The sequence below is a fragment of the Manis pentadactyla genome, chromosome 12, assembly GCF_030020395.1.
Source record: "Manis pentadactyla isolate mManPen7 chromosome 12, mManPen7.hap1, whole genome shotgun sequence".
Taxonomy (NCBI): domain Eukaryota; kingdom Metazoa; phylum Chordata; class Mammalia; order Pholidota; family Manidae; genus Manis; species Manis pentadactyla.
In genome coordinates this window covers 63027489-63099577 of record NC_080030.1, presented here as the reverse complement: position 1 = coordinate 63099577, position 72089 = coordinate 63027489, and positions in this window count along the sequence as shown.

The window sequence follows — 72089 nt, the reverse complement described above, 5'->3', positions numbered from 1 at the left end:
ATCCTTATAAGCACTAAATAACCTTCTACCAAAGAACAAACATATACACATATTTCTTATTGCTGAAAGTTTCACTTGTAGTTTGTTGAATTTTACTTTGTAGATAAAAATGGACTAAATATTTTGTTTTTTTAAATCTCATTGCAAGCAGTAGGAGAATTTCCACTTCATTGCTACAATTTAGAGGCCACTTAGAAGAGTATTTTCATATTATGCCCAAGGAAAGCTGAAGAACTGCTATTTCTAATAAGAAAAAAATTTATTTAAAACTTTCCCCCACATTAAAAAGTCACAATCTATCTGAGACTGGAAAATGACCTTAACTCAATTGTATTCTATTTATATTTTAATTTCTTGCGGAGCTTTGAATAGTATCATGGATCCTCGCCCAATTAATTATGTCAATATTTGCAAGAGCAGTTAGTAAACACATATTGATGCAATATGATGTTGGGGCAGAAGGACATTGTACTCCAGGGAGAAAAGAATTGTATACTTCATTTTAATTCAATCTTGATCAATGAGATTATCATCGTAATATCTCATAGAATTCTACTTCATAATTGGTATCTATGGTAAATGGTGTTGGTTGATCTAGTCAAACCATTCTAATGTCTCCAACACGTACATGCATACCTTGCTAATAGAACTCTCTTAGTCCAGGATGTTCTGACATGGTAAGCCCTTCTGAAAGGAAAGGAGTGACACACAGCAGCAATTCACCGGAGAATTCTGCTTTATTAGGGAAAGGTGCTGGGTTATATAGGAAGGGGCATGAGCTGATTGAGGTGTCACTTCTATGGGGCTGGTGGCTATTGGCTAGGTGCTGGGATTGGGAGGGGGGCGAGGGGTGATTGGGCTTCAGGTGGCGCTGGCGGGAACCGAGGACACAGAAGAGAAGCAGAAAGTTCGCCATTTTATGGGTGGGGGCCCTTCATTCCCCCCTTTCTTCTCTATGGGGTTGTGGACGTTGCTTTCTCTCTGACTGCTTCCTGCTGAACGGGGGCGGAGAAGGGAGTGAGGGCTTGAGGACTGGGAGGAAAGGGTTGATAGGACTCCCCACAGTAAGGACCAGTAGATGTGGACTTCTTCAGGTTGGAAATCAATGAAGGTTCCCTGTAACCATAGGTTGAGGACTTGTTGATTCTAATGGTGCCAAGAGGATACGGGTGCCAGAAGCCAGGCGTCTGCGGCCATTGTTTCCAGGAACAGTTTCCAGCGGAGAGAGGGGTCCATCTCAGCGTGTGGTGAGGAGGTTACATGAGGGTGAGGGATCTTCTGTGGCTAAAAGCTGGTAGTTCCTGAGTAAAAGCTGTTTGAAAGTTTGATTAGAGATTTTACCGACTTGGGATTTGATAAACTTTACTATACAAGGTAAGAAGAGACAGGCGAGAAGAATGATTATTATAGGGCCTGCAATTGGCCACAGCCAGGTAAGGAAGGGGTTTGTTAGTATTGAAGAGAATGGGTTGGAGGAGTAATACTGTGGGTACCGGGAGTTATTCATGTCAATGAGGGCAGTAATTTTTGTTTGATGCTGTGTGTAAGTCTGTCTGACTTTGAATCGCCATACAAAGGAGGCTGGGGTGGCGGGGAAGACAATAGGAATGAGGAAAAAAAGCGAGAGAGAGCGAGGGAGCAGTAAAGGAGGAAAAAGTCATGATTCGGGTATGGATGGCAAAGGGGGTGAATGGGATTTTGGAGGAAAGAGGACAGTAAGGTCAGGAGTCTGGAGGGAGGGAGAGTCTGTAAACTTTTGTAGGTTAAGAGATCCTTTAGGTGATGTGGGGACAGAATGGTAAGGGGCGCCCCGAATGTCAGTTTATGAGCTTCCTTCTGCAAGAGCTGTCCAGCTGCTAATGCCCGTAGGCAGGGGGCCCATCCCCAAACTGTGGGGTCTAATTGCTTGCAAAGATAAGCTACTGGGGCAAAGGATGGGCCATAATATTGGCCTAGGACTCCTAGAGCTTGACTTGACCTCTCATGAATGTATAATGAGAAGGGCTTCGACAAATCAGGAAGATGGAGAGCTGGGGCTTCCACAAGGGCTCCACAGAGCTTAATGAAGGAGTGTCGGGGTGAGGAGGATAATGGTTCTTCAGGGGGGCCCTTGCTGAGGTCGTATAGGGGTCTTGCCAACAGGGAGAATTTAGGGATCCAAGCTCTAAAATACCCAGCCAGGCTTAGAAAGGAAAGGATTTCTGTCTTGGTTTTGGGAACGGGCAGGTCAGAGAGGAGCCGTTTTCTGTCTAAGGTAATGGACTTTCTTTGTTGAGATAAAAGAAATCAGAGGTAATTATAGAAGGGGAAGAGATTTGAGCTCTGACAGGGGATACCCGGTAACCTCTGGAAGCTAGAAGGTTAAGTAGGGAGGCAGTGTCAACTTGAGACTGTTCCCACGAGGGACTGCAGAGTAGAAGATCGTCCACGTATTGTAATAAGGTGGACTCAGAGTGATCATGATGAAACTGTTTGAGGTCCTGAGCTAGGACCTGTCTAAAAATATGGGGACTATCTCGGAAGCCTTGAGGCAAAACTGTCCAAGTGAGTTGTTCAGAACGTCTTGTGTATGGGTCCGTCCAGGTGAAGGTGAAAAAATCTTGGGAGGAGGGGTCCAGAGGGATAGAAAAAAACACGTCCTTGAGATCTAGGACTGAGAAGTGGGAGGCTGAGGCAGAGATCTGCGATAAAAGGGTGTATGGATTTGGGACTAAGGGATGGATAGGGATGATGGCCATGTTAATGAGGCGAAGGTCTTGGACAAGGCGGAAAGATCCATTGGTTTTTTTAACAGCTAATATGGGGGTATTAAACGGGGAGTGAGTGGGTCTGAGGTAATTTTTGTTTAAAAGATTTTGAATGATGGGTTGGAGGCCTATGAGGGCTGAAGTGGTTGGGGGGTACTGGGCCTGACAGATATACTGAGAGGGGTTATGTAATTTGATAGAGGCAGGAGGACATAGAGCCATGGAGGAGCTTGTAGTGTCCCAAACTTTGGGATTTACAGGGTGTATTAGGGCGGAACTGGAACTTTCACTGGGTAGAGGGGGGTCGTCAGCTATGAGGGCCATCAGAAAGGGAGTACTGGGGGCTGTGGGAGTGGATATAGTTATGGAAACATGGAGGAGAGAAAGGATGTCCTGTCCTAGTAAGGGGATGGAACACTGGGGCATAACCTGGAAGGAGTGGGAGAAAGGTATGGGATTGTCTTGGATTGTGCATAAAAGGGGGGGGTTTAATGGGAAAATCTGTTTACCTCCTACCCCGACTATAGAAGTAATGGCAGGCATGGTAGGGCCCCAGTATTACCGCAAGACTGAGAAGGTGGCTCCTGTGTCTAGGAGGAAGGAGATGGGGCGACCGTCTACTATTAAAGTAACCCTGGGCTCCTGTTTGGTGATGGAAATGGTCGGGCGAGAAGCCCCCGGGCCCCGTCAATCTTCTTCTGCCAGCCCCACTACGGAGAGCTTAGGATGGGGGTTGTTCGTCCAGCCTCCCCTTTGGGTGGTTGGGCAATCAGACTCCCAGTGGCCCTTTTTGTGGCATCTGGGGCATGGGGTGGTAGGAGATCTGGGAGAGGGGCATGCCCTTGACCAATGTCCTTCTTGTCCGCACTTGAAACAAGCTCCTGGGGAGGGCTTGTTTGTAGAGGGGCGCCTATGTTGTGGTTTTATCAGCTGGGCCAACATTTGGAAATTGGCCTTATCAGCCTTTTGTTTATGGCGTTCTTTCTCCTCCTCCTGGTTATGGAAGACTTTAAAGGCCACTGTTAGGATCTCAGTCTGTGGGGTAGCAGGGCCCTGTTCTAACTTTTTGAGTTTAGCTTTAATGTCGGGGTAGCTTTGAGCCAGGAAGTATGTCATAAGGACATGTCTCCCGTCAGGCGTTTCTGGGTCCAGGCTGGTAACTGTAATAGGGCTTGGGTGAGTCTGTCTAAGAACTCAGAGGGTGTCTCCTCCCTCCTTTGAATTATGTCTTGGAGCTTTTGAAAATTGACTACTTTACGAGCTGCCTTTTTCAGACCTGTTATTAAGCAGGAGGCAAAAATATCTTGAGAGCGGAGACCCACAGCGATGTTATAATCCCAGTGTGGGTCTTGTTCAGGGACAGCGGTGGGGCCAGGGGGATAGGTGGGGTCAGTCCTTTGGGTTTCGGTGGTGTGCGTTTGGGCGAAGTCCCAAACTCGTCTGCGCTCTTCAGGAAGGAGGGTATTGGCCAGCAGCATGAAAATGTCATGATGTGTGAGGCTGTATGACTGGAGGGTCCATTGAAACTCCTTGATATATGTCGTGGGATCAGTGGAAAAGGAGCCTAGGCGTTTCTCCAGTTGGGCTAAATCTCCTAAGGAGAAAGGGACGTGAACGCGCACGATGCCTTTAGATCCTGCTACTTCTCAAAGGGGGGCAATAATTTTGGGAGGCCCTCAAGACCGAGTCTGAGGAGGACTGAAGGGTTCTGGCTCAGTCTGTGGGGGAGAAACAGGTGATGGGGGCAAAGACGCGATAATTTTGGGAGGCTTTTGGGACCGAATCTGAGGGGGGCTGAAGGGTTCAGGCTCAGTCTGTGGGGGAGAAACAGGTGCTGGGGGCAAAGACAGAGGAGGCTCCTGGAAATTAGTTGGAGGGGGGCTGAAAGGCTCAGGCTTGAACTGTAAGGGGGGTGAGGTGGGGGAGGAGATGGTGGTGGAGGAAGGGGGAGGGGCTGTTGTGGGAGAGGAGGGGGAGGCGGCCGCAGCGGAAGAGGGTGGAGGGGTTGTAGGAGGGGGAAGAAAGTGAAAGGGAGGCTTCTGCGGGGGAGACGGCTTGCAGGCTAGGAGAACATGGGGGGAGGCGGGGGGAGGAGGCGGAAAGCTTCTATATAGGGAATCTCCTTCCAGTTTTTCAGGCGCTGGCAGTAGTTAAAGAGATCGCGAGTGATGTCAGGATCAAGAGTTCCCCCTGCGGGCCATTGGTTGTTGTCTAGGGGGTATGTCGGCCAATCTTGGGAGCAGTATTTGCGGAGAAGTTTTGGTTTTATATCAGGCGTCAGGGAGAGGGTGGCTAGATGCTTGAGCAGGCATTCAAGAGGTGAACTTCCAGGGAGGGATGAGGAGGCTCCCATGGCTAAAGGACAGAGAAGGAGAAAAACAGGGGAAGACGAATGGAGACCCTCGGACTGGGAGCAGACGGCAAGGAGACAAAGGGCGTCCCCGGTGATCCTTGGTGGTCTGCGGAAACTCGTATACGAGTCGGTTTCTTAGGAAGTGTGGGTCGTCACCCAGGCTTCTCTAGGAAGGCAGAGTGCCAGAGTCCGAGGAACCTAGTACTGGGAGTTTTCAGCGGAAGGAATTTTCGGCGGAAGGAACGGAAGGAGGAGGGGGGAGGAAAAAGGGAGCGTTCTCATCCGCAAAGGAGTCACCTCGCTTATGGCTGTTGGGGGAGGGGCCTGAGGGTCCGCCGCAGCCGTGAAGGCCTAAGGTGGGGAGAGTTCCCTCCTCGTCCCCGAGCGTCAGGGCCTTGCCGGACGATCACGGTCAATGGCGCTGCGATAGCTCGGGGAAGAGTGGCCCACCCCAGGGGAAAACTTACCCAAAGGCCAGAGAGGAGTGGTGAGTGTGAGGAGCCAGCGGTGGAAAAAGAGGACGAGGGCAAGCTGCTGCTGGTGTCGGGGGGAAGATGGGGCCCAGTTGGGGTTTCCCGTCTCCCAGGTTTCGGCACCAATGAAAGGAAAGGAGTGACACACAGCAGCAATTCACCAGAGAATTCCTCTTTATTAGGGAAAGGTGCTGGGTTATATGGGAAGGGGCATGGGGTGATTATGGTGTTACTTCTACGGGGCTGGTGGCTATTGGCTAGGTGCTGGGATTAGGGGGGCGAGGGGTGATTGGTCTTCAGATGGCGCCGGCAGGAACCGAGGACCCAGAAGAGAAGCAGGAAGTTCGCCATCTTATGGGTGGGGGCCCTTCACCTTCCCCTATTTTCAAGAGGTAAATCATATTTGGTCTCAATCAGTCAAGAAAAACATATGCACTACCATGAATGATCTTATGGGGGTCATACTATTCATTCCCGGAAATGAGACATAAAATAGGCAAAGAGCTCTGGGAGTAAAAGGGGGAAGATTATTTCCTGGTAAGTTAGATCATAGTAGAAATTGCCTTTTTTCTACCAATTGTATTTCTTCCTGATTGTGTGATACCATAATCCTTGAAATCACTACAGCAATCTTGTGTCCATGAGTTGAAAATTTACAGGAAGGATAAAAAACCAAAATGCTGAGATAAGTAAAATGAAAGAATAGAAAAAGCCTAAGTCATTGTACTGCCTCCAGGACTACCAGAATCCTTTTTTTTTCCCCAAAAATACTCTATTACTTGCATCTAAACACACACTAATACAAAATTCATATTAAGTGTTAGAAAATTAAAAGCTGAAACAATAGGAAAATATATCCAATCTTGTTATTATGGTTGAAAATGGGGACTAATTTCCCTTTGATGTCATCATGCACAAATTTAATTATTGCTTCAGTTGATGACAAGAGCCATCAAGTCACTCCAATTATCAGTTGCCCTCAAACACAAGCAATACTGAAGTTGACATGCAACATCAGGGGATGTCATAGTAAAAAACCATGTGCCTGCTCTGTGACCTTGTTGTCCTTTGTCATTTCACCAGGTGAACAGACCCTAAGAATTGGACTCTCCCCTACCACTGATATGAACACTATAGAATGAATAAGTCAGCGAGAAACTTTGGTGAATTTACTGAAGCATCCCTTTATTGATATCAAGTAATTCAAGAAACAACTCCAGAAATTTAGCTACAAAATTAATGATGATTTAAGTTATCAAAGTAAAATACCTAGGAGAAGGGGTAGCGTTTTCAGTTCTTGTCTTTCTTCTCTAGAGTTCATAGATTTTTTTGAGTTGATAGTGGAAGATATCCCAGTATCACACAGTTTTCGTCATGGTAAAATGTAAGGTCCAATAAGTACTGATATAAGAATAATTATGATGGGACAAAAGAACAGAATTTTTTTTCTTTTAAATAATTATTTTTTATTGAAGGGTAGTTGACACACAGTATTACATTACATGAGTTTCAAGTGTACAACACAGTGGTAGAACATTTATATACATAATTCTAGGTTCCAGCTATCACCCTACCAGGCTGTTACAATATCTTGACTATATTCCTTATGCTATACATTACATCCCGGTTACTAATTTATTTTACCATTGGAAGTCTGTCCTTTTTTTTTTTTTGTGAGGGCATCTCTCATATTTATTGATCAAATGGTTGTTAACGACAATAAAATTCTGTATAGGGGAGTCAATGCTCAATGCACAATCATTAATCCACCCCAAGCCTAATTTTTGTCAGTCTCCAATCTTCTGAGGCATAACAAACAAGTTTTTACATGTAGAACAAATTCTTACATAATGAATAAGTTACATAGTGAACAGTACAAGGGCAGTCATCACAGAAACTTTCGGTTTTGCTCATGCATTATGAACTCTAAACAGTCAGTTCAAATATGAATACTCATTTGGTTTTTATACTTGATTTATATGTGGATACCACATTTCTCTCTTTATTATTATTATTTTTAATAAAATGCTGAAGTGGTAGGTAGATACAAGATAAAGGTAGAAAACATAGTTTAGTGTTGTAAGAGAGCACATGTAGATGATCAGGTGTGTGCCTGTAGACTATGTGTTAATCCAAGCTAGATTAGGGCAATAAAACATCCACGTATGCAGAACATTTCTCTCAGAACGGGGGGGTGAGGTTCTAAGCCTCACCTCTGTTGATCCCCAATTTCTCACCTGATGGCCCCCCTGCGACTGTGCCTGTCTTAGGTTGTTCCTCCCTTGAGGAATCTTACCCGTCTCTGGCTAACCAGTCATCTTCCGGGGCCATACAGGGAAATGTGAAGTTGGTAAGTGAGAGAGAAGCCTTATTGTTTGAAAAAGTTAGCTTTTTACTTCTTTGCATATTTATGCCCTGTGGCTTCTATGCCCAGCATTTGTCTTGAGGTATCTTTACCACTTGGAAGAATTATGATACTCGGTAAATTTGATATGAGGCACGAATTCTATTTAAGGGTTGTAATTAGGAAGGAAGAAGAAAAGCTATAGAAGTAGCAGGCGGAAGAAAACATGGGAAGATTGATTATTTCTTTGATATATCTTCTTGTAGAGTAACTTCAGCATGTACAGGTTTTAAGCTACTACTTAAATTGCGCACACACATTAACATAATAGGAGTATAGTTACATAACCAAAGCATATCTGTAATTACCAGCCATCTGCAGTGAAACCAAGAAAACCAGTTAGGCACCTTAGGCATTTGTGAAAACTTATCTATGATATGGTGGATATTGTCCAACTGAACTTGAACAGTCTGAGAGAAATCAGACAAATTAAAACAACCCATTCCTGGGGACAGTTCACATGCCATATGTTCTTTTAACAGTAAATAGTTTGTAGTTGTAAGACTTTGGAGCGCTACAATTTGCACTTCTCCAAATTCTTGGTTGAGTTCCAACAGTATAGATCCAGTCCAATTTTGTTGTTTTACTGTATGCACAGGCCAGCTTAGATATCTCCTTCCTCATTCCCATGGCAAGTCCAGGAACTGGTGGGATGAGTGCATCTACAGCTGTAGCAGTGCGTGGATCTTTGTTGGGGTTTTTTGATGATCATCTTCTGGCATGAGTCTTCCAGAGAGTGCAGATGTTGGAAGTTCTTTTTCATATCGTATCTTAGTTCATTTTGGGGGTAGCCCAATTAGGCTTTGATCCTCTGTATAAACACAAACAGACCCTTTGCCTACACTTTTATATGCCCTTTATACCCTTGTGTAGAACTCGTTGGAGGTTACCACACAGGAACTGCCCTTTTTTTTTTTTTTTTCTATCACTAATCTACACTTACATGACGAATATTATGTTTACTAGGCTCTCCCCTATAAACCCCTTTACAGTCACTGTCCATCAGCATAGCAAAATGTTGTAGAATCACTACTTGCCTTCTCTGTGTTGTACAGCCCTCCCTTTTCTCCTACCCCCCCATACATGTTAATCTTAATACCCCCCTACTTCTCCCCCCCTTATCCCTCCCTACCCACCCATCCTCCCCAGTCCCTTTCCCTTTGGTACCTGTTAGTCCATTCTTGAGTTCTGTGATTCTGCTGCTGTTTTGTTCCTTCAGTTTTTCCTTTGTTCTTATATTCCACAGATAAGTGAAATCATTTGGTATTTCTCTTTCTCCGCTTGGCTTGTTTCACTGAGCATAATACCCTCCAGCTCCATCCATGTTGCTGCAAATGATTGGATTTGCCCTTTTCTTATGGCTGAGTAGTATTCCATTGTGTATATGTACCACATCTTCTTTATCCATTCATCTATTGATGGACATTTAGGTTGCTTCCAATTCTTGGCTATTGTAAATAGTGCTGCAATAAACATAGGGGTGCATCTGTCTTTCTCAAACTTGATTGCTGCGTTCTTAGGGTAAATTCCTAGGAGTGGAATTCCTGGGTCACATGGTAAGTCTGTTTTGAGCATTTTGATGTACCTCCATACTGCTTTCCACAATGGTTGAACTAACTTACATTCCCACCAGCAGTGTAGGAGGGTTCCCCTTTCTCCACAGCCTCGCCAACATTTGTTGTTGTTTGTCTTTTGGATGGCAGCCATCCTTACTGGTGTGAGGTGATACCTCATTGTAGTTTTAATTTGCATTTCTCTGATAATTAGCGATGTGGAGCATCTTTTCATGTGTCTGTTGGCCATCTGTAATTCTTTTTTGGAGAACTGTCTCTTCAGTTCCTCTGCCCATTTTTTAATTGGGTTATTTGTTTTTTGATTGTTGAGGCGTGAGAGCTCCTTATATATTCTGGACGTCAAGCCTTTATCGGATGTGTCATTTTCAAATATATTCTCCCATACTGTAGGGATCCTTCTTGTTCTATTGATGGTGTCTTTTGCTGTACAGAAGCTTTTCAGCTTAATATAGTCCCACTTACTCATTTTTGCTGTTGTTTTCCTTGCCCGGGGAGATATGTTCAAGAACAGGTCACTCATGTTTATGTCTAAGAGGTTTGTGCCTATGTTTTCTTCCAAGAGTTTAATGGTTTCATGGTTTACATTCAGGTCTTTGATCCATTTTGAGTTTACTTTTGTATATGGGGTTAGACAATGGTCCAGTTTCATTCTCCTACATGTAGCTGTCCAGTTTTGCCAGCACCACCTGTTGAAGAGACTGTCATTTTGCCATTGTATGTCCATGGCTCCTTTATCAAATATTAATTGACCATATATGTCTGGGTTAATGTCTGCATTCTCTAGTCTGTTCCATTGGTCTGTGGCTCTGCTCTTGTGCCAGTACCAAATTGTCTTGATTACTATGGCTTTATAGTACAGCTTGAAGTTGGGGAGTGAGATCCCCCCTACTTTATTCTTCTTTCTCAGGATTGCTTTGGCTATTCGGGGTCTTTGGTGGTTCCATATGAATTTTTGAATTATTTGTTCCAGTTCCTTGAAGAATGTTGCTGGTAGTTTCATAGGGATTGCATCAAATCTGTATATTGCTTTGGGCAGGATGGCCATTTTAACGATATTAATTCTTCCTAGCCACAAGCATGGGATGAGTTTCCATCTGTTAGTGTCCCCTTTAATTTCTCTTAAGAGTGACTTGTAGTTTTCAGAGTATAAGTCTTTCACTTCTTTGGTTAGGTTTATTCCTAGGTATTTTATTTTTTTTGATGCAATTGTGAATGGAGTTGTTTTCCTGATTTCTCTTTCTGTTGGTTCATTGTTAGTATATCGGGAAGCCACAGATTTCTGTGTGTTGATTTTGTATCCTGCAACTTTGCTGTATTCCGATATCAGTTCTAGTAGTTTTGGGGTGGATTCTTTAGGGTTTTTTATGTACAGTATCATGTCATCTGCAAATAGTGACAGTTTAACTTCATCTTTACCAATCTGGATTCCTTGTATTTCTTTATTTTGTCTGATTGCCGTAGCTAGGACCTCCAGTACTATGTTAAATAACAGTGGAGAGTGTGGGCATCCCTGTCTAGTTCCCGATCTCAGCGGAAATGCTTTCAGCTTCTCGCTGTTCAATATAATGTTGGCTGTGGGTTTATCATAGATGGCCTTTATTATGTTGAGGTACTTGCCCTCTATTCCCATTTTGCTGAGAATTTTTAACATGAATGGATGTTGAACTTTGTCAAATGCTTTTTCAGCATCTATGGAGATGATCATGTGGTTTTTGTCTTTCTTTTTGTTGATGTGGTGGATGATGTTGATGGACTTTCGAATGTTGTACCATCCTTGCATCCCTGGGATGAATCCCACTTGGTCATGGTGTATGATCCTTTTGATGTATTTTTGAATTCGGTTTGCTAATATTTTGTTGAGTATTTTTGAATCTACGTTCATCAGGGATATTGGTCTGTAGTTTTCTTTTTTGGTGGGGTCTTTGCCTGGTTTTGGTATTAGGGTGATGTTGGCTTCATAGAATGAGTTTGGGAGTATCCCCTCCTCCTCTATTTTTTGGAAAACTTTAAGGAGAATGGGTATTATGTCTTCCCTGTATGTCTGATAAAATTCCGAGGTAAATCCATCTGGCCCGGGGGTTTTGTTCTTTGGTAGTTTTTTGATTACCTCTTCAATTTCGTTGCTGGTAATTGGTCTGTTTAGATTTTCTGTTTCTTCCTGGGTCAATCTTGGAAGGTTATATTTTTCTAGGAAGTTGTCCATTTCTCCTAGGTTTCCCAGCTTGTTAGCATATAGGTTTTCATAGTATTCTCCAATAATTCTTTGCATTTCCGTGGGGTCCGTCGTGATTTTTCCTTTCTCGTTTCTGATACTGTTGATTTGTGTTGATTCTCTTTTCTTCTTAATAAGTCTGGCTAGAGGCTTATCTATTTTGTTTATTTTCTCGAAGAACCAGCTCTTGGTTTCATTGATTTTTGCTATTGTTTTATTCTTCTCAATTTTATTTATTTCTTCTCTGATCTTTATTATGTCCCTCCTTCTGCTGACCTTAGGCCTCATCTGTTCTTCTTTTTCCAATTTCGATAATTGTGACATTAGACCATTCATTTGGGATTGCTCTTCCTTTTTTAAATATGCTTGGATTGCTATATACTTTCCTCTTAAGACTGCTTTTGCTGTGTCCCACAGAAGTTGGGGCTTAGTGTTGTTGTTGTCATTTGTTTCCATATATTGCTGGATCTCCATTTTGATTTGGTCATTGATCCATTGATTATTTAGGAGCGTGTTGTTAAGCCTCCATGTGTTTGTGAGCCTCTTTGCTTTCTTTGTACAGTTTATTTCTAGTTTTATGCCTTTGTGGTCTGAGTCATTGATCCATTGATTATTTAGGAGCGTGTTGTTAAGCCTCCATGTGTTTGTGAGCCTCTTTGCTTTCTTTGTACAGTTTATTTCTAGTTTTATGCCTTTGTGGTCTGAAAAGTTGGTTGGTAGGATTTCAATCTTTTGGAATTTTCTGAGGCTCTTTTTGTGGCCTAGTATGTGGTCTATTCTGGAGAATGTTCCATGTGCACTTGAGAAGAAGGTATATCCCGCTGCTTTTGGATGTAGAGTTCTATAGATGTCTATTAGGTCCATCTGCTCTACTGTGTTGTTCAGTGCTTCCGTGTCCTTACTTATTTTCTGCCCAGTGGATCTATCCTTTGGGGTGAGTGGTGTGTTGAAGTCTCCTAGAATGAATGCATTGCAGTCTATATCCCCCTTTAGTTCTGTTAGTATTTGTTTCACATATGCTGGTGCTCCTGTGTTGGGTGCATATATATTTAGAATGGTTATATCCTCTTGTTTGACTGAGCCCTTTATCATTATGTAGTGTCCTTCTTTATCTCTTGTTACTTTCTTTGTTTTGAAGTCTATTTTGTCTGATATTAGTACTGCAACCCCTGCTTTCTTCTCACTGTTGTTTGCTTGAAATATGTTTTTCCATCCCTTGACTTTTAGTCTGTACATGTCTTTGGGTTTGAGGTGAGTTTCTTGTAAGCAGCATATAGATGGGTCTTGCTTTTTTATCCATTCTGTTACTCTGTGTCTTTTGATTGGTGCATTCAACCCATTAACATTTAGGGTGACTATTGAAAGATATGTACTTATTGCCATTGCAGGCTTTAAATTCGTGGTTACCAAAGGTTCAAGGTTAGCCTCTTTAGTATCTTACTGCCTAACTTAGCTCGCTTATTGAGCTGTTATATACACTGTCTGGGGATTCTTTTCTTCTCTCCCTTCTTATTCCTCCTCCTCCATTCTTCATATGTTGGGTGTTTTGTGCTGTGCTCTTTCTAGGAGTGCTCCCATCTAGAGCAGTCCCTGTAAGATGTTCTGTAGAGGTGGTTTGTGGAAAGCAAATTCCCTCAGCTTTTGTTTGTCTGGGAATTGTTTAATCCCACCGTCATATTTGAATGATAGTCGTGCTGGATACAGTATCCTTGGTTCAAGGCCCTTCTGTTTCATTGTATTAAATATATCATGCCATTCTCTTCTGGCCTGTAGGGTTTCTGTTGAGAAATCTGACGTTAGCCTGATGGGTTTCCCTTTATAGGTGACCTTTTTCTCTCTAGCTGCCTTTAACACTCTTTCCTTGTCCTTGATCTTTGCCATTTTAATTATTATGTGTCTTGGTGTTGCCCTTCTTGGATCCTTTCTGTTGGGGGTTCTGTGTATTTCCGTGGTCTGTTCGATTACTTCCTCCCCCAGTGTGGGGAAGTTTTCAGCAATTATTTCTTCTAAGATACTTTCCATCTCTTTTCCTCTCTCTTCTTCTTCTGGGACCCCTATAATACGGATATTGTTCCTTTTGGATTTGTCACACAGTTCTCTTAATATTGTTTCATTCCTGGAGATCCTTTTGTCTCTCTCTATGTCAGCTTCTATGCGTTCCTGTTCTCTGGTTTCAATTCCATCAATGGCCTCTTGCATTCTATCCATTCTGCTTATAAACCCTTCCAGAGTTTGTTTCATTTCTGCGATCTCCTTTCTGGCATCTGTGATCTCCCTCCGGACTTCATCCCATTTCTCTTGCGTATTTCTCTGCATCTCTGTCAGCATGTTTATGATTCTTATTTTGAATTCTTTTTCAGGGAGACTGGTTAGGTCTGTCTCCTTCTCTGGTGTTGTCTCTGTGATCTTTGTCTGCCTGTAGCTTTGCCTTTTCATGGTGATAGGAATAGTCTGCAGAACTGGGACGAGTGACGGCTGGAAGGACTTCCTTTCTTGTTGGTTTGTGGCCCTCCTCTCCTGGGAGAACAGCGGCCTCTAGTGGCTTGTGCTGCGCAGCTGCGCGCAGACAGGGTTTCTGCTTCCTGCCCGGCTGCTATGGAGTTAATCTCCGCTGTTGCTGTGGGCGTGGCCTGGCTCGGGCAGCTACTCCAAAATGGTGGAGTCGCGTTGGAGCAGGAGCTGCTGGGAGGCTATTTATCTCCGTAAGGGGCCTCCCTGCTCCCTGCAGCCCAGGGGTTAGGGTGCCCAGAGGTCCCGGATTCCCTACCTCTGGATTAAGTGACCCGCCCTGCCCCTTTAAGACTTCCAAAAAGCACCCGCCAAAACAAAACAACGACCACAAAAAAAAAACAAGAAAAAAAATTTTTTAAATTAAAAATTTAAAAAATTTTTAATTAAAAAAAAAAAGGTGGTCGTTCGTTTTTCTTTATTCTCCGGTGCCAGCCTCAGGCCTCTGCTCACCGGTCTTTCTGCCCTGTTTCCCTAGTATTGGGGTCCCTGTCCCTTTAAGACTTCCAAAAAGCGCTCGCCAAAACAAAGCAGCAAAAAAGCAAAAAAAAAAAAATGGTCGCGCGCTTTTCTTATGTCCTCTGTCGCCCAGCCTCCAGTGCCTGCTCACTGTTCTTGCTGCCCTGTTTTCCCAGTATCGAGGGCCCTGCACTCTGGCCCGGATGGCTGGGGCTGGGTGTTCGGCAGTCCTGTGCTCCGTCTCCCTCCAGCTCTGCCTGCTCTTCTCCCGCCGGGAGTTGGGGGGAGGGGCGCTCGGCTCCCGCGGGGCCGGGGCTTGTATCTTACCCCCTTAGCGAGGCGCTGGGTTCTCTCAGATGTGGATGTGGTCTGGATATTGTCCTGTGTCCTCTGATCTTTATTCTAGGAAGGGTTGTCTTTGTTATATTTTCATAGATATATGTTGTTTTGGGAGGAGATTTCCGCTGCTCTACTCACGCCGCCATCTTCCGCCCCTCTCTCAGAATTTTTTTTTTAAAGTTCCAACATGAGTTTATTTTTCCCAGTATTGTCAAAACTATTTATAAATGGTGGCAGTTTATTGGGTATAAAATATTTAAGCTCTAGCCTTCTTAAATTCAAAGTTAATTTGTAGATTTTCTCAAAAATAAATGTATTGCATTAGTTATTCAGAAGTACAGAATACCAGCATATGTCAGAGATACTGTGGTTTGGTTCCAGACCATCACAATAAAGCAAATATCCCAATAAAGCAAGTCAAATGAATTTTTTGGTTTCCCAGTGCATTTAATAGTTATATTTACACTATATTGAAGTCTGGTAAGTAGGCAATAGCATTACGTCTAAAAAAAAGTACATATCTTAATTTCAATATACCTATTGCTAAAAAATGCTCACCATCACCTGAGCTTTGAGAAAGCTGTTATCATTCTGCTGGTGGAGGGTCTCACCTCAAGTGTCGGTGGCTGCTGTCTGATCAGGTGGTGGTTGCTAAAGGCTGGGATGGCTGTGGCAAAATCTTAAAGTAAGACAACAGTGAAGTTTGCTGCATCAATTGACTCCTCCTTTCACGAACAAATTCCTCTGTAGATATGATGATGTTTAAAAGCATTTTACCCACAGTAGAACTACTTTTTCAAAATTGGATTCAATCTTCTCAAACCCTGCCACTGCTTTATCAAAAAATTTTATGCAATATTCTAAGTCTCTCCTGTTATTCCAACAATCTTCTCAGTATCTTCACCAGGGGTAGATTCTATCTCAAGTTTGAAATATTGTGAAAATTACCAAAATGTGACACAGAGGCACAAAGTGAGCAAATGCTCTTGGAAAATGGTGCTAATAGATTTGCTCAACATTAGAGTTGCCACAAATCTTCAGTTTGTACTAAAACTTCAATATCTGTAAAGTGCAAATACAGCAAAGTGTTGTGTAATAAGGTACTCCTATATTACAATTGTTATTAAATGTTTTATTTTTGTATATAGATACAGTTGTTATATCCAAGCCAAATATATAGATATTCTAGATATATTTATGTGTGTTTTTTTGTTATTGCTTTTAATTTTGTTTTAGAGAAGAGTGCTAGAAAGAGGAAGATTGTAGTTGGAATGTTAAATCTCCTATAAAACAAAAGTGCTAAATATCATTCCTCTGTAAAAATGAGATTATATTCATGTAATTAAGTTGTGTCTTTGGTTGAACTGATATGTGTGTTTAATACTATATTCTATGAGTAGTAAGTTCTTACCAGAACAGTTAATATTAAAACAAAAATGTAAATGCAAAACTGAACATAAAGTTGTGATAATTACACCTTCCTGCCAGAGGCTTATATTCTGTGGAGCACTTCTTAGAGTGATTTCTGCATGATTATTCAGTATGCTGTTGTGTCATTCTTCAGAACTCACATTGCGGATGAGTTCTACCTTGATGGCATGCTGACCCTCTCCTAAGGGTAGCATTCAAAACTTTAAAACACATAAAAATAGGCTTCAAGTAATTGTCATGTACATGAATGACAAGGCTAAATAGTGATAAATACCAAACAAGGGAAAAAAGCATTAAGAGCAGAGAGATACATTTACCTCTGACTTTTAAGTCAGTAAATAATTTTCCTATTGTTCAGGTAAATCAATCCTCAATTCGAACTTAGCCCAGGGTTTCTTAGTAGAAACAGGAATGTGTCAATCAGATGCTTGGTAATGGTATATATTTGATGTGTGTTTTGTCCAGTTGTTATAATTGTTTTTGAGGAGAAATGAGATGTAAAACTGCCTATTGTTTAGAATCTTAAAATATATTAAAATATATATGTAATTGGAATCCATGGTCATGCTCCCATTGCTGACTATTTACCCTTTTGTTACCGTACTCATCTCAAGGTCCTCTGTGAACATTATTTATGTATATATTTTCTCCCCCATGGTCATTTATTGTTATTTCTGATTTAGTCTTATGGAAGACAGCAGTCCCATTTTTCCCTCAAATCTTACTTCCTCTGAAAACCTAAACCAGTTCTTGTGTACCATACATACCAATATATTTTTTCCTGTGCCAAGTAAGTACATATAAGTATTTTGTATATCCAGTTATTATTTCTTCAATTATTTGATCTAATACTATAATGACTACAGCTTGTTTTGCCACAAGGAAAACATCCTTAATTCCAAGGTTTCTGTATTTTGGTCCTGGAGATTATTTTGGGACCATTAAGGTATGGATTTTCCTTCTCCATAATGAGTCGAGGGTTTCCCATTCTTTGAGAAATCCTCAAGCTTGCAAAATTCAGCTAAAAAGGTCACAGACCTGGCTTTTCATATTATCTAATCATAAAATACTTGGGCTTTGGTACAGAAAAATTTTCACAAATCAGAAATTTTCTGACAACATCTGGTATCTGAAAATTTATTATGGATTATTTCTTCCTTGCTCTGGGTATTAAAACGGTCTTTTTCTCTTTCTCTTTTTAAATTTTATTATTTTTTCTGCCATCGACATCTCTCTCTCTTTTTTAAAGCAAACCATACATAGTGCACCAGTTCTACATTAAAGCCACATCTTTGTAGGAAAAAGACAGAGTATTTAACCAATGATATACCTGACTTCGTTCCAAGCCAAACAACACAGCCTTTTTATTTTTACCCATGCTGCAGGCTATCTGAGAGTATTACAGTTAATGTGCAATCAGGTAAGTAAACCCATATTACATATCTGTAATTTTCATCCAGTAGAAAGAAAATATTACATTACAAACCTCCATAATTGCATTCAAATGTAATCAAATACAAAAGTTTAAGATCCCAAATCCTTTGAGTTATAAGATCTCTTTTTCTATACATTTAACCAGTCTTATAGCTGCAAAAAGAAGTCGAAATAATTCTCAAGGCACTAAAAAAAATAACAAGATTGCTTTCTACTGTAATTGCCAGCCCCTGGCTCTTAATTCTTTTATAGCACTGTCTGCAACAGTCATTTATGTGCTCAGGCAACAAAGACCTAGACAGGGATGCATTTTCAAAACATGTATTTGTAGCTAGGAAAATAGCCCTTTGGAACTAAATAGAGTCTCTTTGGTTGGGATGTTGGGTGAAAACTAATACTGTAATAAACAGAAGTTATACATTTTTTTTGTGATCTATGGATCAAGAACATAAGACTAGAGGGCTTTTGTTTAGCATCCAAATTGAGGGAATCTGAATTAGCAGAAAAGCCTTAGAAAGGGGACTCATCAAAACTATGAATATGATCCAAGCTTTGAAAATGTAAAGTGCATTATCTTAACAACTCTATTTACCCTGGCCTGCTTCCTTTGTTCTTTTTTAAAAATTGTTTTATCATAAGGAAAATACAGAACCATTTGAAAAATAAGAATCTATGGCATTACAAAAAGACCATTTAAAGATGGGATCATAATTTGATAGTAGATGATAAATGTTTGATTGAAACTTGATCTTTAAACTTGGTAACATTGAGTCCGTCTGTTTCCCTCTATTCCAGACTACCTACAGGAAACAATTCTGAGTGTGTAAGGAGGTTGGAGACATAGAGTACACTAAAATGTTAGAAAACTACTTGGCCAAGAAAGAAAATCTGTATTTCTCCAAATCCATGAAATAGAGATTCACTTGAGTTAAACATTTCCATCTTTAAAATGAGTTATATTCATATTATGATTTCTTAATATGAAAAATTATTTGGTGGTCCTTCCTCCTCAAAAACAATTATAACAACTGGACAAAACACACACCAAATGCTGTGTCTCTGTCTTCCAGCTGTTTGAAGGCTTTTGAGAAAATCTACAGCAGTTCTGGGGCAATATCCTACAGAGAATGGAAGTGCATTGAGATGAATCCTACAAGAAAGCCACTGATTTTCCTATTGAGCACTTGCTGACTCAAATTATAGGGCATAGAACTTCATGCGGCTGCTAGGAGCTTAAAATGGTCTCTATTTGCCAGGAGAACAGAAATTGGATTTCAGAGTTCCCAGGTCAGTCAGGAAATGAGGGGCCAATATCTCAAAGAAAGGGAGCCAGAACAATTGTATCTGAGGCAAAATGCAGTAACTGACATAAATAATTTAATAATGTGTTTAATAGCAAATTAGACACAGCAAAGAAGATGAATGAGCTATAATATAACTGAATAGAAAATTGCCAAATTAAAACAAAGAAAAAAGGAGTTGGGAAATGTAACAGAGTGTAAGAGACACATGAGACATTGTAAAATGGTCAAGTGTATCACAGGAGAGTAGAAAGGGAATGAAGAAAATTAACTGAACAAATCATTGGCTGAAAATTTGCAAAACTGATGACTCTAATGAAGCATAGATACAGAAATTTGAAACAAGGTAACTACAATAACCACATTTAAGCATCTCATAGTAATATACTGAAAACCAAAGATCAGAGAATATCTTAAAAGTAGGCAAAACCAGGAGTAACAAACAGACCAACAGCTGGCTTCATACCAGAAAACATAGAAACTAGACACTAACACAATTACATCTTAAAATATTGAGAGAAAATAACTTCAAGTCTAGAATTGTATACCCAGCTAAAATATTCTTTAAAAAATGAAGGTGAAATAAAGATAGATCAGACAAAAACTGAGAGAATTAGTCACCAGCTGACAACACACACTAAGAAATATTAAAGGTAGTCAAAATAAGATTACAGATGAAAGCATCATAAACAGGAAAATAATTAAAAGTAAAAGAAAGAGTAAATATGGGGAATAAATAAAAATGAATCTTGACTTTAAATAATAACCATGTATTACAATAATAACCATGTAAATAGTTATAATAATACTACCATGAGATGGCAAATATATATAAAACTGAAATACATGACAATAGCACAAAATATGAGAGATGAGTAGAGGAAAAGTCTCAATTGCCTAGAAAATGACAAAAGTACTAATTATAGTTAGATTCTTACATTTCCTAATTCCAAGTTTAACTATGAAAAGAATCATAAAATCAAATGTAATTAACAAGGAGACACTATAATACTAAAAGACACTTCATTAATTCAAAAGTAAGGAAAGAAATAAAAAGGGAGAAAATAAGGGGAAAATAGAAAATAAATAGGATGATTGGGTAGATTTTAAACTCAAATATGTAAGTAATTATATTAACTGTAAACAGAGAAAATACTCTGGAAGATAATTGTTAGATTGAATAATAATAATAGTAAATAATGCTTACAAAAAATACTTCAAATATAAGAGGTTGGAAGTAAAAGGATAAAAAAGCACATATATAAACACTAACCAAAAAAAACTTTAGGAGCTGTACTAACATAAGAGAAAGTACAGTATAAGGCAAGAGGAATTACTAGCGATGCAGAAGAGGTTACATGTTAAGAAAAACTTCAATTCACTGAAAAATATAATTTAAACATTATATGTATATCTAATAACATAACTTCAAAACTTATAAAGCAAAAATTAACAATCCTAAAAGGAGAAATACAGCCTCTCCTGTAATGTTATATTTGTAAGACACTTTAAGTAGACAAATATATCTAGATCTATACCTAATACCATTTCTTATTATCTACCCTTCCATCTGTCTTAGGTAGATGGAAGATTTAAGCAATGTGGTTAACAAACTGACCTAGTTGACTTATTCAGAAAGCTTACTTAACTGCAGAATACATAGACTTTAAAAATTGGTATGAAACGTTTGTTAGAACAGATAATATGATAGCCTAAATAAAAGTATATACCATATATTCTCTAACCAAAGTGCAACTAATTAGAAATCAATAATAAAAAGAGAAATAAAAATCTTCAAAAGTTTAAGAATTAAACTGTGTGCTTAGAAGCCATGGGTCTAAGAATAAATCACAATGAGAATTAGAAATATGTTTAGTTGAATCATAATGAAAATGTGACAGCCTACCTCTTCGTACCTTTCTTCTTGTGTGATACTTCCAAAATGTTCCTTGAATAAGGCTCTTGGTTCGTAGGACATCCTCTTTCTCTATGACCCCAGAAAGCAAAGTGATCACCATGGCTGCTCCTCTAAAATACCGTATGTTTATACTAATGTTCTGACTTTTTTACCGGCTTTTCTTCTTATTCCCTTCTACCCAACACAAAAGTTATAAAAATGCTGGAGAACCTGGATATTTCTCACATTTTTAAAACTTTCCCAAGTACTTATGCTTTTTAATGCTTTTCAGAGGGAAAAAAATAATGTCAGGCAGATACAAATAGTACATGGTTCTTACCCCACGCAATTCAATCCACAAGAATGCCATCAATGCCACGTTAATATACCAATGACAAGCAGAGCTTCAATTCTAAGTTTCTGTGACAATAAGTGGAAAAAGTTTACTGCTATATGTTACAGATTATTTTACTATTACAGCTCATAGATTAAAGCAATAATTCATATATACCTTATAATTACATATCTCCCATTTTTTAGACTTTATAAAGGGAGAATTTATTTCACTATCTGCTTCCAGGCAGTATTGTCATCCTTATTTTACATGTGAGAATCAGAAAAGTTATGTGATTTGTTCATGATACAGACTTTAAATATAGAGGAAGACTGAACAATCAATCTACTGATTCAGTTCAATGTTTGTATCAATTGTACTTTAAAGGCTTCCCATCTATTTTCTGACAATTACCAACAAAGACAGTAGATTATATTGATGTGAAAGTGACACAAGACATATTCCTTTTAACACTATTACAAAAATTCTATGTCAAATAGCCTTCATCTGTGGTTATTTTATTTTGTAGAATGTGTGATGATCCTTATTGCTGCTATCATGAATATACGCTATTATTTTTTTCCAAATAGAATGTTTATTGATTCTGGAATATAAAATGCATGTTAAAAGTAATAGTAATAACTTTATTAGATACATGGAGTAGACATCCCAATATTAGAGCTGGCAGATTCATTCTATATCAAGTCTAACTTGCTTTTATTTTTAAAGCTGTCAAGGAAACCACAGAGATTCAGAAAGAATAAGTAACTTGTTAAAGGTTAAATAGTTATTTAAGAAGAAATCTAAGGACAAGAGTGTGAGTATATTATTTCACACTGAATGAATGTGGTTTCTGTCCTTTGGGCAATGTTGACTAACTCTATGTATTTGGAGTCCATGTGGCTAATGGGAATACTATCAATTTTTGGAAGGTTTTGGATGAAAGAAGAAACAATTTGGCAAAATAAACACTTACATGAATGATGCTTTAAATTAATTCCTTATATAATCATTTATCCAGTTCTTGCAGAAAAAAAATCAATGACATTTTTCCTAGGATACATCTACTGCAATGTGTCTCTGCCTAAGCAACTTGTATCATGCTTACATACACCACACAAATAAAACAGTAGTGTTAACTTTTGTAGATGTAATAATAGTGGTGTGGTTATGTAGAAAAACATCCTTATTCTTAGGAAGTGATGCTAAGGTATTTAGGTGTGACATATTTCAATATGTCTACATCTTACTTTCAAATGGTTCATCTGAGAATTAATGGAAAAGAAGAAATAAAGGAAGGAAGGAAGGAGAGAGAGGGAGGGAGGGAGGGAGGGAAGGGTGAGAGAGCAGGGAAATACAGAATAACGAATAAGATGGAAGATAAAAGAGAAGAGTATAAGGTATATTCTTTCCTATTTTTTGAATGTTTGAAATTTTTCACAATGAAAAAATGTTTGTAATTCTGGACCAGGAGAGCAATTGCTACTTTCAGGAAGATGTTGCCCTTGTCTACAAGAGAAGTTATATATTAAAGAAATAAGCCCAAGTCAAGATAAAGTCAATTGTTCACAGTATTCTTTTCAGAATGTCCCTAAATAAATAAACAATACAGACAATTATGTGCTCTATGGAGACAGAGCTCCAGCTTTCCCCCAGGTGATATTAATGCAGGAGAATGAGAAGGGAGGCTAGCTTATCTTTTACTCATTCCTGAATCAACTCTATAAAGTTGACTCCAATATAATTATTCCTCTTTCAGCCATAAACTTTTAGAAGCCAAATAAATAGCTATTTTTACATATAAAGATGATCCCTAGAGGAGTTAGAAAAAGTAGCATTTCCTCTTACAACAGTTAACGTACTTTTTATGAAATCACCTGAAAATAAGTGCCCCCTTATTTTCTGGTTTCAATTACTGTATGAACGAAGGATTGTAAAACAAATAAATCACAATCTGTGACTAGAATGCTTTAATAGATATATACGTAAGATTTCAATTGGTTGATAAAAGTATTCACTTCCTGGAATTATGTTTTATTACAAATCTTAGCCTTTGTTATTTTTTTCCAAGGAAAATGCTCAAATGATTTTCAATTCCTAAGGGCCAAATTCTGCCGTCAGTTATCCATGCATGGCTCCCATTGACTTCAATGACTTTCATTGACTACCATGGAAGAAAGCCAAATTCCACTGGAGGATGTGTGCATGCAACTCTATTTGAAGTTAGTGGGGGTCACATACATATCCTAAGGCAGAAGTTGGCCCAAGGATTCTATACTAATCAATTGCTGTCTTAGCATGCAAAACAATGGAAAAAATATTGCCACTACAAAAGTAAACCAAATGTTAAAGACAGCTCTCCAAGAGAAATCTAGAAAAGACTTCTTAAAGAAATACAAAAACATTGTCATGCCATTGCTGCTCTGCTGGAGACTGAAAACAATTAGGATTCTAATAAGATATATGTTGCAATAAAAAGTTTTCCTAGATGATGTAGCAGTCTCATACAGATCTGTCACAATGAAGGATCTGGACCATTGCAAGCTTTGGCTTTTCCTTCTATGAGTATGTTAGTCTTCTGAACTTTCTTCATTCTTAGCTCCCACAATTATTTCAAATGATACTCATGTCTTATGTAAATATAATACTAAAAGTGGATAGTCTGTTTGGTGCCTTGTGCTGTTTTTTCCCAGTTAGTTCCCATCATTGGACACTCTCAGTTGAATGCATCAAATAAGTACAGTACAATTACTAGAGTAGGGAGAAATATAACAATAATCACTTTTATCTGTAATTTTCATCATTTTTCAAACTCCTTTCTCTGGATACAAATCAAATCAAATATGCTTTCTTTATCTGTATAAACAAATAATGTGAAATGTCCATCACCATGATCACAATAATGACAATTTCCATCACCTCCAAAAGTTTCCTTGTGCCCCTCTGTAATCCACACCTGCCTCTACTTCTATCTTCAGGCATCAACTTAGTTGATTTCTGTTACTATTGATTATTTGCATTTTCTAGAGGAATGGAATCACTTAGCGTAAGTATTTTGAGATTTATCCATATTGTTGCCTATGTAAATAGCTCATTCCTGTTTATTGCTGAGTAGTATTCTGCTATATGGATGTGTTACAATTTGCTTATCCATTCACCAGTCAGTGGTCACTCGGGCTGTTTCTGGTTTGCGACTGTTATAGATAAAGTTGCTGTGAATCTTTGTGTACAAGTCTCTGTTTGAATATATGCATATATTAGTAAAAAAAGTGGAATGACTGGAACCTGCAGGAGGTTTATATACAGCTCCTTAAGAAACTGCAAAATGGTTTCCAAAATGAAAGTGCCATTTTATGTTCCTACTAACAGTGTATGAATGTTCCAGTTGCTCCACAACTCATTAACAATTGGTTATTTTAATTTTAGTCACTCCAACGTGTGTGGACTTTCTAGGTAGTTAGAGCAAGCATTCCTCTCCACTCTTCTAGAGACTTGCTGATAAAGAGCTTGTCTCTGAGATTATACCCATTTGATTTCAACATAGTCCTCTCTATGTAATTTGGAGGAATTTTTTAAAACATTTTATAGACTCAGTTTATACATATATAAAGGAAGGCATTTATAATAACTAATTCTAGAGATGTTATAAGCTCAATAAGAAAGAGTATTTTGTTATCATTTCTTCATCATTTTCTCCTCTCTTTCTTCCATTCATGTATATATATATATAACTCCAAAAATCACAACACAATTATAAAAAATATCACTTTCACTCCCTATTAAATAAGAACTAGTCAACTACACTGTTCATATTAGCTTTAACTGCAGTTGACCTAAAACACTTTCTAAAAAATATAGTCTGGGTAATATAACATTAAATAAATCCTTATTTTTTATTTCTTTCTTATCTGTTTCTCTTTTTACTTCTCTCAAAACTGAGTGATTTGTTTTTTCAGAGGTCTGGTCATGCACTGATTTAAAGTTGAGTTCTTATTTATCAAAATATTTTGGCATGTCGTGCTTTTTTCTCCCTGAATAATGCTTTCCTGGAAATATCTCTAACAATAGTAATTTATTTAAGATTAAAAAGAAAATTCTGATAACTGTATATTTTAAGAGTACTAAAACTATATAAAGCATTAAAATTGAAAAAATACAAATAAAGCAATATTTATAAAACTGAGAAAGTGTTTTATTAATTAGCATTTCTTCTTTACTAGGCTGAAGTTAACTAAATTTTATTTGGGCAATGTTCAGAATTTAACAAATTATTATAAACAACATGAGATGGAAGTTCATAGCAAAGAGAAGGTACAGACCTTACGCTACAAATGTGAACAGTTCTAAAAGAACAGCCAGTTCTTGGCAACTGCAGTTAAGCTCAATGCTTTAAGATCAGCACAAATTCTGAAAATTTGCAAATTAATTTTATTTTGAGAACTAATAGGTCAGAATGAAACAGAGATGCTTGATTACCATTGATGGTTGACTTTCACTAATTGTCATCTCTTTTCAAATAATGTCAAAAATTCAAAATAAGAGCGTACTCTTTCAATACCTTTCTTGTTCTTCTGTTATGTGCATATAACATATTTTTAAATTCTTCATTTACCTTTAACATGAATAGTTCTATATAATAATTTGTTTCTAATATAGAATTTCCAATGAATATCTATGGAAAGGTTTTACTACTTGACTCTGTCTTTCCTGCTATCTTCTTTCCACTTTCCAAAATAAAAACATGGGTTGGAAATGTAAGGTCAGCAAACAAAGAAAGAATTTCTAAATCATAAACTGATACTATACTATCTTCTGTTCCTAACCATCCTTCACTTGACCCTCTTTGTTTAAGATTAATTCACACTCACTGTCTTTTAAGATGTTAATTAAATTCTGGACTACAAACATTTGCATGTGAATAGAACTTGAGCTGTGGAAGGATGCAAATGATATACCATATTTCCTCAAATCTAAAATATCATATATCATAAAATGCACTGCATTGATATATGTACCACTAAAGAAGAAATAATTTTAGCAATTAAATAGTGGCACAATTAAAAAGTGTTATTTGATTATAACAGGCATCCCATCTCAGAGATGAAATACCATACTCATAATATGGCTTCTGTACAAAATTAATATGTTGCTGTGTGAAGCTGACTGAGTTATTTAACTCCCTTGTGCTGCCTCACCTTTAAGGTGAAGATAATATTTTGTTCTCAGTTGAAGGGATGAAAGGAAATATGTGCATGGAAAACTTTTAGTGTTATGTCTGGTATATAAGAAGTTGAAAGTAAGTGATGATTACTGTTTTATTTTCTTAAAAATTAAGCTCACATAGCCAAAAAATTGAAACTAATTTATGATAGAATAAATACAATTAAAAAAATAAGCAATAGATAGATTAAGAAGTTGGGCAAGGCAGACACAAAGGGTAAACTAGAAGGTTTGGCAAAAGAGTCTAATGTTACGCAGGCAAAATAGAAAAAGAATGAGAAATCCTGGTGGTAAGAACAGAGTGAGCAAAGGCACGGATGTGGGAGTAAGTGAGATGCCCAGATTGAGTTCAGTGAAAAAAATTCTAGGTGTGATCATTGAAAGCTCAGTTTTACCAAGCCTGTCATCAGGAGACCTGAGGCTTCAGCTAAGTAATTTATTCTCTCTTGGTCTCATTTTTCTCCTCTTCACAATGCTAAGTTTAGACTAAATCATTTTTATGATTTCTTCTACCTCCAGCAGCTTGGCAGCTTGAAAAAATACAAATAAAGCAGTATTTATAAAACTGAGAAAGTGTTTTATTAATTAGCACTTCTTCTTTACTAGGCTGAAGTTAACCAAATTTTATTTGGGCAATGTTCAGAATTTAACAAATTATTATAAACAACCTTGGCCACACCACAGGAAGCTGGTTTGAACTCCTTGCTGGTTCATCCCTAGGTTACACTAGGTGCTGTAATTGCTGGACCACTGGACCACAGAAGTGAGGTTTCCCAATGTTTTTCCATCTTGGCATACCAGATTCAAAATCCTGAGCAGGTGCATCTGAATCTTCATGCTGCTTTGCAGAGAAGGAATACCAAGTCCCTTTGGCAGCCTTGTTTTCATCTGGACTCACACAATGGAAATTCCTCAGAGAAAATAAACACACTTGGTTAACCATCACCTAGAACAAAAAATAAGTAAATAAAATATAGCATCTCAGAGCCCTTCTCATATCTTCCTTGCCACTAAACTACCTATACCCTCCATAACCAGTGTCCTATTTATTTCCCACTATATAAGCTAGTTCTGTTACATTTTGAACTATATATAAATGAAAAGTTAAATGTTTGTGACAATTTTTAATAGTATATGTGTTTATAGATAATTCTCATTGGTATATAAAATTCAATTGTATGGGTATATCAAAATTTGTTTTACTTTATCCATGGACATTTGGGTAGTTTTCAGTATTTGATTACTATGATTAGTGTCTGTGAATGTTCTTGTACAAATCTTGAGTTAAATATTGTGCATATATCTGCTAGGAATTGAACTTTTTAATACTTTTTTTGCTAAACTTTTTAATTCACATTAAGAACTATACCTTAGAAATACATATTACATAGGTTCCAGTACAACACAAAAATATAACTGAAAGAAAAGTTTAAAAAATACTTAATAACTGTGATGCATTTTGGTATTTCCCACTCAATTTTTCATGCATTTTAAAACCCTGGGCTCTAGGATAAAGGCCAGAGGTCTGAGAGGAGTACCAGTGCTGCTTCTATCCTCCTTGCAGCCTCATGTCTTGCCTCTCCTTACCTCTGGCGCACTGTTTCGCCAGTATCAACTGCTTGTAATTTCCTGTTTCTCCCTTCCAGATCCTAACTCCAAATAATATCTATTTGTCCTTCAGAGCTTGTCTGACTCCTCTCACCCTTCAGCCTTCCTGTAGGCACCACCTCCTTGAAGACACTCTCCCTGACCAGGCCTCTCCACCCCAAGACAACCTTAGCTGCCCTCATGCGTACTCTTTCATGCACTCTAAATACCTGTATTAGTTTACCAACATTATTATTATTATTATTATTTGTGCATCTGTGAGTTCCTTAAGGGCAGCAACTGTTTTTTTCATTACTGTAGCCTCAGAGTGTAGCAGAAAGCCTGCATAAAATATGTACCCCATAAGTATTAATTATATAAATGAATTAACTCAAATTTAAAAGCCTGGATTTCAGTTCCAATTCACTTATCACTTACCTGAATTTGGGCAGATTGTTTATTTTAAGTAAGCCTCAGTTTTCTTACCTGCTAAACAGAGATCATTATCCAACCAACTGTTGTTGTTAAGATCAAATGCGGCAGTGAGATCACACAACTCCTTATAAATGACATATATGAAACTATATGTATATTCACACTCACATATATAATACTATGCTATATTATATGCTATTATATTTTAAATGTAATCATACTCTATTATACACTAAATTACATATAATACATTATATATATACACATACACACACACATAAAACTATGCTAACAGATTAGAACTTTGGGTTTGTATCTTTTTTTTTTTACCTTATTTGATTTAAAGTTTTCTTTGATGTTTCAGTTATGTTGAGTCTGCTTTATAAATTTAAAAATTCCCACACTAGACTCACAAACTCCAAGAAGGGACTAGCAGTTACCAAAGGGGAGGGGTCGGAGGGTGGGTGGGGAGGGAGGAAGAAGGGGATTCAGGGGTATTTTGATTAGTACATATGGTGTGTGGGGATCATGGAGAAGACAGTGTAGCCCAGAGAAGGCAAGTAGTGACTCTGTGGCATCTTACTACACTGATAGACAGAGACTACAATGAGGTATGGGGAGGGACTTGATAATATGGGTGAATGTAGTAACCACATTGTTTTTCATGTGAAACCTTCATAAGAGTGTATATTACTAACACCTTAATTTAAAAATTATAAAATAAAAAAAGAAGAGACAACAGCAGTGAAGCAGAAAAAGTACCAATAAAACCTTCTGATGTTTAAAAGAAAAAAAAATTCCCATGCTATTAAATACCAGAAATGGTATGTAAATATACAGTTAGGAGAGTCATGTAGTCAAGTATTCCATCAACTAGTTGAATGTAAGACCATTTCTAATTTAAAATAGGTAGATATTTTTGAGTTGATATTGTTTATCCAAACCAAACCCTTGGCTTTCATTGTGTGTGGCAAGCAGTAATATATCTTGGGGAAAATTAGGATTCATATAACATGATACTTCTGAAAAGGTTTACATTGTGTAAAAAATCCATTTGTGAGCACACACTACTTGATATGTAATCCCTGCCCCATTTTGCATTGCTAATACAGGCAAAATACTTATTAAAACAAGTACATTTAAAACATAAAAATTATTTTTATTGACCCTATTGGTTGAATTAATCTTTCAAAATTAAAAACAAACATAACTTCATTTTACTGGAAAAAGCCTGACAGAAATAGATAAAGTCATCAGAGTTAAATGGAAGGTAATAAATTGAAGAATGAAGCAGGATAAAAAAATCCAGATTAACCTAGAAAAATTTAGACCCAAGTTATAAAAGAAAATGCTTCATGCAGCTAGGCCAATATTTTTGCAAATGAGCAAAGCCTGCAGGGTATAAGGTCCAGGGTTGGTAGCCCCTGAATGCTCACTGTGGCAAACTAGGTCATGGCCAGTCTGAAGAGGTCAGACTTTGCTAGTGCCTGCCAGTCTGGCCGTGCAAGAATGTGGACCCAGCATTGCCAGAAATTTTGACTTTTCACTAGAAATTATAAATTCATATTTTACATGAGTTTTCTAGAATTGAAATGTTGTTTTTATTTATTTAAGTTGTGCAGGCCATAAAACACAGCTTTGAATCAAATCAGACTTCTTCCCTGCCAGTTTGAAAAATGTAGGCACAGACAACAGAACAAATGAAGATACAGTTGAATATAAGTTGAGTATCTGCCAACAATACAGTGTTTTTTAAATAAGAGAATTCTCATAGTGGCTAATAAGCATGGTATTGCAATTACTATTGGTCATCTTGTTAGCTTACTGCACATACTTCCTATTTTCTCATTTTTAGAGGAATGTATAGCAATTAGGATATGTCCAGGAAAAATCATTTGAAAAGAATGTTTGCAAAGATTTGAAAAATGTAACTCCAAGAACTGTCAAGAGAGTTACAGTTGATTAACCAACTTCACATGAAATTGAGCATAGTGTCTCATTGCCCTCCTCCCCACTCTTTGGGTTTTTGCATATTCTGCATGAAATTTCCTTTTCTCTAGTCTTTACATAGTTAATTCTGCCTTGATAACATCTCCAGAATGCCTTCCCTGCACAACTAAACTCAGTCACCCCTTTGATGTTTTTTCATGATGTTAAGTGCATTTTCCTATGATTGTACATCTCCCTGTATGGCTTCTTTATTTTTCTTCTTACTCTCAACCATGCGCTCCTTGAAGACTATGTCTCATTCGTTTTTAAATTCTAGGACCAAGCAAATCTTAACATATAATGATAATTAATAACTATTAATGAGTACATAAATGAATTCATGAATAAATCAGTTGATGGACAGGTGACTCCTTCATCAGTTATTGAATGTTGACAAACTTTACTTGCAGGTATGATAGGAATATTAAGGATACTAACATTTATTGATTACCTACTATGTGCCATATTTCATTGTGTAATCCTCACAATAATTCTAAAAGTTAGGCATTATTATCCTCACTTCACAAATAAAGGAAAAGGTTTTAGAGATTGAGAAATTTGCCTAAGCTTACACATCAAATAAGTGAAAGAGCCACATTTTGAAATGAAATTCTTTTTGGCTCCAGAGTTCATGGGCTCCCCTGATGGCACCGTTGCTTTTCTGTGGGCTCTGATCATTAAAGGGGCACTGGTATTCCCAAGAGCGAGTCATTCCCAAAGAGCCATAACTGGATGCATGGTACATTGGAAGTACATGTTCTCTGTTAAAAAAAAGAAGCTGTCATTTAAAATCTAATTTAAAATATACCAGAATATCTATTTCTGGAAATTAATTTGTCCTGTATGATCTCTGTTATTGTATAGATAGAGTTTTCTGTTATCTTAGGAAACATGTGCAACAGGGCAACTTTTCTGGTTCTATAGATGTTTCCACATCTTATCTGTTGGTAACTTGAACACAGGTGAGAAAAAGTGGACAAATTTTCACAGGAATTCCAAGAATTTTTTTAGAGGAAAGGGGTAAGTCTGAAAAACTCCTTCCCTTTGAAGACAAACACAGTTAGAATGTCTTAAATTATTTGAGATCACTCTAATGAAATTAACTGACAAGAAAATATACCAATTAGTTCCTTCTTTGCCCTTCCTACATCCACAGAAATGTACAATTAGGATAGAGTGAATTTAGTTTAATCTCAAATTTTAAAAAATGCCTTTGCACAGGGAATTTAAAAATAGGGTTCCACTGTTTATTTTTTTTAACAAAACTTGCCTTTAGAATAGACTACTTGGGCTCTCTACAGAGTAGAATTTGGGAAAAACAATGAGGCCACTATGACATACTGAACATTATCTGTTTCAAGAAGCTAAGTTGACATGCTCCAATTTAGATGCTTGTCATTAAGTTTAAACTAATGCTCTGATTCCCTTATTTGCTCAGATAATGCCTACTATCCTCAAGAATCTCCGTTCAGAATTCACCTGCTTTAGGGAGCCTTCTATATCAGTTAAGATCCAAAGAGAAAAACAGATAGAAACCAGTCTGAGTATTTAAAACACAGGAAATTAGCACGGGAAATGGACTTTGCATATGATGGAAGAGTTTAAGAATCTAACCAGGGCAGAGTGGGTCATACTCAGAGGAGGGAAAACAGGAAATCATCCCTAAGCTTGAGAGACAGAGAAGATGGCACTCCTGGAAGCTGAAACCTCGGCAGAGCTTGCCTGGTAGGAACTGCAGTCACGCACACATACACAAACCCTGCCTCCTTGCGTCACTCCCTTCGGGCCAACTACTGTTTGTAGGCTCTAGGACACCAGCTGACTGAGGAGGCTGGAGAAAAGCCTGGTGAAGTGAGCCCTCCTGGCATAGGGCCTAGAGCAGGGTAAGGATCAGGCACTGAACGGGAACAAAAAAGCTCTGGTTGGCATTTCTCTCACCTTAAACACTACTCTCAACTTTTCCACTCCCATCCATGTTAGATGCTCTTCTGTTCCTGTGAAATATGACTACAGCACTTTGCACTGTGGTTATCTACATACTTGTGTGGGAGATGGTGAGATGTAAGAGATAAGGGGTTGTGAATATTGGATGACTGAGTGAATAAGTGAATCCATTCCCCACAATGCTCCCCTCACCTGCTAACATGTACTGCCACTTTATTTTCAGTCTCAGAGTACTTATTATTTTTCAAAAATTCAAGGCTACAGCCCTTGAACGCTAAAGCTTGCACACTGTAATCGAGCCTGGATGGATAATCAGTTGGCTCTAACCCCTGGACATTATAGCCAAATGTAATATGAGATTTTAGCCGTTCCTTTTCATCCTGTCATTCTATAAATACACTGCCATGCCTCAAGGTATTTCCAAATAGGCAGTACAAATTTTATGTGTGGGAAAGAATAAAATACTTCTTTCATATTAGGGAAGTGATACATAAGTTTTCATGTTAATATTTCATACTATCTTGTTGTAAAATCATGGGTTCCTATTATAAAATATTTTCCTTCTTTTGGATAAAAAGAAAATAGGAACTCAGATGAGAAGAAATGAATTCTATTAATTGTAGCAGACACTACTTTTGTATAGTGAAGAAATATCTTACAAAGTCTTTCAGTGCCAAACATTCCTGTAGCTCAGATGTGTCTGAATTGAAGCATGACTTTTTTTTACAGAAAGATTTATGAATAGAGCAGTGTTTCCCAAACTAAGTCCTGCTGTACACAAGCAATACAAGGGTTTAACAAGCTGTTAAATGAATAGATAATTCTGTGGTCAAATAATTTAGGAAATAATGGATTAAAAACAAGAATCAACAAGTTGTTTTTTCTTACTGGAGAAATTCTTAGTCTTCAATATGTTAATGTACTTCGAATCTCCAGGAAAGGAACAGAGTCACTTTTGGCAGAACTCTTGTACAATGTGATAATTTTTACAAAAGAAGAGAATACAATTCATTATAAGGTTGAGGAAAAAGCCACTCAAGCACTAATTTTTTTATTGAGTACATAAATCAGTAGACAATAATAATTACTAGAAATCACACATTGATTAGAAGTATCATATATTTTTAGTTCTTTAGTGCTAGCTTTAAAATGAGGTTTTTCAAATATATGACTAATATTTGTGCTTGATTGATTTAATAAAATCTTTTTAATAAGAAAAAGCTCCATTGAATGGAAAGATGTTAATTGGATAACGGATAAACTCTCTTATCCACATAGACAGCCTCTGACTATGAGATCATATGGAAAGTGTCATCCTTCATCTGGCAAGAGTATAGCATAATATCAGAGTATCAGGAAGAAATAAGAAGTTTCTGAAGTATTAGATTTGTGACCTCACAGTTACAAAATAATAATAGCTATTGCATTTAACATAGTGAAAAAAAGATTTTAAGAAATTTTACTCATTCATTCATTAACAAATACTTTATTTACAATTTTATACCATACATAAGTGTTTAATAAATACTTACTTCTCTAAAATAATTATTACCTTAATATATGGATAAATTTTATGGTTTCTATAGATAAGTTATGTAGTTACTAGAGATTTTCAGGCCCTCAAATTGTGACTGCTAACTTGTATTTGTCCATAGAATATTAATCACATAGAAAATATGTGATTAATTATGAAACTAGGTTTTATAGCTAAATAATAGAATTAGATTTGATTTTAGCAACATTTTTTTCTATATATGTATTTTCTAAAATCATGAGCTGCTTATTATATTAGGCTCTTTTGCTATATGCAATAATGTATAATATAATCACTGACTATTTTTTAAAATTTTGCTTTTCAAAAAGACAAAACTTTGAAAAGTTTGCTTTTTAAAAGTTTGGTTTAAGTAAGATAGTGTCTAGTCAGGAGTATGGTGGTAATTGGTTATAAATGTCCCCAAGCCCCTTTAAAAACTTAAAGAGGACTCATCCCACCAGCTCCTGGACTTGCCATGGGAATGAAGGAGATATCTAAGCTGGCCTGTGCATACAGTAAAACAACAAATTTGACTGCATCTATACTGTTGGAACTCAACCAAGAATTAGGAGAAGTGCAAATTGTAGCGCTCCAAAATCTTACAACTACAGACTATTTACTGTTAAAAGAACATAAGGGATGTGAACATTCCCCAGGAATGGGTTGTTTTAATTTGTCTGATTTCACTCAGACTGTTCAAGTTCAGTTGGACAATATCCACCATATCATAGATAAGTTTTCACAAATGCCTAAGGTGCCTAACTGGTTTTCTTGGTTTCACTGGAGATGGCTGGTAATTACAGGTATGCTTTGGTTATGTAACTATACTCATATTATGTTAATGTGTGTGCGCAATTTAAGTAGTAGCTTAAAACCTATACATGCTGAAGTACTCTACAAGAAGATATGTCAAAGAAATAATCAAACTTCCCATGTTTTCTTCCACCTGCTACTTCTATAGCTTTTCTTCTTCCTTCCTAATTACAACCCTTAAATAGAATTCGTGCCTCATATCAAATTTACCGAGTATCATAATTCTTCCAAGTGGTAAAGATACCTCAAAACAAATGCTGGGCATAGAAGTTACAGGGCATAAATATGCAAAGAAATAAAAAGCTAACCATTTCAAACAATAAGGCTTCTCTCTCACTTACCAACTTTACATTTTCCTGTATGGCCCCGGAAGATGACTGGTTAGCCAGAGACGGGTGAGATTCCTCAAGGGAGGAACAACCTAAGACAGGCACAGTCGCAGGGGGGGTCATCAGGTGAGAAATTGTGGATCAACAGAGGTGAGGCTTAGAACCTCACCCCCCCTGTTCTGAGAGAAATCTTCTGCATACGTGGATGTTTTATTGCCCTTGTCTAGCTTGGATTAACACATAGTCTACAGGCACACACCTGATCATCTACATTTGCTCTCTTACAACACTAAACTATGTTTTCTACCTTTATCTTGTATCTACCTACCACTTCAGCATTTTATTAAAAATAATAATAATAAAGAGAGAAATGTGGTATCCACATATAAATCAAGTATAAAAACCAAATGAGTATTCATATTTGAACTGACTGTTTATAGTTCATAATGCATGAGCAAAACCGAAAGTTTCTGTGATGACTGCCCTTGTACTGTTCACCATGTAACTTATTCACTATGTAAGAATTTGTTCTCCATGTAAGAACTTGTTTGTTATGCCTCAGAAGATTGGAGACTGACGAAAATTAGGCTTGGGGTGGATTAATGATTGTGCATTGAGCATTGACTCCCCTATACAGAATTTTATTGTCGTTAACAACCATTTGATCAATAAATATGAGAGATGCCCTCACAAAAAAGAAAAAAAAAAAAAAAGGACAGACTTCCAATGGTAAAATAAATAAGTAACCGGGATGTAATGTATAGCATAAGGAATATAGTCAAGATATTGTAACAGCTTGGTAGGGTGATAGCTGGAACCTAGAATTATGTATATAAATGTTTTATCACTGTGTTGTACACTTGAAACTAATGTAATGTAATACTGTGCATCAACTACCCTTCAATAAAAAATAATTATCTAAAAAAAAAAAAAACTTAAAGAGGAAAAAGAAGAGAAAAACAAAAAATCCACAGCCAACATCTTGAATAAAATGTGGTGGTAACATATCCATAAGAAATCCAGAACATGGGCAAATAAGACTAAATCAGAAATAACAATAAATGTAAACATTATAGATATTTTGGAAAGCAATTTGACAAATTCTCATAAAATATATATAACATAATTTTATTACATATGTATGCACACACACGCACACATATCTCCACAGACCCAGCAAGCCTATTCCTAGGTATATATTTAAAAACCTAAAAAGATACTCATGTGCATTCACAGAAACATTGTTTGTAATGACAATAAATAGCAACAGCTCAAATGTCTCTCAATAAGAGATGAGTTGCTACATATTCATACAATGAAACACAGTAGATAAAAATAATGAATTAAAGGAACACGGATAAATGTGTAGGAGTCTCACAAACAATATGGAACAAAAAGTTTTTTAAAAGCATGTTGCAGAAGGATACCAAGGAATAATCATTTTGTGTATAGTTCAAACATTTGCAGTGGGGAGAAGGCTGTTGGGTAGGCTTACACATCAGGTTTAACTGAATTAGTAATATCTCATTTCTGCAGCAGATGGTGGCTAATGAGGGATCCTTGTAGTATTTTTTACATCTTTTAGTGCCTTAAATACTTTATAATAAATTCAAAAAGTCAAGCTAACCTATTTTTTACCCTGACTATATGAGATAGAATTTTCTGGTTATAACTGTGACCTCCAGCAAATCTCTGCGTAGTCTCTTTTTGTACAAATCTCCAATGTGTTTACTCTCCCATCCTACACATATATAGATGTCTCTCCTTTCCTCTTTCTTGTCGGAGGAAGTTCATCATTATTATTTAGTAACACTTGCCAACTAGGTATAAATAGCATGCTGCTCAGAGCTGTCATAGGACATGGTCCTTTTCAAGAAGCCTTATTTTGCCCTGAATAAGTAGCCTGGCATCTAGCCAATTACAGCAAATAAAGCTTTCTCTGCTCAGGACTGCAGAAAAATAGTGAGTGACCAGACCCCAGGTCTCTGGCCCAACAAGACATTTTACTTTCCAGTGCCTGTTGCATCCACTAATGTTCCCCAAAATGTCAGCACTTTAAAAATTTGCACTTGCCCTTCATTTCAATTTAAAAAGCAGAAAGGCCAAAATACACAAACTTGCCAAATGTGGTTGTTCCATACTTTTCTTACACTTTAAATGCCTATCATCATCTTCCCCAAAACACTGTCTCTGATTTCATATATAAACCTTACTATTTTTCTTTAGTGGAATAAAAACCTGTTTCATATAGCATGACCCTGACCTATCTCTGTATTTCCAGTTTGCCCAGATATTTTCATTCTGATGTGTTTGCAATTCTGGGAGACAGTGTATACTGACATGGAGATTTATCACCAGAAGCCTCCCAGTGGAGTCAGTGGCAGGAGATAAAATTTGGTCACAATTCACATGTGTTTGAAATGAGCATTCCAAGAGGCAAAGATAAATTTCTCTTTAAAACCCACAGGATAAAATACCATACCTCCAAGCATTACTACCTCTGCATTTGCTCAGTCTCTCCTTTATTCTCTTTACTTTTTCTTACTTTTGTTACTTTTTTCCAGGCAATGAACTATGAAGTTACTGTTATTATGAGGAAAAAAATCTTATAAGTAAGTAAAAAATAATTTTATTTTGCCATCAGTGCTTTCAAAAAGAAGAAAAGGTAAAACTGAAGTAGAATAAAATGCTACCACTAAAAAGTACATTAACAACCACCCAGTTCAATAACCTCATTTTGCAATGTAGAAACTGAAGCCTAGGAAGGTTAAGTGTCTACTTCAAAGTCATTCCTTCTGTGCAAGGGGTTGAGGAGGTATGGGAACTCAGATCTTCCAGTTCTGAGCATCAGGAATCTATGCACTTGCAGGATGAAGTGAAAAATTTTATCGCCAGGGCTTCATGCTTTTAGCTTAAAACTTTGATCAATATTAGAAGGTTTACCCCTTCCCTCCTTCCCTCCAAAAAGTGTACCTGGAATAATTAACATTTTAAGTCTCTATCCACTAAACCATGCCACAAAGCTGCTACAGATAAGGAAAGAAGGAGAACATTTCATATAATAGATTATTTAACCATTATGATATCAGGAAGTGACTTATAAATGTCAGATTGCCTAAATATTTGAGCTACATTTAAAAAATAGGTATGTATTTATTCTTGCCCCATATATACAAAGTAATGTACAAGGATCAGTTAACAGTATTTGTGGCAAGATTTTTATTTATGTATTAACTGTTAGGTAATATTTGCCCTTTTTTTAGTATTTATGTCTCATTTACTATTAAAAATTATTTTCTAAGCCTAATAACATGGGACATCACGAAAGAGTAAACTAGCAAAAGCATTAACCTAAGGATTTAAGAGAAACAAATTTTAGAGCTAAGACACTTCCATTGAATTTTGCAACTCTAAGCTCCAAGCATGGTCCTCGTTGCTGAGGATGAAAAGGTGAATGAGATCTGGCTCCTCTGATGGAGCACCTCATATCCTAACAGGCTATTATTTTAATGGAGGTAAACTCTACCTCTAGAAAAAATGGATAACACATTCATCAAAAGGTCTGCAAAAGAAGCAAGAGGAGCTTTTCTCTAAAATTCTTTTTCTCTGAAAGTCCAAGAATTTCAGAGTTGGGATCTTAGGGGGACATTTATTGCTACACTTTAATCCCCTATCTAATACATATCCACTGAGTGACTTTTCAGGCTGTGCTTGACCAACCCCAGTTACACATTCCATTTTGAATCCTCTTTAATCATTAAATGCTCCTTTAATATAAACTGAATCATACCAGACCCTATGAATCTGTCTGTGGATTCAAATAGGGCCCCAATATCCATGTTCCCCAAAGGTGATGCCCTACACTGGCTCACATAGGAACTCAGCTGACTTCTTTGGAAAATACTTCCCCCTAACACTTGGATTTCTGACTGTCCCAGAAAATGTCTCTCACGTACTGATCAATAGGTCAGATCAAATGTCCAGTAAATTGTCATGTAGAACCTGCTACTTCTGCTCAGTGACGTTGTCTCACATTGGTGGCTTGCCACCAGTTGCCCTGTTCCCTGGGGTTGGCAGTAGCTAGGGCAGCCCTGAGCCATGCTGTAGTCTGTAGAGCAATAGGGGAGATTTTGGTTCTCCCATTTTTGTGGTGTACTCTGTTGCTGGTTATATGGCCCATACCATCCTTCCCCAACTCAGTGCCTTCCAGAGCTTTTAATTTACTGCCCAGCCTCATCTCCATCCACTGGACAGACTTGACTCCAATGGTAGCTGAGTGCTAATATTAATGCAAGTGACAGATACACTGCACTCAGCCTCTTCCCCCAAAATTTCTAAGGTTTTGATACTGGAAACTCCTGAGTTATTCCTGCAAATGGACTTCTGGGATGCCTCACCAATTGATCAGTCAGGTCTAAATCCCACTGATAGGCACAGCGTAGACTCAATCTTGAATCTGTGTGAGACTTGAATTGATAAGGCTCTGCATCTTAGTCATTTTGATATCCCCTACAGTTAGTAACAGCACCATACATGTAGAAAAATAATAGTAATAGTAATAATAATAACATATACTGAATTTTGCAGCCTTACAGGTAATAATTTATTTAATTCACACAGTCATTTTATGAAGCAGGTACTGTTATTTTTCCTACTTCACAGAAGAGTAAACTGAGTCATAAAATGACTAATGAATGTGTTCATGAGCACGAGGATAATAAGTGGTAGGGATGGGATTTGAACCCAGGCATTCTAATTGCACAGCCTGTAGGCTTCACCACCATATGTGCTACCTTCCTACCCTCCACACAGAGGCTCCAAAAGCACTTTGAGGAAAAGACTGTATGTAATAACTGCTTCTTGTAGTTTGAACAGATTGATTTTTGACTTTCCTCTGGGAACACAGATTAAACATAGTGGGCAAACATAAAGGAGACAGTCACATTTTCAAGATAGTTCTAAAGAGAGCTGTAGATAATTGGGTACCCAGATACTTCCTGGGGTGACTTGAAGCTCAGAATGCTGTAACACTCCAAGAATCTGAAAATCTCTCCATTGCCTTTGAGAGACTGGTTTTTTTGAGCATTTATTCAAAAATATAATAAATTTTTACTCAATATATTAATAAATGAATATTCGATATATTAATGTAAAATTATTCATTACTCATTGTTCTTTAGTGGAAAACTGCAACACTTTGCTTCTTCTGTCCTTGCCATCATCCTTATTTCCCACCAGGGCCTTTAAACCTCCAGTGGCAAATACCCAGAGATGCCCTTCTGCACAACAATCCCTGCTCTTCAACTTTCCTGCCCTTTTCCCCACACCATCTCTCCTGTGTCCTGACACCGGCTCCAGAGTGCAGGCTCGCCTGGCTCTTCTCATCTTGGAAATATTTAAAGCAGATACATTTACACAAAGGTTGTGATTTATTAGGACTTGAGTACTGAGTCATCAGGTTTTGGTTTATTCTGAAGCATCTTACTATGCTGATGGACAGTGACTGTAATGGGGTATGTGGTGGGGACTTGATAATAGGGGGTCTAGTAATCATAATGTTGTTCATGTAATAGTACATTAATGATAGCAAAATAAAGAATATAGAACTATATTCTATATATAATTTCTATCAATAATAAAAAACAATAAAATAGTAAAAAAAAAACTTCATTGCTGGAGAAGACAATACTTGATACAAAAGAATTAATTCCTAACAATGGAGTTCAAGGAGTTTTGAGGCTTAGGTAGGGCTATAATAGTTTTGGGATAAGACATCTTCTTAAATCCCAAAAGAGTAATTATAATGAATTATCATGTGCCTGGAAGTTCCTTCGTTTTCTTTAGTATTTATAACCCTTGAGATGCAAATATTTTTGACCCCGTTTGGAGACAATAGGGACATTTCACAACTTTCACAGCTAGTAAGAAGCATAATTGAGACTTGAACTCTCTCTTGTTTGCCCCTTTGCCATTGCTTTATCACCTAGTTGGCCTCATAAATTCAGCACTTTGGTGAATTCCTAGGGTAATGTTCAGTTAACCTGGACAACTATTTTGAATTACAATGAAAACAATTTAAGGATACCCAACCTCTCTTTACTTTAGCATTAGTCTTTGAGGCATTAACTCCAAGGAAGTGAATTGGTGGCTAAAGGAAGGCTTATCATGGGAATGTTTGGGGGTAAGTGGAAATCCCTCTCAAAATCACTGTGTGGGCAAAGAGCTCCTTGAACATGAGTGCACTGAGCTCTGCTTTGGGACTCTGTCAGAGAAGCTAATTTCTACCTGAATGTGCAAGTGGACATTAGAAACTTGGTCGCATCAAGACCTCCCTCTGTCGCTAACAGGCAGTTAGATATTACTTAGCTTATCTGTCCTTGTATTTCCTCAGCTCTAAAGTGAAGATGTCCAACTGAATCAGAGTGCTTCAAACCTGTGGGTTCATCAGAACCAACTGAGGAGTCATCTTTCAAAATAACCATACCTTGATCCTTTACTCTCTTCCAGAAATCACACTCAAAGACTCCGGGCATCCATACTAATAGGTCTGACATAATTTCTGATTTCACTATGTTATGCTTATACTTTTGGGATGTATCATTATCCTGGGCATTATTTTCAACCAAAGCATATCAAAGTAAGTTTGTAATATCATGACTCTTCTGAACTTACAATTATTTTGACTAGACACCGGAGCAACTAGATAAGTTAACAAAAATGTATGTAATGTCAGAAGTTAGATTTGCTTCATTTACTTATTAAACTTTTTTACCTATTAAACAATAGATATGAGTTGATACACCATATGGCTTAAATAACTTCAAATTAATCTTATCCTCTCTTCTTTTCTTATAAAAGGGTATGATCATAAAACTGAGGACTTCTTCAAAGTTGAATTCAAAAGAAATATTTTAAAATTCAGATAGTTTCTATATTGTGCTTATGAGGTCAAACAGCGTTTGATTAAATTTTTCATTTTTTAACTAGTTGCTTCAGCAGTATTCTTTTACCATCTTTATTCTATTCTGTCAGTATTTTAAATCCCTAGTTACTGGTATCATAAGTTTCACTGGGCATCCAAAACATTTGCCTCATGAGGAAAATTCCCAAGTGTCCTGACCTCTCACTAGTTTTATGCATCTGAAGAAAATCTTTCAAAGAGATCAAGATGAGCGACAACAGGACAAACTTTCAAATAGTACTGTTGATTGAGAGTGCAATGGACAGTACCAAACTATTTACAGATGTTGCGCTTGGCCTCTTTCCCAGCACCAAATATTTGCATGAGAGATAAAGAGCATAATCTGTTCACATATAATGACGCTCCTCTCCAAAATCTTTTGAGCTTGGTTACAACTTAATAATCATTTGCTCTTGAAAATTGATTTCGTCCTTGAAGACCATCTGCATCTATGTATCTAGGCACCCCATTCTTTCCTTGTCTTAAATACTGAATGTTGGCCTCTTTTCATGAAGTGCACTCTCCCCGCACTGCCAGGGGTCCAGTAGATTGCGTACCTGCTACAGCGAGAGAAAAGGAAAAACCCTTAGTGAAGTATTGTGGTGTTTTATTCTTTCTTCAGGGTATCATATAACTATGTGGTAAAGTGGATAAGAGGACAACTTATAAAGCTGTGATTTTTCTTCATATTCTGGCTTCACAAGTAGTTATGTGATCCTGAATATATTACTCACCCTCTCTGGGCCCCTTTTAACTCATCTTCAAAATAAGGATAATGCTGTATACCTCCTTAGAGTTGTTAGGATGTCCAAATAAGAGAATGAATCTAAAGATTAAATGCTCAGTAAAAGGTGGTGGTTGTATTCTTGAAGTGTTTCAGTAGCAGAAGGGGTGCTAATATGGAAGGAAAAGTGGCTGTCAAATCTAGTGGGAAGTGGCAGCTAATTTGTTTCTGGGAATGAAAGAACCTATGTCATAAGTTTCAAAGGGAGTGATGACTGGGCTGAAGTACTGCCTTAAAATGTGAGGTACATGAAAGCTTCTTTGAAAAGGTAAAACAGGATAGAGATGGGAGGATATAGTTTCCAAGCACATGTCCTCTGTAAGGAGATTAATATTCTTCAGTCCAGTGGTTCTCAAACTAAACTCATTGTAAATATCATCTGTGGATCTGTAAAAACAAACAAGAACAAAAGACTGAAAAACAAAAATCTACTACTGTCCTACTCTAATAAGAGGTTAACAGTTAGGGGCATTGATGCTAATTAATTTTTTGAGCTCTCCATTTAATCTATGCACAGTCAAAAATCACTTGGACTTCTGAATTCTTCCTGTAGTCACAGAGACAGATGCTAATTATTACCCTGAGGACTCAGAGAAGTTATATTCTTAAAGTAATTTAGTTACACAAATGGAAAAAAGATAAATTATCTGCTTTGGATTTTTAACAGCATAGTGTTTCTATGAAGAAAGAAGATACTATGTTAGTAATTAATTAATTTTAGCTAGGTTATGTGCAGTTTGAACTGAAATAAGAAAAATATTTAAAGTATAGAAGAATATAATACAAATATAATAAAAGTAACATGTTAACAGAAATAAAAGCTAATTGGTGGCGGTAAACAACAGAATTATGGAAGCAGAAAATTTAATCAATAACATAGAAGCAAATCTGAGAAAATTTTCCAAAATATAAGGCTTACATAAACAAGTAAAAGATACAAAATGATGTAGAGTATATAGCACTTAGGATCACTATATTCAATTTAAGAAAGAACACAAGCAAATAAAACAAAAAATGGAAATCAGACATATGATTAAAGAAATGTTCTGAATTGAAAGGAGAACAGGTTTTTACCCCAGGCAAAGAAAGAGTAACAGGATACCCATATCTTTGATATGCAGTGGCAAATTTTACACACTGTAAAATTTTAACAGTAAATAAATTTTAAAAATCTAACCAGGTAAAAGAATGGGTTATCTATGATTTACAGAAATTGAACTGATCTCAAAATTCCCCATAACACTATTAGAATTACATGAAATGATTTTTTGAAGTTTGTGTTTGAATAATTTAATACACATTCAATATGCGGAAGCCATAGAAAAATATCCTCAAATGTATTAAGAACAAAGAAAATAAACCAACCATAAAAGTTCCTGGAAAAACTTTAAGAATATACTCCTATTTACACTAAAGAGCAAAACACTCACAGCACAGGAAAATAAATTGCAGTAAACATTGCAATCATTTAACTAAAGGAATACAATAAATACTTTAATTAAAAACTCTTCTGCAAGTGCCATAAATAGTTTTAAAACATTAACATTTCACAATATATATGGAAATCTGTAATTCTGGATTATATTTATAAAAATTTATGTAAGGGGGAAAGTGTAAAAAACTCCCAAATTCTGAATCTTATAAAATCAAAAGTCATATATCTATTGTCTTTCCTGCTCTGATTTTTTGAAGAAATATTTGATGGAGTTGATTTGAAAAAGTTAAACACTCAGTAAACTTCCAGAATTTTACTGGAAGATAAAAACAAAGGAAATCAGTCATGTCATAAAAAAGACCATAAGGAAAATTGAAAACAATGTTTAAAACAAAATGAATGTACTCGGAAAAACAAACCTTACCAGTAGCAATAAATATGTTATTATAATAATAATTATAACAATCAAGGGCAAAGCAATTTGTTTAATAAACAAATTCAACAGTATACTGCTTCTAAGAGATATGTGGAAACCAAAATGGTATGAAAAGTTGAGTGAATATTTGACAATAATGGCTTCCTAGGTAAATATAAGTAGGTATCAGACATGGCTATATTAAAATGCAACAAAGTAAAATGAATGACAAACCAACTAAAGTAGTAAGAAGGATCATACTCCTTTGATAAAACAAGTCGTAATTATTTTATCAAAGACAGTGATACATAAAGAATAAATTAACCAAAAAAAATCTATAGTGCTATAAATTAGTATTGCTATCTCTGAGTTTGCATCAAATGTGATTAAAAAAAATTAATGGTAAAAGATTTGATCAAAATATTGCTAATAGATTAGGAAATATGAAACATTCTACAAACAAATATACCATATTTTCATATGGTCATGAAACAAACTGAAGTTCTCAAAAAATTCTAAATAATAGAAGTTTTTAGGTAGCATTTGACCATTATACAGACATATCAAAATTTATTTAAAAGTGAAGTCATAAACATAAACATCCTATTATCTTGATATATACTTAAATATCTTTCATACAACTGGGATAATATAAGAAAAAATATAGAGGCAGTCTAATTTCAATAAAAATAAGAATATTAATGTTGAGATATATAGGATGCAACCAAAGTTACATTCAGAAATGATTGCATAAGCTTATGGGATTGTATTGATTAAAGAGAAGGCAATTAGCCATTCAGCCAAAAAGTTGGAAATTTTTAAAAATCTTCTGTTTTAGGAGAAAAATAAATAAAAACCTCAGTCAATTACTTAGTAGACAAAAGTAAATAAAAAACAGAATTAATGAATGATTCCTAGAACTGATTCTTGGGGAAAAATAAAATAAAGGAAGTTACATAGACAAAATTTCATTTAAATTGCAGTTGAGAAATTAAATAACACAAAGAATGTTAGAAATCAAAAAGGGGACATTTAAATTAAATTCATAGTAAGCTTCTTAATTCTCAGGGCTTTGTTATTAATCTATAACCTATCATATACATAACCAACACTACATAGGTGTAGCTGGTTCTCATAAATATTTATAGAACAAATGAATATGGAAGATATTAAAAAATTGTAAGAGTACACTTCGCACAGCTGCGTACTCATTAACTCCAAAAAATAGTTTCAGGTTCAAGGAGTTTTACACTTAGTTTTTTCAATCTTTTCAAGTTTTATGGAAAACTTCCTATTTTATGAAATTAGTGAAACACTAATAAAATCTAATAAAAATAGAAAGTAAAAAAGAAAGAAAACAAATTACCAAGTACATGCACAAACACAAAAATACCATAAAAAATGAGAACAGTATCACTTACAATGGGATAACATTAATAAAGTGCTAACAAACCTAATTAAAATATTTAAAAATATTTTCACTATACTGAAGTAGGGTTTCTTTCAGGGACGTAAATTTGATGTAATACAAAACTATGTAGCCTGTGGCTATAAGCATGATTTTGGTATCCAAGCAGCTTGATTAAATTCTCTCTTTCACTTAACAGTTGTGTGACCTTAAACAATGACTTAACCTCTCTGTGCCTTAGTTTTTTCATCTATAGAGTGGGGGTAATAATAGTAATGATCTTAAAGAATCATTTGTAAAAAGAAAATATGCAAAATGCTGAGTATAGTGCTAGGTATAGATCACTATTACTATTATTTATCACTATCATTATTATTTTAATTAATAATCTCAGGAGCCACCATTGTCCAACTTTTACTCCAGGGCAGTAACATGTACAATCCCTGCAATGGTTGTCTTGTGTTATTTTGATTAGCAACAGGAGTAGAGAAAACCAAAAGAGAAAAGGGACCCTGTATATTATATAAGTTGAAAATATGTCTAATTTTCCAGTATTCTTCACAGGCCCAGAAAAGCTTTTCCCTGAAGTAGGTGTGTGTGACTCATTCATGGCCCATAGTTGAGTCCAGTCTGGGAAAAGCTGAAGCTCTGAGGTACATCCACATCTTTGGCCCTTTGATGCACTGCAATTAGGATGTACTTAGACCTAAGGAGGGAAGATTTTGTCAGCTAATATCTGTGACCACCCAGTGGTACACTGGAAATAAAGTGGTGGGTGAGCTACCTTTCAGAATCGAGTGGTAAATTTATTTGGAAATGGTACCTTTGTCATGATTTGTAAGGGGGTTGTGTTTACTAAGGAAACATGGCAAGTGGAAGTGGGAGATAACATAGTAAATGTCCCATTTTGTCCCACCAAGTATAGTCACTGTGAGCGGTGATGGTTTTCTCTGTACATCTTACCTGCAGATATCAAAGCCTGCACTTGCTCTTTACTGTATAGAATAAATTTGCCTCACTCCTTACTTTAAAATATGAAATGAGGATCAAATTATCCTCTCAGTTATTATAAGCATGGAAATGGAAAGCATACAATTTCCATTATATTATATCCAGTATATATATATTATATATTATAATATATAAACATATTATAAGCATACAAATGGAAAGATTGTCCTCTTCTGGGAAGCCCACAAGCCCACCAAAGACTAATTAGTTTTAAAATCCTATGAAGTGATTTTTAATCCAACAGTATAAGAAAAAAAACTCAGATTTTGATTCATCACCTCTGTGCTCATTACTTTATCACTGCCCAATAGTGTCACAAGTTCCCTGCCATTCAAAACTACACATCAGTCACTGAAGGCAACGGATGAGGTCTGGTGACCTGCCCTAAAAAAATAAAAAAATTTGAGGAGGAAGTGGAGAAATACCACCTCATAAATTTCACCCAACCACATTTAATAGCCACCAAGAGTTTATGGGACCCAACTGTTGTATTTTCTATGATGAATATGCCTCTATCCCAGCATTGAGGCCTCTGAATTTCTCATGGATGAAAATTTGGCTTAGCGTCATTACCTCTTCTCTCTGGGAGCTAAAGGAACTTTTCCATGGTCACAATATTCTTTTAGAGACTAATATAAATTAGAATACACTATGCACTAGCATCTCTTAAGAAAAAAATATTATAGGTGTTGCTCAGACTTCAGAAACTTGTCTGGAGGCCCAGAAGAAAAATGTCCATAAAATTTATGGGAGACATTTGAGAGGAAAAAAGAGCACTAAAATAACTTAATTCATATAATTTTTGTAAAGTTTATTGTTCAGAAATATTATTATTTATTTCTGGAAATTTTGTTGTCAGACATGTCCATCCATTCATGGACCTCCAAAACAATTCTACTCAAAAATTACTTTGAAAACTGAAGGTTTTTTTCTTAAATATAAACTAATATGTATTTGTATACATTAAGGAAGGTTAAATGATTATATAAACAATTAGAAAAGGAATATACTTGACACATATTCACATACTTTAATCAGTTCCTTAGCTGAAGCAGTCTCTAATACCTATGTCCAGAACCAGAGGAATGCATTTTTTAAAGAGACAGACTTATGGTATTTTTATTTTTTTCATAAAATTGTGTGTAATATTTTTGAATTAGAATTCTATGTTAAAAAAATTGAAATCTTTGACATCTTTATAACTGACATAAACATTTCTCTGTGAGAGGTAAGGGAATATTCTCTAAATGTGCTGAGGGAGCTGGTAATCTCCAAATTCTGCTAGTTGAAATATATTCTCAAGTCCAATTTATTTTATACTGAAGTAGGTAAATATTTCAGCCAAAATGTTTTCACAGGCACTGCCTTTTTGCTTCCATTTAGTTTCCTTCAAAAAATCTTTTTATAAACAAAATGTCTCAAATAAGTTGTCTCTATTTGTGATTTCCCTGAAAGTTTTACCAAATTTAAATGCTGCAAGTTGTAGGTTCTCAATTTTATTTCATCCCAAATTATTCAATTAAAAATAGGTAATCTGTCAACTAATTCTTCTCCCAAGTCAGATGTTCCAAAGACATTATGCAATTCCCAAACTAAATTTTATACCCTGCCTGTTATCTCATTCTTGAATTTGTTCAGCTCCCATGGCTTTTGTAGAATAAATGTCTTCCTGTTTGCAAGACTGGTCTTCAGTAATCTCAATTCGCTAAAAGCTTAAACCCAAAGTTGTTGTTTTTCTTGCCACACCATTTGTTGAATATTTTGCTTAAAAATTTCCAGCTGATTTTGAACAAAAGGCAATCAAAAGTTGGAGAAATCATTTATAAAAATATCAGCATCATTACAGGGCATTAAGGTTGATTCATAAAGTAGTCATTCAAAGGCTCAAACATCCTTAAAATCTTACTGATGAGATACTGAGAAGAGAGAAAGCATACTGCCATGTTGAAATGTTTTTATTCAATGTTAGTTTTATCACAAAGTTTAGTTGTTCCAATTGTGTATACATAAAATTATTTATAGATTTTGACAATTGGAGCGTCTGTCTCAATTGGCAGAGTATTAAGGCAGTTTGGATGAAATCAGGAAGGTCGTATATATCATAACAAATTTCAATTTCCTTTCTCCTCCATAAGTTTCCTCATTTGGTGATGAGACCATTGATGTTACCATGGTGATGTGCTCCACAAAATTTTCCATTCATATTATCACCACCAAAACAAATACTATAATTCACGGTTGCACTTTTAACATCCATAATGATAGCAGACATTTTTATCTGTGAGAGTATGAACTCCAAAAGCTTTACTTTGACTCCAGCAATCATATGGAAAAAAAAAAAGAACCATTATTGAAATGAACTGATTTTCAATTTGAAGCCACCGCTAATATAAAACTAACATTCTTTAAACTAGAGAAGTTCTGCTGTTAATGGAGCCACTGCATTTTCTGCTAGCACTTCCTGCTTCATGAATGCGCAAACTTGGAACTGAAAAGGAGCAACATTAACTTAAGCCAACAGTCAATTGATCTAAATGAAAACTAATGTATCAAAGACTGATATGTAGATACACCTTCTATGGTTGCATATTGAAATTGTCATTTTGGGTACAGTCTCCCTAAAATAACAACTTTTGGTTGATGCTGCTAACTTACCAGGTTTTGCCTCTAGTTTCCATTTGGTCAGATACCGCAATGGCCTTTGTGATAAATGGAAACAGTGTATATTTTTTTATTTAAAAAATTTTGTTTTTAGACAGCAGCAGACTCACAGACTCCAAGGACTAGTGGTTACCAAAGGGGTGGGGTGTGAGAGGGCGGGTGGGGAGGGAGGGAGAAGGGGATTGAGGAGTATTAAGTTTAGTACGCATGGTTTTGGGGGGATCATGGGGAAGACAGTGTAGCACAGAGAAGACAAGTAGTAACTCTGTGGCATATTACAACACTGATGGGTAGTGACTACAGTGGGGTATGGGGGGGACTTGATAATATGGGTGAATGTAGTAACCGCATTGTTTTTTATGTGAAACTTTCATAAGAGTGTATATCAATGAAACCTTAATAAAAAGAAAGAAAATCCCTAAAAAAGTTTTTTGTTGTTTTTTTAGGTCATTAATGGCAGAAAGATTTATTACAAAATTCATTATTAAACAACATGATGAAATTGTAAATAGCTATGATGTAGATCTATAAATGACATCACTAGCAAGAGCATTCAAACTACTTGCTATACATTTTAAGACTGGACTACTCAAACTCTATTTCCTTCACATATATGAAAAATATATTACTATGTTATTGGGATATATGTCAATATGTGATATATGTAAATATATATATCAATGACCCATCCTTCTAGGATCCTTGTGGCTTCATGAATCTTGCAGGCCCTATAGGCTGCACCACAAATGTCTGGAGGGGGAGCAGCATCTAATATTTCTCCCACCACCACTAAAACAAAAGGGGTTAGCTGCTCATACCTGAATGCCCTTGAATTCTAAACACATTCTCCTTGAATCTGGAAAGAATAAAAAATATATTAAAAGGAGAGAGAGAGATGTTGCTGGGCATTTTGCAGTGCCTCATACTACAGCCAGTAAGAAAATGACAGGAGCTGAAAATAAAATAAAATATCAGATGTATTCTGACTTACACAACCTTTAATAATAATACATGAAAAAAAATTTTTTTTTACTTGGGCATATGCCAACTGAACAGGGCCTTAGGACCAAAAGATAAACTAAGACTGTCCTCTGCAAACTGGGATGGTCAACCTCCACAGAAGCAAGCTTCTAATGGCACCCATGCTTAGGTACCACTTACTAAGGGCCAGGCCTGATGTTATACTGGAAATTAAATAGTGATCAAAATATGATTCCTACTCTGGGAGTTGGCTCTGTTTGCATAGTTCACTTTTGTAAAGCCTGCAGTTTTCAAGGCCATTCTCACAATTGACTCCTTTGATTAAGACAAGCTTTGGGAAGTACACCATCCCTTCTGCCATTGTTAGCTCTGAGAACTGTCCCAACCGTCACTCCAAAGGCACCAAAATGGTGGAGCACAGCGTGTAGCATATCTGCTTGTGCTGTTGTGAGAACATTACCCCTTCTCAGCCCTGACAGGATGGACTGTTGCTATAAGAAGCTTTCTCACTCAGCGTCTTCTCTTGGTGCCACTCAGCAGCTTTGAGAACAGCCAAAGCCGCAGGAATGTCAGGGTGATTATTGGCCAATGTCAAACTTACTTTGGAGCAGAGGCCCTTTAAGTTCAGGAGACAGATTTACCTTTGTTAGGGCTTAATAGAATTAAGCAAATCAGCACTTCCTGCTGAAGGCAGACTGCACAACCACCAAGCTAGCAGTATCATTAAGAAAACACATGTGTTTAAAATAAAATTGTTTCTAACAGTAAGTCTCAAATACCTGCTATTCTGGCATACTTCTTGATTTTTAAGATTCTATCAAGCTATGATGACTTTAACCTTATTCTTTGAAACATTCTCCCCTCTCTTCCTCTATTCATCTATTAAATTTAATTTCTTCTAAGGAAAAGAGAGATAAAATATGCTCAAAATATACTGGAGGATCAAGCTGGTGTCATTTTTTCCCTTTCTCATAAAATATTTGCACCTCATTTCAAACTGTGTTCTCATTGTTATTTCTGTGTCCAAACAAGAAATGTTGGCTTCCTCACTGCTCTTGGTTCATGTAAGTTCCAGGCTTTGTCATATTTTTCCAAGAAATGACTCTTACATTTTTCTGTTTACTCTCCATTCCCATGCTTTCTCTCCCACCTGAGCACTAATAACCTTCTTTTTGTGAGGAGGAGCCTCAGTTTCTGCCTTTGCCAACCTGGTGTTGCAAATGGGTGAAGCTGGAATGGCTGGGTTGCTCTCCCAGCCCTGTTATCCACTAGGTAAACTTGGGAAGATTGTTTAATCTCCCTATGCCTCAGTTTTTCTTCTGTAGAATGGGGTTAATAATAATAGTTATTCTCAAAAGATTAGAACTTACTACATAAATATCAAAACTTTTATATTGCCAAAATATATAGATTTAGGTACTAAGTCTAATTTACAATACACTAGAGAAAATAATTGTAACACATGACAAACACCTTAAGTCGGCATTCACATTGACCCAACATTTTCAATTTTAGATGTCCATCTGACAGGAATACTTGCAGGAGTGTCCAAAGCTGGATTTGAGAATTTCTCTGTAGCACCGTTTGTAAAACTTGGAAATTGCCAAAATGTTCATCAATAGGTGAATGGTTAAATAAATTACACTGTTTGCATACCAGAAAAATAATAATAGTAGTATTTGTTCTCACAGGGGTGTTCTGAAGAGTAAATGAGTTATATGTAAAACACTTAAAGAGGTGGTTGGCTGTTGCTATTTCTCCCCCTACCCGCCCAAATGTAGGGCCTCAAATAGGGCAGGGGCATCATCCATTGATAGTCAGTGCAGAGAAGCTTTGCAAAGTGCTTAAGACAACTCTCACCGCAGAAGAAGGCCAAGGTTATTAGTTTAACTGATATAAGATCAAAGTAATGTTACTAGAAGGAATATGACCTCCTTATGTAGAGAAGAGGGTGGTCTTCAGAAGGGAGTCAATCAATCCTCAGGGTTTGGGAGCATGTGTTTGACTTCACATACCTCAGAAAAAGCCTCAGTCTAGAATGCATAATTTACACAAAGATCAGAACTTTTTTCCATAATTCATTCAAGTAATTTATCCCACAGTGACCAATGTTCTTTTCTGAACACTTCAACCATAGATGTTCAAAATTATTTTTAAAAGGTGTTATCACTGTGGAATATAAGAACAAAGGAAAAACTGAAGGAACAAAACAGCAGCAGAATCACAGAACTCAAGAATGGACTAACAGGTACCAAAGGGAAAGGGACTGGGGAGGATGGGTGGGTAGGGAGGGATAAGGGGGGGAGAAGTAGGGGGGTATTAAGATTAGCATCCATAGCGGGGTGGGAGAAAGGGGAGGGCTGTACAACACAGAGAAGACAAGTAGTGATTCTACAAAAGGTTGCTACGCTGATGGACAGTGACTGTAAAGGAGTATATAGGGGGGACCTGGTATAGGGGAGAGCCTAGTAAACAAAGTATTCGTCATGTAAGTGTAGATTAATGATTAAAAAAAAAAAAAGCAGTTCCTATGTGGTGACCTCTAATGAGTTCTACACAATGATATAAAGGACATATAAAAGTGTAGGCAAAGGGTCTGTTTGTGTTTATACAGAGGATCAAAGCCTAATTTGGCTACCCCGAAAATGAACTAAGATACGATATGAAAGAGAACTTCCAACATCAGCACTCTCGGGAAGACTCATGCCAGAAGATGATCATCAAAAAACCCCAACAAAGATCCACGCACTGCTTCAGCTGTAGATGCACTCATCCCACCAGCTCCTGGACTTGCCATGGGAAAGAAGAAGATATCTAAGCTGGCCTGTGCATACAGTAAAACAACAAATTTGACTGGATCTATACTGTTGGAACTCAACCAAGAATTAGGAGAAGTGCAAATTGTAGCGCTCCAAAATCTTACAACTACAGACTATTTACTGTTAAAAGAACATATGGGATGTGAACAGTGCCCAGGAATGGGTTGTTTTAATTTGTCTGATTTTTCTCAAACTATTCAAATTCAGTTAGATAATAACCATCATATCATTGATAAGTTTTCACAAATGCCTAGGGTGCCTAACTGGTTTACTTGGTTTCACTGGAGATGGCTGGTAATTACAGGTATGCTTTGGTTATGTAACTATACTCCTATTATGTTAATGTGTGTGCGCAATTTAAGTAGTAGCTTAAAATCTATACATGCTGAAGTTACTCTACAAGAAGATATGTCAAAGAAATAATCAATCTTCCCATGTTTTCTCCCGCCTGCTACTTCTATAGCTTTTCTTCTTCCTTCCTAATTACAACGAATTCTTAAATAGAATTCGTGCCTCATATCAAATTTACCGAGTATCATAACTCCTCCAAGTGGTAAAGATACCTCAAGACAAATGCTGGGCATAGAAGCCACAGGGCATAAATATGCAAAGAAATAAAAAGCTAACCATTTCAAACAATAAGGCTTCTCTCTCACTTACCAACTTAACATTTCCCTGTATGGCCCCGGAAGATGACTGGTTAGCCAGAGACGGGTAAGATTCCTCAAGGGAGGAACAACCTAAGACAGGCACAGTCGCAGGAGGGTCATCAGGTGAGAAACTGGGGATCAACAGAGGTGAGGCTTAGAACCTCACCCCCCCGATCTGAGAGAAATCTTCTGCATACGTGGATGTTTTATTGCCCGTGTCTAGCTTGGATTAACACATAGTCTACAGGCACACACCTGATCATCTACATTTGCTCTCTTACAACACTAAACTATGTTTTCTACCTTTATCTTGTATCTACCTACCACTTCAGCATTTTATTAAAAATAATAAAGAGAGAAATGTGGTATCCACATATAAATCAAGTATAAAAATCAAATGTGTATTCATATTTGAACTGACTGTTTATAGTTCATAATGCATGAGCAAAACCAAAAGTTTCTGTGATGACTGCCCTTGTACTGTTCACCATGTAACTTATTCACTATGTAAGAATTTGTTCTCCATGTAAGAACTTGTTCGTTATGCTTCAGAAGATTGGAGACTGACGAAAATTAGGCTTGGGGTGGATTAATGATTGTGCATTGAGCATTGACTCCCCTTTACAGAATTTTATTGTTGTTAACAACCATTTGATCAATAAATATGAGAGATGCCCTAACAACAACAACCAAAAAAAAGTACACACTTCCAATTGTAAAATAAATAAGTAACTGGGATGTAATGTATAGCATAAGGAATATAGTCAAAATATTGTAACAACTTGGTATGGTGATAGCTGGTACCTAGAATTATCATGTATATAAATGTTGAATCACTGTGTTGTACACCTGAAACTAATGTAATGTAATACTGTGTGTCAACTACCCTTCAATAAAAAATAATTATCTAAAAAATAAAAATAAAAAATAAAAATAAAAAATAAAAAAATAATAATAATAAAAAAATAAAGTCAGATGAAAAAAAAAAAAGGTGTTATCAAATATACATCTATAAGATTTTTCTTTTAAGTCACAATATAATGACAAATTTGATGGGAAAAGAACATTCTTTGGACCTATGTTGTGAGTCATACATAATAAATCACACAAAAAATAATTTATTTAGGAAAGATTACATGAGTTTTTTGAACCAAATTCTTTAGTACTAAATTTAGAATAATTACACCAAGTCCCAAGTTAATTTCAAGGTGAGATAATGTAGGTTAAAGTAACTAGGATTATGTCAAATGTGAGATTATTTAATCACATGGTTGTGGTTTAATGTTTCAGGGTGTGTGTGTGTATGTGCGTGTACAAAGCAAGGGGACTAGTCCATGGAAACTGAAACTACAGTTGCCAGCCCATTTCTCTATACCAACTCTCCAAGTTATACAGTGCCATCTTTCTTAATGGGTAATAATAACTATTACCAATCTGTAAGCACTTGTAGTTTTCTTGACATTGGGATAGGTACTTAAAACATAATATTCCTAGACTCATTCTTTTAACCCTATGTCTGTGGTTTTTCTGGGGAGGGTGGTCAGGCTCACTGTGTTCTTGAGTTCGGCTAGTCTTCATCAGTAATTCCTTTTGCCTCTCCATCATTCACATCAAATGTTTCTCAAGGGATGGTCCTGGCAGAAGATAGATATACACCTCCCTGAAGAAGTTCAGTCTGTTCTTTATTCTAAGACTAAATACAAATTTAAACTACTGAGATGTGAAGCTGAGGATTAATAATGCTGTGTTCCCAGTCAAACAGCCATGGTTGCTCTTGAGCATGGGCTTCACAGCCCAGACCTTCAGTGTTGATCCGCTGGTAGATGCTCTTCAGCTGTCCATCTTTTTGTGGAGCCCCTTTCCATACCTACTTCCTTCATCTCCCACTTGAGCTACACCCAAACCAAAGCCTCAGCAAAATTCACTCTTTCTTTCCCTTGTGAGCCTCCCTCTCCTCTCCTATCTGGGCTGTAGCCCTTCCCAATAGTCATGATGATCATTCTGCTCTAATGTCTTATATCTTTACAGCTTCCTGGGGTGGGTCATATAATTTTTACCTTCCATCTGTTTCTTCTGCCAGGTATTTCTGCCATGAAAGAAACTAGGACACCGAGGGTAAAAGAGGCCAGGGAAGTCATTAGGGTGGGCTTCTGCTTTGGTGGCTGCACATTTTTACTTTTATTGTTTTTCTTCATATATTTTTCTGTCTATCCCTTTTTGTCTTAATAAGAAAAAGAAAAACAGAAGTTCATCCCCTGCCAATAGAACTCATTAATTCTTCATAGAAGATTCCCTTCATCCTGAAAACACAATTTTGGGATGTTATTAAACAATAAAAGAAACTATTTCCTCCCTAAACTTGAGCCTCATTAAAACTCCTCGTCTACTAACCTCTGTTAATATGGAGAATCACTATATTGGATCTGGATCACATCTTCCCAATTCCTGTTTGTTTTTGTTTGTTTGCTTGCCCTTTCATTACACAGAGAGTCCTGTTATGGAAAAATACCTCTCTAATCCTCACATTAACATTCCAAATTAGGCACCAAGTCTTACTATATGAAGATGTGCTAAATTTATTAAAATTTCATACTGAATCATTGGCAAAGGTAGAAATTATCTATTGACACAAAGTTTACTAAACAAAGCTGTTGGGTAGGAAGTAGCATCAAAATATACTCACATGGAAAACTTAAAATGTCTGAAATTCCTACAATATGCAGAAAAATCTATGACCAGTACTGCTATTACTACTACTATTAAAAGTAACAAACAGCATAGCCATCATGTAATTTAAGGCCTTCTCAAAGAGACAAGGTGATACCATTAGCCTAGAATGACTGAATGGTCGCTTTCCCCTCTTTGACCTGCTGCCTTGTTATGCTCTTCACCTGCTTCATGAACTGACCAGGTTCCTGATTGCCATATGCTGATTTGCAGAGGGCAGGTCTCTTGAATATTCCTTGTTAGGTATTTGCAAAGAATTACTTTTATAGAAAATTGTTTAGAAATGATACTTAAAACTAGGTTATATTTCTTAAAATGGAAGTACTGACTCTAGGAATTTCATTAAGTTAACTAAGCTCTACCAGGGATGTGGCTAAAGATTGAGGTTTGAGCCCATACTGATTATATAATCAAGATAGGGTGTCTAAATTTCTTATGCAAACACCCAATATGTGAGGTTATTAAATGTCTGCCACTTTTGGGACTTCATCTCTTAAGATTTTCTGTTATCCTTCATCTCTGGACAATAATGAAAATGCTACCAAATTCATGTTAAGTCATTTTACTTTCATTAATACATGCATACACTCCTTAGTGAACATAGTTAACTCATCTGAAGTTAAATATTATAAGACCAATCTACAAGACCATTCATAGCACTCATTATGAGTAATTATATCCTATATTTCTTCCATCTGTCTGGCTTTTATAGGGGACTTCATAATCCCAAGATAAGACAATTATATTTAACTGTGCTCTCCATTTTTGAGCAATTGCTTAGTGATTTTGCTGCCTAAGGGAAAGGAAAGGCCCTGCAAAAGCAGCAGGCATCTTTTCAGGTGGGATCCTGTAGTACCAGACCATCACCTGGCAGAAGCACATCTGGGCCCCAGTCTTACAGCGCCAAGATTTCATATGACCCCAGATGCCCTCTAAGTCAAGAACAGTTTCTCTCGTTATGTATCACTATCACAAAAATTTTAATATGTATTTAACAGCAGCCTAAAACAGCAAGAGGGATTTGTGGAAAAGGCAAGACAGTCTGATCCGGAAGTCTTCATTTTTCATTAAAATAGGAGTTCTCTCGATTTCTGAATTTACTGGCAAGATGTTTTTCTATCTTGAGTACAATGTTCTTGTTAAACACAAAATATCTTTACAGTTCTGGAGAGAAGGGTGTTTCCAGCCCAGGGAAAACTCCCCTATGAAACTGGTGAAACGAAAATAAGTCAAGGGAAAGGGGACATTGGGCGAAACTCTTTATTACTCACAGTTTGCTTGAAATTGCTGGCCAGTCTCAACACTGTCCTGACCCAACTGAATCACCTCTCATTCACAAAATATCTTTTTTCATCAACTACCTGATGGATGATCATTTTTGAGCTGTTGTCTGGTAATTCTGCAAGTAGCCTGGCAAAGCGTCAGAACTCTGCCAAAGCAGCAGTGGATAATATCTGGTGGCCTGGAATTAGTACCAGGGTCTTGCTAGGGAGAGCACATCTGTGGCTCTTCCTTGCAATGTTAAAAAATAAAATAAAATAAAACAACAGTTTTGTTGACATATGATTTATATACCATATTGTTCACCCTTTAAAGTGTACAAAATAATCAGTGGTTTTACTCTATGTAGAGTTTTGCAACCATCATGATAATCTAATTTTAGAACACTTTTACGGCCCCTGAGGATGTCTTATATCCGTTAGTAGTCACTCCCTATTTCTACCCCTTACTCTGAGTCCTACAGGACCAGTAATCTATTTCCTTTCTCTATATACTTGCCCATTCTGGACATTCCACATATATGGAACCATACAATATGTGATCATTTGTGACTTGTATCTTTTATCCCTGTCATGGTATATACCAGACTTCATTTCTTTTTATTGCTGAATAATATGCTATTGAATGGATATATCATATTTAATTTATCTATTCATCACTTGATTTCCCCTTTTTGTCTATTATGAATAATATAGATATGAACATCTGTGTCCATGTTTTTGTGTGGACATGTTTTCATTTCTTTTGGTTAGATAACTAAGAGTGGAATTGCTAGGTCACATGGGTAACCCTATGTTTAATATTTTATGGAACTGCCAAACTGTTTTTCAAAATGGCTGTATCATTTTACATTTTAATTGTATTCAAGTTTTTAATTTCCCTACATACTTATCAACACTTGTTATTATCTGTTTTTTCTTTTAATTACAGCCATTCTGGTACCTCACTGGGCTTTTGCTTTTCATTGTGCATTTGATTTGTATGACTGAGGACGCTGAGCAACTTTTCATTTGCTTATTTGCCATTTGTATATCTTCTTTGAAGACATGTCTATTCAAATCCTTTGCTGTTCTTATATTAGGCTACTTGTCTTTTATTATTGAACTGTAACAGTTCCTTATATATTCTGGATGCAAGTGTCTTATCAGATATATGATTTGCAATAGTTCCTTCCAGTCTGTGGGGTTTCCACTTTCTTCATAATATCTTTTGAAGCACAGATATTTTTAATGCTGATGAAGTACTTTGGTCAATCTTCTCTTTTATCAATTGTGCCCCAGATGTCAAATTATCGCCAAAACCAAGGTTCCAATCCCGATTTTATCTGATACTAGTTACAAAGGGAAGAGGACTCAGCAGTACAGCACTGGGAGCCTAAACCATGATTGCCAACAAGGTGATCAAAGGTGAGCTGCAGGTGTGCAAGGAGACAACGCTGCTGGGGCCGGAAAGTGATGATGCCCCTTCCCACTTCTATCATGACAAGGAAATATAATGATAGAAGTTTTCTCTGCCTCCTGCACCTGGGACTGCAGAAGAAAGGGCAATGGACTGGTAAGGAGATATACAGGGTATGACTTCATGGCTGAGTGACACCATTCATAATTCTCTAATAAAAGTTTCTGGCAAGGAATCTTAATGTAGAAAAATAATTTCAGCCTTCAGGAAACCACTTCTGACTTCACAGCTGCTCCGTGGCCCTATGACAGAAAAATGGTAAGAGAAGTGTAAGAAATTGCAAAATTCTCATTTGTCAAAGCCAATGTATGTCCCTGGTACCCAAAGAAGCAGAATGACTTCTGCTTTCCAAATCTCATGTGAATGCCCCTCATCCACAGACCCTGAGCCATATCCAGATCCTCTTTAGTAAGGGATTCTGGGAAATTCCAGATCTCATGATACAGGGAGACCAGAGGCAGGGTAGAATGTAGAATGGATGTTGTCTGCCAAAGATAATATCCAGCATAAACAATTAAGAAGAAGAAGATTCAGCTGGATTGAAATCAAGTATAGACTATAAAGAACCAGTTAAATAGGTTTCCCTTACTCTGAGACTGTAAGGCAAAAGAACAAATGGAAAAGAACAAAGGAAGGTACAGTAGATGTGGATGGTAGAAACTAATGATCCATATACACATGTCTAACATGTCTGAGGGATGAGAAACTATACTGAGGAACATAGTAGCAGCAAATTTTCCTTAGATGAAAATTATCCTTATTTTTCTCATTCGAGTGTATAGATTGAAATTCATTTTTAAAAACTGACATCTAGATGGGTTCTAGCAAGATTTGTAATTTCAAGGATTATAAAAACAAATCAATGAATGTGCCCAAGCAAAAATGTTAAATACAGGTTACTAGTGCAAGAAATGTACACACTACAAACGAATGTGTAAATGTATACACTGAAAATTTCTATAATGGTCATTATCTTGATATGAAGCCTCTCTGTCACAGTTAACAGATGAGAGAGTGCTTAATAAATTTAATTTTAGTTTTGTCTGATGTACAGAGTTCCTTGAGGTTCAATCTTCAAGCACTTCTTCATCAGGTATTCTTCCTTCCTTTCAAATGATTCTTTTTCCCTCTTTTTTATACAGATGACATGTATGCCCTGGGAAACCATCCATGGTCTCTTATAGGCCAGAGGCCAGAGTGGCCTCTGATCTGTATAGACCCTCACCTGCTCCAGGGGAAAGGAAGTCTTTTCTTTTCACTTGGTTGTTGGGCATGTTGCCTTGGTATTTACAAAGTAGCTGCTGTCCTCACTGTATTTTTTTTTTTTTGAATACTGTGCAGACACCCCCAGCTGCAATCTCCGACCCCACTAGAAAACTTGATTCAAGAGGTCTCTGCGTTCTGCAGCTTCCTTGTCTAGAACTCGGGTCTTTTCTGGCCCTATTATTTTCCTAACCAAGGGCTCCTACATGCCAAACAAAGGCAATGTATATCTGGGATCTAATTTAGGGATTTCTGTCAAGATACTTCCCTCAGGCATCACTTGATTTCCTACGCCATTGTTCTTTTAGGAAACATCAATTTTTCTTTTGGGAAATGCTCAAAATTTTTCTAAGTTTTTCAGCTTTTTGGTCTACTCCTTAAAAAATGGTACACTAGGACTTTTGCTTAGAAACTTCTTTTGAATTTCCACCTGTTTCCACTGTGTCGCACTCCATGATTCTGAAAGATCTGACCCTAAGGTAGGGGTAAAGAATGCTGTGGGTAAAACTGCAGCATTTCCAGAATCTCTCACTTGGCCTTAGTGCATCTCAATATCAGTAGGCGTTTCCAAGGGGTGGGAGAAGTAGTCCATCTCCATATCGATAGGTAATTACATGGGGAGCGAGGGTGTATCTAGATCAGAGAAGCTGGGTGAGTTTTCTTGAAGCTGGGTCTCCAGACACTGGCAAGCAGAAGTGGACAATGGCTTGTAAACAATAAATGGATTTCTCCCAGTTTATATCTTGCTTTGACTGATTTCGGTTTCAAAGGTGTTTTACCCTGGGCTGAGAAGGGGTATTCCCCCCACCCCTACCCCCAACCTCCACCAGAGTTACAAATGCAAAGGAAAAAAACAAATAGAATAGTTGAACAATTCTTTGCACCTTATCAAAGCTTCCTCTTTCCTATGCTGTTGAACTGACCTGATGCCAAATCATGTTCCTCTCCTTATTTTGGTTTATAGTAAAACACAGCAATCAGACTTGCAAGATCTACTCTGATAGCTAAAGAAAGAATTTTGGAATTCATGAAACTCAGCAAAGCCTACACCTGAAAATTAATGTCTTGTTATATACTCAGTATTTAATTTAAAACTTAAAGCTGAATAATCAAATCTATATTCTAGTTTAGGCTCTCCTCTACACATGAGTACAGTGGGTAAAACTGCAATATTTCTAGAATCTCTTGCCTGGCTTTAGTGTTATCTCCATATCAATAGGTGTTTCTGAGGGGTGGAGAGGATTAGTCCATCTCCATGTCAGTAGATAATTACATGGGTGAGCAAGGGCTTATCTGGAATGGAGAGGCTGGGTGCAGCTCTCTTCTGTAGCCACTCGAGAGAGATGTGGGGGATGACTGTTTTTAAGAAATAAACTGGTTTCTTAAACTTTATTTCTCCCTTTGACTAATTTTGGTTTCGAAGTATTTAGCTCTAGAATTTCCCCCCCCAGAGTTACATCTGATGGTAGTCAGTAGGATCTCTGAACCCAAAATCTGTCTACATAGGTGCAACCCTTGGGTGTGCTGCTCTAGGGATGGTGGGGAGACCCCAGTGGCTGCAGTGGTAGAGGGTGCAGCTTCACTCAGGAGCCCCCTATATTTGGGGCTTCCAACTGGGGAGCCCATAGTGGGGAATTAGTCTACAGTAAAGCATCTCCTAGAGGGGTAGGGCCTTCCCCAGAATTGGGGAAAGGTGGAGACACCAGAAGCTGCAGAATTAGCCCTCCTTCACACAGAAGACTGCTTAGAGGCTCTGAATGGCCATGTAGCAGCTGGCATTGTAGAATCTTTTTCATTGAGATAGTGGAAAAGTTTATGGAGGAGAGAGAGAGATGGTTATCAAGGAGAGAGAGAGGGTTATTGAGGATAAAGAGAGACTTCACCTTCACTTGGAGGAGCTGGGCGATGACCTATGGGATGCCCTTAAGGAAGAGTGACAGTTATTGAGAAGATGCATCATGCTCCTGGAAGATGTCTTAGCAACAGCAAGGAGGGAGGCAGCAGGAGAGTCTGCATTTCAAGAGGTCATGGGGGAGAGGGAGGAAACAGCAGTGCCTTCAGCCCCAGAGATGGTGGAGGAGGTGTCGGGTGAGGATGAGGGGATGGGGTCGAGGGCGGATCTGTTGGTGAAACCACCGCCTGAGGTACCAACCTCTCCTGTATTAAAGGCCTGCCCAGTTGTAATTAAGAAAGTAAGAATGCAACAACCACAGGCTCCTCAGGGGGAGGAGCCACCCCCTCCCCAGGTTGTGGAGCACTCTGTGCTCTGCCCCTATAACCAGGATGAGCTGGTGGACATGAGCGTCTGGTATTGGCAGACACCGATGGAATCTCTGCCTACATGGCTTTTGTGTATCTGAGATATGGGGGTGGAAAACATTGTTATGTCAGGTTCTGAAATGAGTAGACTGGTGTCCCTGATGACTCATCCTTCTCTCTGGCAGCAGTTGCAAAGTGCCTGTCACACCTCAGGGAATCAGTTGCTTCTGGATTGGTTGACAGAAGCCAGCAGGGCAGTTTACCCTAATCAGAGTGATTTACCATACTTACCCACTAGCTGGAAAACATACGCAGAGCTCCAGCAAGTGTTATGGGAGCTTGGTATGAAAAATATCTCTGTAATATGGACCCCCAGGGCCCTGATGAGTTGTTCACTGTAGGAATGAGAAATCTGGTGATCCATACAACTCCCCCATTTATCTTTGGGTCCCTAGTGACTATTCTTGCCCCCACATAGGGCAACCCATAAGTGAGGTTACTCTTACTTTAGCAGATCTGGGGGAGGTTGAAACAATAAGATCACAGAAGGAAGTACAGGCTACAACTGAAAGGAGAGGTGCAAAAGGCCCTGTGAAGGTCTTGAGGATCCTGATGTGAGTTGATTTAATAAAGGCTGGGGTAGTAAAAGAAAAACTTGATGAGAAACCCAATAGGATCTTGTTAGAACTGTGGCACCAATTAAAGCCAAAGCAGCAGTTCCAGCCATTAAGGTCCAGGACACAGAAGCCGGAGGTAAAGCCCCATATTTGGCCTGTGTCCCTGGAAGACTTCCTGGGGGACAGTACTCAGGCTCCACCTGGGTCCTCACCCCCATAGGATGACGACTGGGCATCGCGGTTCAACTGAGGGGGAGTCAAAGCCCCCACCTTGGGGTACATGGTGGGAACCAGAGGCCAATTCATTGTTCCCCGTGAATGTACAATGTTTCTTGGTGCTGGTGGACACAGTAGCTGAATGTTCTCTGATATATGACAACCCTGAGCAGGGACCCCTGCTGTGATAGATGGCTATAGGGGTAAGGCAATTAGAGTGAAGAAAGCCCAAATCCCACTGGGGATAGGGCATTTACCCCCAAAGAAGTATACTGTGTACATTTCTTCCACCCCAGAATATATTTTGGGGGTAGATATCCTGCAGAGCCTGTGGTTACAGACCACTGCAGATGAGTTCAGACTGAAGGTATGTGTGGTTAAGGCAGTTCTGAGGGACATGCTAAGCACCCACCTGTAGCTCTACCTGTACCTTCGTGAGTGACAAATACTAAGCAGTATAAATTGCCTGGGGGCACAAGGAAATTGGAGAAACTCTATAGGAGTTGGAGAAGGTGGGCATCATAAAGCCCACTCATAGTCCTTTTAATCAGTGTGGCCAGTGAGAAAGCCAGATGGATCCTGGAGTATGACCATGGACTACAAGGAATTGAATAATGTCACGCCTCCTTTGCATGCTGCTGTCCCCTCTATAACAGCTCTTATGGACACACTAAGTCATGAACTAGGGACATATCATTATTCTGTGGACCCTAATAATGCTTTCTTCTCTGTTGACACAGCACAGGAAAGTCAGGAACAGTTTGCCTTCACATGCGAAGGACAGCAGTGGACATTCCCTGTCCTTCCACAGGGATACCTCCACAGTCCCACCATTTGTCATGGACTTGTAGCCCAGAACTTGGCCACATGGAAGAAACTGCAAACAGTACTGCTGTATCACTACATTGATGATATTATGTTCACGTCTGATTCTCTTGTAGATTTAGAAGGGGTGGTTCCTAGACTGCTGCAACATCTACAGGAGAAAGGATGGGCTGTGAGCAGCACCAAGGTTCAGGGATCTGGTTTGTCTGTAAAATTCTTGGGGGTTGTCTGGTCCAACAAAACTAAAGTGATTCCTGAAGTAGTCATAGACAAGGTCCAGGCTTTCCCTACCCCTACCACTGTGGCAATATTACAAGAGTTTTGGGGGCTTTTGGGCTACTGGAGAGTGTTTATCCAGCACTTGGCACAAATTCTGAAGCCCTTATACTGGTTGGTACGAAAGGGCATCAGGTGGGACTGGGATGAGACATGTGCAGCTGCTTTTACTGCTGCTAAGCAAACAGTCAAGGCCATACAGACCTTGAGTCATAATGGGCCAATCAAGGCCCTGTGAGCTAGATGTTCATGTAACTGAAGATGGTTATGGATTGAGTCTTTGCCAGAGGCTTGAATGGACACACCAACCCATTGGATTCTGGTCACAACTATGGAAAGGAGCAGATGTCTGGTACATCCTGATAGAGAAGCAACTGGCTGCTATGTATCACACCTTGCTGGCTATGGAGCCCATCATCAGGACATCTCTGACCAAGGAAATAACCACCTATCCCATGATGGGGTGGGTGCCAGACTGGACCAAAGGCCATGCAGTGGTGTGGCACAGACGCCTACACTGGTCAAATGGGCACATATTTACAACTGTGTAGCACCCTCTCTACTAGTCCCTTAAGTGGAGAACTCCAACACTTATTGGGGCAAGTGACATATACCAGTGGAAAGTGGGAAGAACTTGCTTTTGAGCCATTAGTAGCCGAGAGTCCTCATCAGGAGGGAAAAGCCCCTATACCTGAAGATGCTTGGTACACAGACAGCTCCAGTCATGCACAGCTCCCAAAGTGGAGGGCTGTGGCTTTCCATCCTAAGACTGAAACAATATGGATGGAGGATGGAGAGGGGAAGAGCAGTCAATGGGCTGAGTTGCAGGCAGTATGGCTTGTGATCACCCAGGAGCCCTCCCCTATATAGTTGTCTGTACTGAAAGCTGGGTTGTCTATCAGGCCTTGACCCTGTGGCTACCGACATGGTACCATGCCAACTGGATGGTTGGTCACTGGCCCCTTTGGGGGCAAGAGTTGCGGTAAGACCTATAAGTCTCTGGTCAGACTAAGACTGTTACCGTATATCATGTGACTGGCCATTTGCCTTTGGCATCCCCAGGGAATGATGAAGCAGACACACTGGCCCAGGTGCATTGGGTAGAAGTAAGCCTGCCTCTGATACAGCACAATGGTTACATCAGCGTTTGTTGCACAAGGGTCAAAAGACAGTGTGGGCTGTAGCTTGTCAGTGGGTCTTGCCTTTGACCTTTGAAAAAGTCAGCAAAGCCCGGAAGGACTGCATTGTGTGCTCTAAGAGGGACTTAACACTGAGTCTTGCAGCAACATGGGGCAATAGAAAAGGGGCCGATACCCCTTGCCAGGTAACTGATAAACTATATTGGGCCTCTGCGCATATCAGAAGGATATCAGTATACCATGACTTGTGTGGACACAGCTACTGGCCTGTGGGTTGCTATTCCTGCATGTCATGCAGATCAGCAAACCACCAAGAGGGGCCTAGAGTGCCTCTTTTGTAGCCTCTGACCGGCTGCAGATGATTGAGAGCAATCAAAGCACTCACTTTACTGGATATGTGTTATAAGAATGGGTGTAGCAATTAGGAACAAAGTGGAAACTTCATGTACCATATTACCCTACTGGGGCAGGCATGATAGAGAAGTACAGTGGCTTCTTGAAATCTGGCCTGAAATCAGACACCAATCATCTACAGGACTGGTCAGTTCACTTATGGATGGTGCTGCGGTGTTTGAATGAGAAGCCCCCAAAAGGAGCCTTGAACCCTGAGGATATGCTAACACCCATTGCTGCCTTCCTATACAACTATATGTGCAAATCAAAGAAGAGCTATTGAAGCCAGGATATGGCAGCAGAGCAACATCCTGCTGCCAGCCCCTAGTGCATTAAACCCTAGAGACCCTGTTGAATGAACATGAACCTGGACATTTTGACATACGGACCAGCAATAGCTGGCCCTTTTGTCACCTTGGAAAAAAAGGTTTGGAAGCTGGCCTTCTGTGTATTCCTGGAGTAACAGCAAAGTGGCCCCCAAAAATGGCAGTAGTGTACCCAAAACATCCAGGAGGTAAGAGCATCTTACAGGAGTGTTTTGTTTTATCTTTATGGCCAGTGCATGTACTGCCCATAGCCCTATATATTGGCCCATCTGTAACTCCCAGAGGGATGGGGTGAAAGTCTGGTATACTAAACTGGGATGAGATCCCATTCCTGCCACTGTCCTATCACAGGACGACTCTCTTGCATGGATCCTACTTGATGGACAAGATTTGCCTATGCTGGTGTCATTAAAACAGGTACCTATCGTCCTTAAGGTTATTTTCTCCTACAGTCCCTGTGACCTGGACCCACCCCGTGGCTGCAGCTGCCACATGGTGATTGCTCTGAATCCCCTGCCTGTTCCGATACCGACTGCCTGTGGAATGGGCAAGCTATGGACTTAATCTGCAAAGGACTTTGAAAATAGCTCTATCCTCTGGCTTGAGGATTATCATGATTCTATGCTATTAGTATGGTTACAATGCTCCAGTTTTCTTGTACAGGGGCCATTGCAGAAGTTGGGGAATGTGTTGATTGTGAGGTGAGATTTCTGGAGGGGTAGGCTGCAAGTAAAAGTGCAATATTTAGAGAATCTCTCACCTGGCTTTAGTACATCTCCATATCAGTAGGTGTTGTCAAGGGTTGGAGAGAAGTAGTCCGTCTCTATATCCATAGGTAATTACATGGGCAAGTGAGGACTTATCTGGAAGGGAGAGATTGGGTGGAGCTCTCTTCTGCAGCCAGGTCAAGAGAGATGCGGGATAACTGCTTGTAGGAAATAAGCAGGTTTCTCCCACTTTATTTCTCCCTTTGACTGCTTTCAGTTTCAAAGGTATTTTGCCCCGGGATTTTCCCCCCAGAGTTATATCACTGATGATTGTCCTTGATTCAGTGGATAGAAGAACTATGGGAAATCTAGGGAAGAAAAATATTGCTTAAATATCTCAAGCATTATTCCAATACATGCTCAAAGGAACAAAATTACAATTAGACTTTTTCCTTGCAAAATGGAAAATAATGAAACAGTAAATAATACTATGACAGAAAAAAATATGACTCAAGAATTTCATATGAAGGCAATGGAAAACATGGTAACTTCTACAAGAGATCAGTAAGTATAGTATCATATCTTCCTACTGGAAATCTTCCTCAAAATCATTCAGTGACTAACAGATTACTAATTTGGATTTTAAATAGGGGAAAGTGAGTGTTCAAGGACTATCAATATTTCACTTAAATGAAATGGTTTGATGTACATCTACTTATTTTATAAAGAGTATTGTTAAATCCAAATAAACTTTTTTCCTTGAAAAGTTATATAACATAAAAATATAATTCAATAACAAAAAGAGCTCAGGTCCAGCATCCTAGATTTTATTTGCAAGGTTAACAAGTGATAGAAGTAGGCATAGTACAATCACTACATTTCTTATTTATAAGAGATGTAAGTCTTTATAGCATTCTTTTTCTTATATTATGTTTTTCTCCTTTTAGAAGATTATGACATTAATACATACCTTATAATATAACTTGTTAAAATAGGTTAAAAGAAAATATTATATGGAAAAATAGTCTAAATTCAGTTAATTCACATTCCTGAATAAATTTCTAAGAACAACTAGCACTTTATTTTTGCTTTTCTTTGTTTTCTAATTATTTAGCTTTTTAATTTTTAAGATGAAAAAGTATGTCTTTTTTTGTAATTAAAACAATTATAATTAAAAGCAATTCTGGCTTAAAAATTAATACTAATGAACTTTTAAATGTTGTAATCAGCTTTCAGATACCTGGCAAAAATAAAAAACAAAAAAAGACATAACTCACATAGTAAAAGAAAAAAATTAATGTTACAGCTTGAAAAGTAATGACAGAGAAAAAAGGCCAAACACCAGTTTTGACTCTCAAAATGAACGATTAAATCCTCCTATTAAAGCTTTTCAGGTCAGGAAAGAAAAAGCTCTTTGCTACTTACAATAGCTGCAGTGACATAGAATAAAAATAAAAATAAAAGGATTATCAAAGACTTATTTGGCAAAACAAAATAATAGAAAACAGTCCTGAAGGAATGGATGTCAAAAACCTACATTAGAGGAAATTTTACAACTTTACACATACACATTAAATAAGAATCAGCAAACAATAAAATAACAAGTAACAATAAAAATAAAAATTAAAATAATACTTTAAAAGCAAAATGTAATGGATCAAAATCAGGAAAAAATAAAATTAATGACTCCACAGATTATTTGCAATAAAATTAGAGTAGACAGGTTTTTAGAAGATTTGATTAAGAAAATGGAGAAAAGTAAAAGAGAAAAAGCACAGAAATCAAATAGAATAAAATGTATGAGATTATAATATAAGGCTTTATCTATACAGTGAATATGTAAAACTATATGAAATGGATGATTTTCATGAAAGATTAACCAGAAACAGTTATAGAAATTAGAAAAATATGAATTGAATAATAATCATAGGCATAATGAAAAACATTTCAAAAATCATTCCAAATTCTCCAGGGATTGTTTTACTAGTGAATTACTTGAAACTTTAAAGGAACTAGTAAACTCAATTCTATATAATTTGTTCCAGAACATGGGAAAACAATATGGAAAGCAATCAGATCTATTTTATGAATTCAGGTTAATTCTGACATCAAAACCAGCAAACATTATAGGAAACGAAACAAAACACAACTAAAGACAAATCTCTTCCATAAATATGGGTTCACCAATGAATCGATTTTAGGAAACCATGTGCCTGGCACTTATTAGACACTCAGTAAATGCATCCTACATTTGTGAGGGAAAAAAGCTATCCAACAAATTTCCATGGCTTCCTGTCTTCACATCTACACATTTAATTCACATATGAACCCCTCCTCACCTCATCTCTTTCTGTCACAGAGTGGGGAAAATGTCTTGTTCAAAAATAAAAGCTTCCAGCTATATTCAGGATCTCATTCTATAAACAAATGGGCATCCCTGCTCAGTCAGTTACTTCTTCATCAATTATGTGTAGCCTCTTTCTTTCTATTAACTACTTCCTTTCAGAAATGCTTCCTCAGTTCTGCATCCTTCTTCATAAATCATCTATTTACTGAGCACTTACAAGGTGTCAGATGTACTTAAAAGTCATGACCAGATTACCTGCAGTCCTTGCCTTTGAGGAGCTTTGCCCTGGCAGCAGACAGTTAAGTCAGCAATTGCCTGGCAATGTGCTAAAATGTTGCCACACACAAGTACTACTAGAGTTTGTCAGGGAGGTGTCTGGGAGCTGCCTTCTCCTGTTAGTGCCATGTTTTTATTATTTCCTTCATTGGTGATCTTCTAAAAAAAGAGTACCTTACAAATGTCATCCTAAGTCTTCATTTCCCATGAATACCTCCTATAGGTCACTCCTTCCTTGAAAGTCCCTTGATCACATGTATGCTCTTCCACTTTTACTTATTCCTCTTTCTCCTTTCTTACCTGTTCTCTTTTGTAGAATTCTATTCTTCCCCCCAATTATTTATTAATTTTGAACTATACTTCAAAGGAACAGAACTGTTTTTGTTTTCTCAGTCTGCACATAAACTCTGAATGCACACCCTCTTTCATCTACTTCCATGTTGAAACCATGGAAGTACCTACTTTCAAGTACTTTCAAGTACTTTCCACTACTACCTAAGTACTGGGCTCAGTCTCTACCCACAACATGTAACTCTCTTCTGAGCTTCAGATTCAAAACTCCAGCTCTCTGCTGAGTCTCTCCAAAGAATGCCTACCTGGAATCTCAAATACATGTCCGAAATGAATTTTGTATCATCTCAAATCCTGCTGCTTCCTCTACACATTCTACAGGAATGAAAAGCATCGTTGGGTATCCACTTTCCCAAACTATCTTTTATGCCTTCTCTATCCATCCCCAGTCAACCTTGGTTGGGTCCTATTCACCATACTTCCTTAGAATCTTTCAAATTTGTCTCCTTTATTACTTGGGTTACTACAAAAAGTGTTTAAATGACCTCCTTGCCTTCTTTCTTGCACTCTCTAAAATGCTTTCTTTTTAAATTGCCACTAAAGATACCTGTTAAAAGGCAAATCTGCTAAGGTAATCAATTTCTTTAATAATATCTCAAGTTTTCCAGCACATTATAAAAGGCCTTCATGACCTGACTCCTATCTATCCTTCCTGCCTGATCTTCCTGTTGATAATTTTTAACAGTGGCTTTTTTCTCTTAGCCCACAGGAAATGTGTATTTTGGCCAGTTAAACATCAATGCTCATATGCACATGAAGATCCTCAGCTAACTCCTGCCTTGTTTTCTTTGCTCTCCTTGTGATTAATTACATTTCTGTTTAAAATCCTGCATTTCTCATGCCCTTCACCAATGCCTAAAACTTATGACCTATCTTAGTAGCAAGACGTAAATTGCCTTTGATTATTATAATTGTCCATTTTTACCCCCTTGATAAACACCATTCCTCCCTAAGCATACTATGCTCCAAGTGTGTTGAACTCTCCTAATTCCTAAAGCCCTGAAAACTAGTTTCCCATTAAGTACTCAAGTATCAAATTAGTATAAAATTGATTCAAAAAGATATATACAAAGTAAATATGAAACCAGAAGTCCACTTCACTGTAGCTCCACGGAATGAGTTAATATGTCTAAGTTGGCCAGTTGGAAGAGGCTGGTGAGAGAGGGCAGGGAGCCATCTGTCAGAG